Raw genomic sequence first — 72,089 nt, 5'->3', positions numbered from 1 at the left:
ATCATCTGCGTTGTCTGAGGTTGTCCCCCCACAGCTTGATTCGTAGCTCTCCTACGCTTCACACGTTCACGCCTGTGTAGTATCACAGAATAATAACCGCTTAATAGCATTCGAAGAAATTGGACAGAATTTGGAAGAAAAGGGGAAAACACTTTGAGATGTGTACCAATTCCGAGATCACGCCAAGTATGGGAAGCAAAGGATCTCCTTGACATCGATGAAATAATCCTCTGGTTCAACTTTGGAGTTGGGCTTGGGCGATACATTTTTTTTCATTTTCTATGCAAGACCGTTTACTTTATCATCCATATTTGCAAGACCGTTTATCTGATCATCCATATAAGAGTGATTACCAGTTGTTAATAGACAACAATCAGGAACGTCAAAATCCCCCACAAAACAAAATAATAGAAAAATCAATTCAAAGAGTTTAAGCCGATGTTTAAAAAGTCAAAGGGAGCTCATCTGCTTCATCAGAAGCTCAGACCAATCAAATTAGCACTTCCAAAATGATGAATAAAAGATACTGAACCATTTAATTCAACAAAATCACCTCAAAAATATACAACATCCCAAACTAATTAAGTTTTTTTAACCTCAAATCAGCATAAATAAAGGATCAAACTATCCTTTGTTCACATAATTCACAATTTAACAAACTTATATGAGAAATTTAGTAGTATATAACATGTGTTTTAATATTAGGATAACATGTTATCAAATTGCTCAATTTTGAATTATTTCTCAAATTGCCCAATTATAACTACAGTGAAAATTCAGCAATTTATTTCACCATGTTATATAATTTATTTCATAATATAACTTAGAATCATAATCAACCGACATTCTTAATCACATTCAACCCCAACTATTCTTCAAACACAACTCATATTCGATTCTGCAAATATCAAAAATCAAATGAAAAATTAAGAATAAATCGAGAGAGAAGCTTGAGATTAAACCTTAAAGGATCAATTGAATTGAAGTAAAACCCTAAAACCATATTACGAATCAATCACTGAAAAGAAAAAGTGGAGACAGAAGCTTGAGATTAAACCTGAAAGGATGAAATCGAAGGTGAGCCGCCATCGCCGCCGCCTCCAAGGAGCCATCACCCACCATCGTTTTCTCTCTCCTCCATTATCGACCTTCAATTTGTTCTTATCTATAATCGAATCTCCTTCCCTAAACCCCTAAATTTGATTATTTATCACAAAAGTTTCTTATTTGAATCTCTCTCCTCCAATGAATTTTTTTTCTAGAAACCCTAAAACCCATGTAGCAGAAGATGAAGAAGATCGAGGAGAGGATTGAGGAAGGAGATGATTTGAGGAAGATGAAGAAGATCGAAGGAGAGAGAAAACGGGAGGAATACGGGGAGGAAGGCTTGAATCAATGTAACGCTCCTCAATTTTCTCTCTCTTCAGTAACGCTCCTCTGATTTGCACGGGGTTGAATGAGCTACATGATGAGGAGGGTATTTCTGAAGGAAATATGTCCTTTACCCAAGGTGCATTAAGTCTAATACCAAGGTTCAGATTAATTGCGAACAATTAATTCAGTGAGATCAAGTGATCGGAACAGCTAGCTGGAGCAATGCTTCCGATCAGTGAGTTCTAATGGATATTGAACTCACAACTTACTCTTGACTGAACCTACAAGGTCACACCAATGACACGTAACAGATCACCGGATTAAATGAATCAGAAATTTATTTAATAGCTTTTCGGGATTTAAGTTGGAAACGTATTATACGATACGACCTTGCATCGGAATCGTATATCGTATCGCGAATATTCGTAAGCTAGGCGAAACGAATAAATCGTATCGTACGACGGTGATTCGTCGTATACGAAACGATAAATAATATATCGGAAATATATTAAACGCGAATACGAAGAGCGGCCCACGAGCCGAGTGCACGAAGCACTCGAGGCCCATGGGCGCGCGCTAGGCGAGCAAGCAAGGGCCAAGGCAACACGGCAGCGCTGGCCCATGGCCGAAAGGAGCTGCGCGTGTGCGCGCCGGCCTATGCAGCGACACAACTACAACAGCGAGGCCCATGGCCCAGCGCGCTGTGCTTGTCTCACGCGTGGCTTGCTAGCCGGCCTTGCCTCCGGGCTTGGTCGGTTAGTAAGGTTATGTAAATAACCTTATGATCTAATTTCCAACTTACTGCAATCACAATTCAGATTACTCAAAACCCTAGAGACACAGAGAACCCTAATTCTCTCTGTGCCTCCAAAGTGAGTTCTTCACAAAAAGCAAAGTATCTTGATTAATTGTCTAAGCTACGATTATCAAGACGGATCTGATCGTGTCGGTGAACCAAGTAGAGGAACGACAATTGGAGTTCTTTGTTCGTGTTCGTTGACGGATTATTGTGGAAAACACGCTTCGAATGTAAGTATGCTTACTCTGTGCTTTATACATGTTTCCTGGCTTTGGGAATTGTTCCGCACATGTTATTATGTTTAACAGTATTCCCCTACAGTGGTATCATGAGCCTTATGTATTCAAAGCATGAATTAGCATGATTATTATTGTTTTTGCATAGTCAAAATTCTTGGAATTTTTGTTGATTTTTCGGAATTTTTTCGAATTATTGGATTAATTGCGAAATTGGCAGTTCCGAAATAAAAAATATTCGCTTTTTCGATTTTTAAAACCTTAATCCGATGGAAAACGATTTTCTAAGATCAACTCATGGGAATAAAATTGCGAAAACAGGCCTCGAAGCATCAGTTTTTTGGCGTTTTTGTTAATTTTTTATTAAAAATTAAATGTGTCGGACAGTAATTCAATTAAACGGTCGACCTAATCTACTTGGAATTTCTTGAAATTTTGACACTATGTTGCTGGGTACATGCTTGATCTATGGTAAAATTTCCAGATTTTTCTGATAAGTATAAACCCTAATTTTGCCTTTCCCCAGTTCGTAAAATTTACAACCCTAATTGAATTTTAATTAATTTTGGATTAATAATTTGGTTAATTGGGGAAGGGGGTATAATTTCATGGGTCAGTGGCTAATTTTAAAAATTATTGGATTAAAAATTTGAATGGTTTCGTTAATTTTAATCGCACTTAAACCAAATTATTAATAATCTGAAATTTAATTGTTTATGAACGATATAAAGTTTCGGATTTTATTAATTAAAATTTCAAACTTTAAAGTTGATTCGATCGTTCTTAAAAGTTTGAATATTGTTAGCCCTTGATTTATTAATTTTACGAAATTGGATTGTCGTTAAAGTTTATTAAATCGTTAAAAATCGTTGTTTTTCAAAAAAAATTAAATCGTAACCTTTTTGAAAAATAAAATTAATGCAAGTTCGTGAATTAAATTTAATTTTAATTAAGTTGGTCCGTTTTACGAACCAAAAACACGAACATGGGCATGATGGAAGTATGGCTCGTCGAGCCATACGAGGCCATTGTGCTCGCCGCGCCATGCGACACGGGCAGCAGCACAAGGCTGCGTGCCTCGTGCGCGCTAGGCGAGGAGAGGGCAGGCATGTTGCTTGCGGGGCTGCGACGAAGCAAGCACAAGGCTTGCGACGTCCAGCACACTCGACACACAACACACACGCAGCGCAGGGGCAGCTAGGCTGCGGGTACGCGATGCGTGCGCGTGAGCGATGGGGCGCGAGCGATGGGGCGGGGTGCGCGAGCAGTGCTCGTGTGCTCCTGGGCCTCTCGCACGATGGGCTGGGGCGCGCGGGCAGTGCTCGTGTGCTCTTGGTCCTCTCGCACGACGGGCTGGGCGCAAGCCTAGGCCGTTTAATTGAACTTTTTTTTGAATCGTTTAATTAGTTGGGCTTCGTATGTTTGCATTAATTTGGGCTAACGGGATATTTAGTTTAATATTTTATTTGCTTGGGCCGGGCCGCGAGTTTTAATTTAATATTTCATAATTAATTATCCGGAATAATTATTGGTTTGAGTGGGAGCCACTAAATGAAATTAAAATGAAATAATTATTTTAATTGTTTCGTAGGTCGCATTAGTTTAATTAAATTAAATTTTAATTAGAATAAAGTCTAAGGATTAATAATTTGGAAATTGATTAATCTTTTAGGACGCGTTTATGTGAACGTGAATTTTAATTAATTCACGTAAATACTTGCATATCAACATGGGCCATTCGTTTTAGCATACGAATGGGTGAATGCGTAGAATATATATTTTATGCAATGCAGGTACTCCAAGTGACTAGTATGGCCAAATTTAGGATAGTTAAATACGGTCTGCGCACCGTTCTATCTTTGAATGTAAAGTTTTAAATATGGTCTGCGTACCATGAAAATTTTGATGTAATTTATTATTTTCAAGTATTTCTAAGTTTAGAACTTTAAGTTAGCATTTGACGAAGATTCAAGACGATGCCAAGCTAACAAGGAGGTGATGAAGATTGGATGCTTCAAGACAAGAAGTTTTGGGCCATACTAGATCACCAATTTTATGCAATTTAATATATATATATATATATATATATATATATATATATATATATATATATATATATATATATAATGCGTGAATGTATGAATGTATGTATGCTTTGCATGAACAGGTTGTTTCCTATGAATCGATTAGTTTTAAGTTCACTAAATAATCGAACCAACATAGAAACAACTAGGTCCAAGTAATATTGAGTTTTAAAAATTGCCTTCCAAATCAACACTTACAAAAATCTAGGGATCTAAGATAGTAGGTTTACGCTAAAGCGAGGTGCTATTTTAGTTGACTTAGGTGGTAAGACGTCCCAAAGGAGCACGTTGATTGTGGTTACAACTCAAACAACAATGGAATTAAGTTGTGGCAATGGGATAAATTATGGCATTAATTTATTAACCAAGAGTAATTTGGAGATTACTAGCAATAGGTTTTGCTTACCTAAAATCTTAAACTACTTAAGACATGCTAAAGCTGCTTAAGGATTTAGGACTTTTGGGGTCTTGGAATCGTTTCATTCATTGAGGACCATGTTTTTGCTTTTTGCATGAATGAAATGTTTTTAATAGCTTTAATGATTGCATGTTTGCTTTTATTTCAAAGTTATTGAATTGTATGAATGGTTATTTATTGCAAATTCTTTTCGATTGTAGTAATCAAAATGGTCGCAAACATAACAACAATCACATCAGCTGAAATTCAGGATGTCGAGTTAGACTTGACTAATTTTCTTGAATGGAAAGAGAAACTTGTCGAAGTTTTGAAAGTGAATGGCATACACTATGTCATTGAACAACCTTTCTCTAGCTATGATGCGCGAGGCATGACTCCTGAAAGGTACAGAAGTTGGGCAATTCACAAGTACCTTGTCACGGAATTCATCCTCAAGTCTATCCCTGAGAGTTGGAGAGGGAGGTTCATTACTTTTGAACCTCAAGCTCTCCTAAGTAGCCTCGAGGATAAGTGTGCGGATTTTCGACCCTTATGCCAAATTGGTGGCAATGGGGTTGACGAATTAGCAAATTCGATGGGCGATCTCAAGCTCATAACTCCACGCAAGTCGTGCCTAGAAGTCGAACTTCTGGAGGCACAAAGGCGCATTTACTCTGTCAAGATGGACAAAAACACACCAATTCGGTCTCATGTGGATATGATGTCTAGATTATTTTTTACAATTGAGAGACTTGGTGGTTCCATCAAAGAGTCGGTAGCTATTACACTAGTGCTGAATTCTCTTCATAAGGATTATGAGGGCTTCAAGATGCACTATCTCTTTCATCAGAAAGAGAGCACATTCTGTGAACTTGTGGAATTACTCGCGAAATATGAGAAAATCCTTAAGTTCAATCAAGACCCTTTGAATGTGAGGTGCACTAAATTCAAGAAAGTAGGCAAGGGGAAGAAAAGCAAGGCTGCATCTTCATCCACTCCCGGAGGGCATCTGGCGCCTTCCAAGAGCAAGATGAAGAGGAATGCTTCTCCTTCTACATCGCAATGCTTCAATTGTAATGAAATTGGTCATTACAAGCGAGATTGCCCCAAACTAAAGGAAGAGAAGAAGGACGGAAACGTTGCTTCTCCTTCAGGTATGTATGTTATACATTGTAATCTAGCTAATTCTACTTCTTGGGTATTAGATACTGGTTGTGGCTCACACTTATGTTCCAATCCACAGGGACTAAGGAGAAGTAGAAAGCTTGATAAAGGCGAGATGGATCTACGCGTGGGAAATGGAGCACGGATTGCTGCTGTAGCCGTAGGATCTTATTTTATTTCTTTGCCTAGTGGGTTTGTTTTGGAACTAGAAAACTGTTACTATGTTCCTAGTATCACCAGAAACATCATTTCCGTTTCAAGTTTGGATTCTAAAGGTTTTAGTTTTCAATTTAAAGACAATAGTTGTTCTTTTTCTTTGAATGGAATGTTTTATGGTTCAGCACAACAAGAAAACGGCCTTTATGTGCTAGATACGAGCAAACACATTTATAACATAAATACCAAAAAGGCTAAAACTGGTGATTCGGATCTCACATTTCTGTGGCATTGTCGATTAGGCCATATAAACATAAAGCGCATGGAATTACTTCAACGGAAAGGAATTCTAGAATCATTCGACTTAGAGAAGATTGATCAATGCGAATCTTGTTTACTTGGCAAAATAACAAAGCAACCTTTCTCAAAGGTGGGAGAAAGAGCAAGTGAACTACTAGGGCTAATACATACGGACGTATGTGGGCCTATGAGTACGAAAGCTAGAGGTGAGTTCAGCTATTTCATAACATTTACGGACGACTTCAGTAGATATGGCTATATTTACTTAATGAAGCACAAGTCTGAATCGTTTGAGAAATTCCGAGAATTTCAAAATGAAGTAGAGAATCAACATGGCAAGAAAATCAAAGCTCTAAGATCGGATCGAGGAGGTGAATATCTTAGCCACGAGTTTGATGACCATCTAAAAGAATGCGATATTCTTTCTGAATTGACTGCTCCGGTGACACCTCAATGGAATGGAGTGTCGGAACGGAGAAACAGGACCTTACTCGATATGGTCAGGTCAATGATGGGTCAGGCCGAACTTCCCTTACAGTTCTGGGGACATGCGTTGCAAACTTCAACACTCACACTGAATCGTGCTCCGTCAAAAGCTGTTGAAAAGACTCCATACGAATTATGGACTGGGAAACTTCCAAAGTTGTCTTTTCTGAAGATTTGGGGTTGCGAAGCATATGTCAAGCGATTAATTTCGGACAAGCTACAACCTAAATCTGACAAATGTTTCTTCGTTGGGTATCTAAAGGAAACTATGGGGTATTACTTCTACAACAAGTCAGACAACAAGGTATTCGTTGCTCGTGACGGTGTCTTTTTGGAAAGAAATCATATTTCCAAATTGACAAGTGGGAGAATAATAGACCTCGAAGAGATTCGAGACGAACAACGAACTCAGAACTCTTTAGAAGCAGTTCAAGTTGATGAACCTCCAAGGTCTTTAGAAGAGCCAGTGGGAGTAGTTCCTCAAAACGTTGTTGCCCCTCGTAGGTCAAATAGAACTATTTTTCAGCCGGACAGATGGACAGGCGTCCTCTTGACTGAAAACTTAGACGTTCTCATATTGGATAGTGATGAACCTTTGACTTACAAGCAAGCTATGACGAGCCCAAGCTCCACTAAATGGTTAGAGGCCATGCAATCTGAAATAGACTCCATGTCTGAAAATCAAGTCTGGGATTTGGTTGATTTGCCGGATGGGTTCACACCTATCGGATGCAAATGGGTCTTCAAATTGAAGAAAGACAAAGATGGAATTGTGTACATATACAAGGCTAGATTGGTAGCAAAAGCTTACAGGCAAGTTCACGGCGTTGACTACGATGAAACCTTTTCTCCAGTCGCGATGCTTAAGTCTATTCGGATAATCCTTGCGATTGCCGCTTTTCATGACTATGAAATATGGCAAATGGATGTCAAAACTGCCTTCTTGAACGGTGTTCTTGAAGAGACTGTGTTCATGACACAGTCGGAGGGTTTTGTCGATCAAAAGAACCAAGGAAAGGTATGCAAGCTTAAGAAGTCCATCTACGGACTAAAGCAGGCATCAAGGAGTTGGAATAAACGATTTGATGAAGCAGTCAATAAGTTTGGCTTCATCAAGAATCAAGACGAACTCTTGTGTATACAAGAAGGTCAGTGGGAGTAAAATTGTATTCCTAGTCTTGTATGTTGACGACATACTGCTTATTGGAAACGACATTCCTATGTTGGAGTCTGTAAAGACTTGGCTCGAGAAGTGTTTCTCAATGAAGGACTTAGGAGAGGCACAGTACATATTGGGCATCAAGATCTATAGGGATAGATCTAAAAGGATGATTGGACTAAGCCAAAGCACTTACATTGACAAAGTGCTAGCTAGGTTCAATATGATGGAAGCCAAGAGAGGCCATCTACCCATGTCACATGGCGTATATCTAAGCAAGAATCAGTGTCCCAAAACATCTGATGAGCATAGAAAGATGAGTGGAATTCCATACGCTTCGGCTATTGGATCCATCATGTATGTTATGATTTGTACAAGGCCGGATGTTTCGTTCGCACTCAGTGCAACGAGCAGGTACCAGTCAGAACAAGGTGAGGCGCATTGGACTACTGCCAAGAACATCCTTAAGTACCTGAAAAGGACCAAGGATCAGTTTCTGATTTATGGTGGTACAGATGAGTTGATTGTTAAGGGCTATACAGACGCAAGCTTTCAAACCGACAGAGATGATTTCAAATCACAGTTTGGGTTTGTGTTCTGCCTCAACGGCGGAGCAGTAAGCTGGAAAAGTGCTAAGCAAAGCACTATTGCGGATTCTACAACTGAAGCCGAGTACATTGCTGCCTCAGAAGCAGCAAAGGAAGCTGTTTGGATTCGGAAGTTCATCGAAGAACTTGGTGTTGTCCTCTCCATTAAAGGACCAGTGGCTTTGTATTGTGACAATAACGAAGCCATTGCCCAGGCAAAGGAGCCTAGGAGCCACCAGAAGTCCAAGCACGTACTGCGGCGATTTCATATACTTCGAGAGATCGTTGAAAGAAAGGAAATCGAGATTTGCAAGGTTGGAACTGACGACAACGTCGCGGATCCATTGACTAAACCGTTCCCACAAGTGAAACACAACGCACATGTAGCAACCATGGGAATCAAGCATGTTGGAGAATGGATTTGATTTTCTAAGTATTGTTTGAGAACATCTGTTAGATCTATGTTTAAAACAATTGGTTTAACCATTTCATATTTATGAAATTTATTATTTCATATTCATTTAATTGTGGTTTAGAATTAAATGATAAGTCCATGTGATTCAAATCATTCAAATGGGATGTCAAGATGGATTCTTTGACAAAGAAACACCCATAAGTGAACTTGAATATTTAAGTCACAAAGGATCCCTAATCCAGGTCATTGAAAGGTGGACGACCAATGACTAATGAAGATTAGATTGCAAGTAGATTACTTAGTTCTGTTTCTTGAACTAAAGTGACTGGATGTCAGAATCTTTTGCATAGATACTTATTGGATCTTGTATCGGATTGACCATGAGAACGCTTTAAGAGATTAAAGTCATGTCATAGGTAGTTCTCATTAATGGTGATTAGAAACCGTTCCTCATAACATGAGCGATTATGTCTGCTCGTTTGAGAATTAGTTCGCTTTGATACTAGCTAAACGTCGCACCGTAAATGGAGGCTATAAAAGCAGTTATTGGGCGTACTATGAATCAAAGTGAGTGTTCGTAGATTGCAAGAATGGATTGTCCACCTGTCTTTGATAGGATATGGTGTTGTTGTGTAACAAGGCCTCTCGGAGAGTTAGATACTGTAAAATGCATGGCCGTGCTCAGAATGGTTAGGCTTAACCTTCTGCAAAAGTTTGACAGTTGAACTCTGTAATCCGAGAAACACTTCTGGACCTAATAAGGATGGCTTGGATCTTACCTTATGTTCAGTAAGTAACACTAAGCGACAAAGGAATGGGAGATTGAAGGAAATATGTCCTTCACCCAAGGTGCATTAAGTCTAATACCAAGGTTCAGATTAATTGCGAACAATTAATTCAGTGAGATCAAGTGATCGGAACAGCTAGCTGGAGCAATGCTTCCGATCAGTGAGTTCTAATGGATATTGAACTCACAACTTACTCTTGACTGAACCTACAAGGTCACACCAATGACACGTAACAGATCACCGGATTAAATGAATCGGAAATTCATTTAATAGCTTTTCGGGATTTAAGTTGGAAACGTATTATACGATACGACCTTGCATCAGAGTCGTATATCGTATCGCGAATATTCGTAAGCTAGGCGAAACGAATAAATCGTATCGTACGACGGTGATTCGTCGTATACAAAACGATAAATAATATATCGGAAATATATTAAACGCGAATACGAAGAGCGGCCCACGAGCCGAGTGCACGAAGCACTCGAGGCCCATGGGCGCGCGCTAGGCGAGCAAGCAAGGGCCAAGACAACACGGAAGCGCTGGCCCATGGCCGAGCAGAGCTGCGCGTGTGCGCGCGGGCCTATGCAGCGACACAGCCACAGCAGCGAGGCCCATGGCCCAGCGCGCTGTGCTTGTCTCACGCGTGGCTTGCTAGCCGGCCTTGCCTCCGGGCTTGGTCGGTTGGTAAGGTTATGTAAATAACCTTATGACCTAATTTCCAACTTACTTCAATCATAATTCAGATTACTCAAAACCCTAGAGACACAGAGAACCCTAATTCTCTCTGTGCCTCCAAAGTGAGTTCTTCCCAAAAAGCAAAGTATCTTGATTAATTGTCTAAGATACGATTATCAAGACGGATCTGATCGTTTCGGTGAACCAAGTAGAGGAACGACAATTGGAGTTCTTTGTTCGTGTTCGTTGACGGATTATTGTGGAAAACACGCTTCGAATGTAAGTATGCTTAATCTGTGCTTTATACATGTTTCCTGGCTTTGGGGATTGTTCCGCACATGTTATTATGTTTAACTGTATTCCCCTACAATTTCTGTAAATTTAATAGAGGACACGAAAAGTTAATTTACAAAAACGACCTCAGGAGCTGGCTTATATAATAGAGATGAATCACTGGTCCATTGAATCTTTCATTATGCTCTTGAAGCTGATTTTAGATGCATTTCCTCAAATACTTGATTTTCCCTCGTCTTATTATTACAGTAAGAAAATGATAAAAGACTTGGGCCTTGGGTATGAAAAAATTGATGCTTGTCCTAATGATTGTATGCTGTATTGGGGTGAATTTTAGAGAAAGACTAGTGTCATGTTTGTGGTAAATCGAGGTGGAAAACAACCAAGGGTAAGAAGGGTAACGATGTAAGTGATCAAGGTACGAATACTTGTAAGAAAGGTGTGCCAGCTAAGGTAATGCGATATTTTCCTCTTATTCCAAGACTAAAAAGAATCTACATGTCATCAGAAACAGCAGAAGATATGAGACGGCATGATACAGAGCGATTGGGTGAAGATGATAAGAAGATTTTGAGGCATCCTTCTGATGCCTTAGCGTGAAAGGCATTTGATGAGTGTCATAGAGATTTTGCATTAGACCCTCGTAGTGTTCGATTAGGTCTTGCGAGCGATGGGTTTAATCCTTACCGTTTAATGAACACTACTTATAGTACATGGCCAGTGGTGTTGATTCCTTTTAAACTTCCACCATGGCTATGTATGAAACCATCATCTTTCATTTTGTCCACACTTATTCCCGGAAAAGCAAGTCCTGGAAATGATATTGACGTGTATTTGCAACCATTAGTTCATGAATTGAAATTGTTGTGGGGAGGGGTTGAAGCTTTTGATGCTTTTGAGGGAGTGAAATTTAATTTGCGTGCGGCTTTGCTTTAGACTATTAATTACTTTCCTGGCTATGAAATGCTCTCTAGTTTGAGCACAAAAGGTTACAATGCATGTCCTATATGCATGGATTCCATACCCTCTGATAGATTTGGAAACAAGATTTGTTATTGTAGCTATAGAAAATGGTTACCCGTAGATCATCCATATCGATGTGAGGGTGAAAAGTTTTGTGAGAAGTTTGGAACTAATGAGTTGGGTGAATCCCCATCTCGTCCTAGCGGCACTGATATGTTGAGGCAACAAGAAAAGGTCGAGTATGTTTATGGAAAGTCAAAGGCACCACCGAAAAAGAGACAAAGAGGACATACTGATAACAATGATGTCCAAGATGAAATTGTCTTTGGTACCAAGAGAAGCATATTATTTAATTTGGTGTATTGGGAGCATAATCTTCTAAGGCATAATTTAGACGTTATGCACATTGAGAAAAATGTGTTTGAGAATCTTTTGGGAACACTTCTTAGTATGGATAAGAGTAGAGATAGTAGGGATGATCGAGAAGCCCTTGAAGCATGGAGAATAAAGACTCACCTTTGGCTTAGTGTTGATCATAATGGAAATGAATACATGCCTCCAGCTTCCAATTCTATGTCTAGGGAGGAAAAAGAGAGATTCTTAAATGTTTTGTAGAAACTTAAAGTTCCGGATGGATATGGATCCAACATTTCTAGTTGTGTGAATATGAATTAAAGGAAGTTGATTAACCTCAAGAGTCATGACAACCATGTTCTAATGCAAGATATCCTCCCCGTCGCCTTAAGAGCTTCTAATGCTACAAAGGTGATTGACTTGTTGGTTAGATTGTCTTCGTTTTTCAAGAAGTTGTGCTCCACCAGTATTGATCCAGATGATTTAGATGGTCTTCAAGATGGAATTTTTTTAACTCTTTGTCAGTTGGAAATGGAGTTTTTGCCTTCATTTTTCACAATCATGGTCCATTTGTTGATTCACTTAGTGGAGGAGGTTAAACTTGGTGGACCAGTGCAATACAGATGGATGTATCCCATTGAAAGGTTTATATTTTAACTATGTGAATTGTATTTTTTTATTAAATAATTTACATTTATTATATACAAATGTTTTATTTGAAAGGTATTTGTCCCATTTGAAGTCACATGTAACCAATAAAGCCCAACTTGAAGGATCTATTGCGGAAGGCTACCTTTTAGAGGAGACAATTAGGTTTTGCTCGAGATATCTTCAAGGTGTTAAGACCATCTTCAACATGCCTAAAAGTATGGATGATGACATCTCAAATTCTGATGATTACTTGTTTAATTCCGACGGTCGAGTCATTGGAAAGGAGGTCAGCATTCTCCTTGATGGTCAAAGCTTAAAACAAGCCCATCGCTACTGTTTTACGTCACTCTGATGAGATCAAAGGGGATCTAGAGTAAGTATTATGTTGGTTTTCTTTTGAAAAACAAATTTTGTAATAAATCACTCTTATGTTTTTTCTTCTTCCATGAAGTGAATTTTTAACCGAGAAGCGTCAAATTAACATAGAAATTTCCGTCGCGGAGAGTGATGAAAGTAAATGGATCATCAATTAATTTGGAGGGTGGCTGCGAAACAAGGTTACTTAAGTTCTTTTAATGTTAATACATACTTCTGTTTTTGAAAAAATAAACTTTATTTGATATAATTAAGTTTTATCGTAGGTACATTTCATAGATGCAACCACCGAAGATGGGAAACTAAGAAAAGCTTTGGCGGGTGGTTTGCATTCTTATGGTAGAAAATTAAAAGGATACATAATCAATGGATACAAATTCCTTTCCACTAATCGCGATTGTCGTCTTTTGACACAAAATTCTGGAGTTATGGTTGAAGCGGATGGAGTGGCATACTACGGAAAAGTGATGGATATCTATGAATTAAATTACTATGGAGATTATAAAGTTGTATTGTTTCGTTGTGATTGGGTAGACATTCGTAGGGGTGTAAGAACATATCCAAACGGCGGAGTATGTGTCAATTTCTCTAAATTGATGCATACCGGACGATTATTGCAAGATGATCCATTTGTATTTTCATCTCAAGCAAAACAAGTTTTTTACATAGAAGATGAGATACAAAAAGGATGGTTCCATGTTGTTAAGAATAAGCCTAGAGATTTGTTTGATTTAGGTGATTCTTTACTAGTAGCGGAAGAGGGTGGGGCCGATTGATCATGCTTATTTATTTTACGCCGTTATTCTTTGTATTTGTATTCTATTGGTTCAATCTATGGACTTATTATCTTTTATTTCCAATGTACTGGTTATATCATGCTCTTTTCAATGTACTAGTTATATCTTGCTCTTTTCCTGGAGCTCTTGGGTTAATCTCTTGTATCGTCTCTTGGGTTTTTACGCCATTATTCTTTGTATTTGCAGAAAAATGTTTAATCTAATATCATTCACCTTAATTAGGTTTGCAGATTAACACATTTATTTCTCTATACACCCATATATAGTGATGAGCCTATTGACGGTTTCACCCCTATGAATGTCTTCACAATGTAGCATGGCTGAAGTTCGTAGCGAATTCAATTTTATTCAAAATAAAACTAACAACAATTCCCTTAACAACAATTGAACCTAAATTTTTGGTTCAATGTAGTTTAGATTGAAATGTATTTTCAGAGTTAATAAACGGGGCTAAGTTAGCTGTTTTAGTCCCTTAATAGCAAGTCTGTAGTGTTTCTGCAATAAGTGGGTTGGGAGCCTGTTGGCTTGCTTCTGCTGGGCTAAGTGCAGGTTGAGCATTTGCATCTGTGTTGCTGGTTTCAAGCTGAGTTCAGCCTTTTCTTCTAGTTGTTCTGGGTAGGGTGCCCTGTTCTGTCCTGATGTGTTCAGATGTTCTGTTATGATGTGTTTTGATGTTCTGTTCTGATGTGTTCTGATGTTCTGTTCTGATGTATGCAGGGGCTGGTTTTTTTCCACTTGCAGTCTGGTTTTTTCCTCTTGCAATCTGGTTGCAGGCGCGGTTGAGGTCTGCTACTGTCTTTTTACGTTACAGTTGATTCTTTTGTGTTGGTTGGCTTCTCCAGTGTTTCTTCTTATATCTGATATAGTGGTCATTGGGCAATGAAAATGGAGGATGAATAGAAGTTGTGAATATACTAGGAAGTTTTAACTTCATCAGAATTAGGGGAGTGTGCCTACCTTGGTCTTAGATTAGCAGAATCTCGGGCTGTCAACCAAAGAATTATTGGCAGTAGGCACTTCCCGCCTGCTATGCTAATATTTATGAGTAGATTGCTTTTCCAACTCAGCAGCATGATAGAATGGATAGATGTGTGTGTGTGTGACGGAGGATGTTTCGATGCGTTGCTTTGAAGTAGACATTAAATCTGGTTGTGTAGGAAGCTTCCTGGGATATACCAAGTCAACTTACCTTTCACGTTCCTTATTTATAACAAATTTTACTTGTAACTGATATAGTGGTCATTGGGCAAAGTTAAAGCGTGAGTATAGTTTACTTGTTAGTATTATTCGGAATAAATTTGCAAACAAACATGTTTAAGTTGTCGCCTCGTAGTAGGGGCTCGAGATCGAACAAGGGTATCAAGGAGGGTCATGGGTTGAAGTTTGGGGTAGTGAAGGTGTTGGGGTTGTGCTAAGGGTCTGATTTGGTTTTGGCACAGGAAAACGTTGGGAACATTAGAAAAACATTAGCATCAGTCTGTGACAGAGTGCCTACTTGTAAGTTGTAAGGAAGACATGTGGGACAAGTAAAATACGCGAGACTGTTTTGTCCGAAGACTTGAAGAGTAAAATAAGCAAGTAGTTTAGTCAATCTGCACAACAGGTAATAATGTGAGACTTAAGAGTTAACAAAGCATAGTAAAAGTTACTAACAGAATCACATTTGATAGTCTCGGATTCAAATCAAGAAATGGAGACCATCGTCGAAAATAGTAATAAACACATATACGAAGTATATAGCAAGCTAGTCAAAGTTTCACTTCAATGCAGAGACAGACACCCTACGACTCATTTACATAAATCATTTAGGTTATTGTTTAAATCCAACTATCTGTCGAAAAAAAACAAGTATATCTTGTATATTTTCCCATCCTTCAGATAGTATATTATACCAGACCGACCAATTAATAGACTGTGTAAAGTGAGATCTTAGAGCAGAGATAGGATATAAAAAGTTATCCACAAGCATCGCCACAAATACCTGCTCAACATGACATTCAAATAGGAAAAAAGTTAGCAACAGATTATGGACCACATTACAAACAACTACAAAAAGGAGCGTCACTCATGATAAGTGGTATCAATGATTTTGTCCACAAACGCAATTTCAACTATTAACAGACTAACAGTCCATGAAAACAATGCTAAGTGCTATTCTGAATACATTATAAACCATTGAATTTCAGCTCTTTACTTTTCACTCTGAGTAAACCAACTCCAGCTCTTGTATTCGGACTTGGTTAGAATGCGCAATAAGGGATTGGTCTATTCCATTAGAACATTCAAACGGAACTGAAAACCTGAAGAGTTGGTGTAGGGGGGTTTTTTTGTGTTGCGCAATTGCTTCCCGTTCTATAAGAGGGGCGGTTCTTTAGAAAACCTTTGTATTTTTGTACCTCGAAGGAGTCGCCACCAAACATTGTTTAAAGTCTCGTTTGGAAAGATCGCAATTGACTCTACTTTGGATAAGGCTTTGAATCCACGAAACGGATGGGTGAGATCCGGGCACTAAAACGAAATTCTTATTCCGTGAGCTTTAGAAATATTCAAGTACGTTGGCACAACATTTTTTCGAAAATATACCCTAGATTAGACTATGTGGGTTTGAATTTAGAGCAAATAGAATCTCTAATTGTATGGTGGTCACTTTTCTTTAAAGATTGATTTAAAGGAACCTAAGGCCGATTTGTCCAAGAAATTATCTTTGTTAAGCGTGATGTAACCTTGTATTTTGTTGTATTTAGCATGTGTGGTGATGAAAGCAATAAAGAAAATACAAGACCCCCAAGAGATTGACTAGGGAGTAGGTCCACATTGCGCAGAAATGGACTAGGCAAGTAAAGGTGCGGAATTGAAAGTGCGGAATTGAAATTGCGGAATTGAAAGTGCGATATTGAAAGTGCGGTATTGAAATTGCGGTATTGAAATTGCGGTATTGGAAGGTGCGATATTGAAATTGCAATATTGAAAGGTGCGTAATTGAAACTTGTACTTGGGCACATGAGATTAGAACGCCAAGCGGCTCCTTAAAAATAAGTGCGCCCGACACGAATTGAAAGCCAAAAATCTCAACTTGGGAGAGGTTGCTCAACCCAAATATCCTAGACTTGCATATTGAACTTCAACTTGAATACTTGAATATTGAAATATTGAACTTGAAAATGCTTGAACTTGAAAGGATCCTAGTTTAGAGAAGTAGTCATGAACAACCCTAAACATGGTGGGATCTTGAAATTTGAAAACTTGAACTTGTATATTGAAAAATGGAGTTTTCAATCTCAAAAGACTAAACCTTTAAGGATTAAAAGGTGTCATCTTTGATTACTCCATGCTTGAAAGTGATTCTAGTTCAAAGAAGTGATTGTAAACAACTTTGAACATCCTTGAATCTTGAAAGTTTGCATTTTTGTATTTTGAAAAGTTTTGATTTTTGAAAACATGTATGATTGTTGCAAGTGGCATTTTTAATAATAAAAATGCCAACTTGCTAATCATTTTGAAATCAAAACAACATGATTGATTAGAGTGGGATTCGGATTTACCTATTTAGGTTTAGGCAAGAGCTCCCAATTGCTTTTGAATAAGAGATTTTGTATGTATTTTGCAGGGTTTTTTATTTGTATTTTGAGGCGTAATGTCAGTATTACGACGTTGTATTCTGTTTTTTCCTTCTCTTGATGCTGAAAATGAGGGGTATTTATAGGAGGAAGGGGAGCAAGACGCCAGCACATGCCAGCGCAGCACACCGAGGCAGCGCTGGGCGCTGGTGACGTGGCGTGAATGTCGCCAAAGCAGGGACGCGGACTCCGTCCTTGTTTCGTCTTGTAGTGTTGTACCTTTGTACGAATAGTAATAGGCTTGGAATTTTGTGTTTGCTTGGAGGTTAAGGCATTATTTTGCGTCCAAAAATAAGCCTTTCTCGGGTTTTGAATTCCGGTTTTACGGGACGGGGCCCGGCATGCTCGGTTTTGTTGGTCGGCGCCCGAACTTGACTTGCCTTATATGATTTTGAGTGGAAAAGGCCTAGTAAAACCAATGGGATGGTCTAATAGATGAGATTGTACTTGGATTTTGAAATTGGATTTTGAAAGTTGTATTTTGTACCGAGTTCCGGGAGGGGAACGACCTCGGGAATTGGATTTTGGATTTTGAATTTGGAAATGTTCTTAGCAATTGGGATTTTCGCCTGGAGTTATTCCAACCACCTAGTAAGGATAATGGTATCGTCATCATCACACAGGGGAGACACAAATTAGGTGTCTATAGAAGCCCCCACTTTGACTGAACGTTCGGTTAGGAAAGCGCAAGTCAAAGTATTTCGAAAGGGACGGAGAATGATCAAGATGTTCTGCAATCGAGACCACTCTTTGTACGCCGGTACCTGCATAAAACAGGCGTTTAGAAAAAAGGATAGAGTCTTCCTTGGTGCGGTTGTGACGACTCCGATTTGTACTTGTACTTTTTCGCCTTCAGTTCAGGACGGAGCTTGGCATCGAAAATTTTGAATCTTGAATTTTTGAATCTTGAATTTTTGAATTTGAACACCCGGAGTTGATCCGTTGGGGATGTGCTTTGCTGGGGATAAGAGCTTTTTACTGGCCCTTAAAACTTTGAAATTTCGACTGACTTTCCCGGAGCTTGGGTCCGTTGGGAGTTGAACGCCTGAGTCGTTGTATTTTTTGGACTTTGTATTCTTGAAATATTCATCTGTTTGTACTTGGAGATACAGGTGTATACCCGTTTTTTCGATGGATGGCCTGATGTGATGTTTGATGCTTGGTGCGGAAGACCGTAGCAGCAAAGGACGTGCAATCAGCACGGGAGACCACGCGCGCTGAAGATTCGCGCATGCAGCGGGCAGCGCTGGACGCTGGGCCGGCGTACGGCGCGGGGCTTCGCTATATAAGCGCCCCTTGCCGTGCCATTTTGAGGAGCAATCTCTTGCTTTCTTGCTCTCTTTCTCTCTCAAAGGTCGAATTGTCTTCCCTTGGTCTTGTTCTTGCCTTATCCAATAAAGTATTTCATGTTTTGCTTATGAAATAACTCTATGATTGCATGTAGTTTTGATTGTCTCGTACTTTGAAATGATGTTTGTATGCTTAATATTCTTAAATCTTGTAGAAGATTGTTTGATAGCCACTTGAACTTGAACTGTTGGAACTTGTAGTTTTAAATTTTTTTAGAATTTTCTCGAATGTCGTACGTGGTATTTGTAGATAGTAGTCTCACTGGTGACCTAGCGGGGTCTTAGGTAGAGAAATAGGTTAAGATGCCTTTATATTGTTTTGTAGAGTTTTGAAATGATGGCTTCGGCATGGGTAGCCTAGGCGTTGATGTTGAACTTGTATACCTACTTCGGCATGAGTAGCCTAGGCGATGGTGTTGAACTTGTATACCTGCTTCGGCATGGGTAGCCTAGGCGTTGGTGTTGAACTTGTATACCTGCATTGGCATGGGTAGCCTAGGCGTTGGTGTTGAACTTGTACTTTGAACTAGAAGTCCACTGGGGATTGGTTTTGACTTTGTATAGGCTAGTATAGGATAGCCCCCAGTTTAGAATTTTGACACTTTGTACTTCACTTGATTTAGTATGCCTCGTCACACTCGGAGAAAGCTCGCCGAATCGTCTGTGGTTCAGGCTGCTTAGGAGGATGCTTCGGATGATGAAGCGGCTGCAATAAACGCGCCAGGTGGGGGTATGGTTCCCCGGGAGGCGCCCACTTTTGCTGGTACTGGTTGGAGTCCTTCCGACCTGGTGTTTCGGCCGGAGTGGCACTTGTCTCAGCGGCCTCGCGCTGGCTTAGTAAGTCTTGTACTGTATTTTGAGTTTGTATCTTGTACTTGTATAGGTTTGGAATTGACTCGTTCGCCTGTAGGCCGACGGAAAGCTGTTTCGTACATTCTGGTCCTTGGTGGAGGTTCAGAAGGCCTTTAAAGCCCTTCGTGCTGATGAGGAGGCCATGGGGATTTGGTCACAGACTGGCCTGGCTGATTTCTGGCGTGCCATGGGAGGCACTTCAACGAGAACGGGGATCAAGCCCCGGCTGTGGGCTTTGTTGGAGCGGTGGTGGGATACCACCAACACTTTCCACATGTCATGGGGGGAGATCACAGTTACCCCCTTTGAGTTTGGTATGATTACGGGTCTTCCTTTTTCTGAGAGGAATGTGACCTTTGATCCGGAGCTGACGTGGCGCTCATCCGCTGCCAGGGACTTGCTTGGCCCTGCTGTTGACTTGTCGAAGGACGACACCTATGCTTCTGTGACGGCGATTGTGGATGCTATCTGCGGTGTAGGTGTGTCTGCGGAGCAGAGAGTTAGGGTGCACATCAGATTCCTGTCTGTTCTGCGGGATTTGAGGGCTGTTTCGAGCTACAATTAGGGTGGTTTGGCGTATAGCCACCTCTTATATGAGATGAAGCAGGCCTCCCGGACTGCGACGGGGAGCGACCCGAGCATGGCTGCTCTGTGGAGTGTGCTGGAGGTATTTAAGACTCCTTGTACTTTGTATGTTGTACTTGTATGTTTGTATTTGAACTTGACTGATGTTTTGCTTGCTTCTTAAAAGATTTGGATATATGAGCACTTTTCGACTTTGGCGTCAGATCGTACTAGAGATGCGGCTTACACGTATGCTTCCTCTTGGATAGGAGCGATACGCCTTAGGGTGCCTCTGGCGACTTCCTGCAGAGCTTGGAGAGGTTTACCTGCTACCGAGGTGATCTTTTGTACTGTTTTGCTCTCTTGTATTTGTATTTGTATTGTTGCCTGAGTTGTCTGCTTTGCAGGTGGTATGGCGTCCTTTTGCTAACGCGCCTGTACCTGCCTCGGCTGCTCGTGCACATTTCCTGTTTGGGCGGCGGGTTTTGCTTCTAGCGGTGTACCGCCACATGTGGTACCTAGGGGAGCGAGTGTCCCTTCAGCACAATTCGGGGGATAGACTTATCCCCAAGGACCCACCGGGGTCCATGCTGGCGTTGGATGAAGAGCTTGCCCGACTCTATGTGGAGGCTAGGGGCGATGTTGTTTGCCGCTCTTGGGCGGATTTCGTACACAGGAAGGGGAGCTATGACGACTTCCTAAGGAGACTGGCTCCACCAGTACGCTTCGTACTGCCGGTGAGCTTTTGAACCTTGTATCTTGTATTCTTGTGTTCTTGTATTCTTGTATTCTTGTATGATTGGATGATTGTATGATTGTATGTAGGAGGAGGAGGTTGATCCTGAGGACGTTCCCCACGCTGATATGATCATCCGCTATGAGAACTCGGACGGGGAAGAGGTGGTGGAGACCATCCCTGTAGCTTCTCCTCCGCACCGGAGATCATATGATGCTGCACCTGAGCATTATGCTGCTGTAAGTACTGTTGCACTTTCTTGAAACTGATTGTAATCTTGTATTTGGAAATTGATCTTGAATTTTGTATGCAGGCGCCTCGGGCGAGAGTGCGTCGCTGGATGCTTTTGCTTGATTCCTTAAAGAGGCATTGTGCCAAGCTGACCCGGAAGCTTTCTGGCTGGGACAGAGAGGTGTTTTACTTGATCTTGAAATTTGTATTCTGGAAATTCGAACTTGGATGTTGATTCTCGAAATTGTATTTTGTATAGGAGCGCCGTCGAGATCGTAGAGGATCCGTTGATAGAGAACCCCAGGTGGAGACGTCCTTGAGGCAGAAGGGACCGAGCTTGGAGCTGGGACAGGGGTCCGGTGCTGGTGCTCATCAGAGGCATTCTGATGCTGAGCGTGGAGCTCCCCCTTTTGTACATGTTGGTCCTACCAGGCATTTGTTTGGAGGTACAGGCAGTTCACGGCCCTTTGTTTCTTCCCCTGGTTACTACTTCGGAGGAAGTGGTCCTCAGCCTTGGGGTGTAGATTCCTCGGCTTACTATGCAGAGATGGAGAGGATGCGTCAGGCTCAGATGTTTGGGTCGTACCAGTATATGGCGATGCCGCCGCCGTATCATTATTCCTCTCCTCATTAGGGATTTCATCCCTCTCCTGGCACACTTCGTATCTCGGAGCAGGATCCTAGTACCCCTGGGACGGAGCTGGATCAGGATCTGGAGCGCCTTTGGAGGCGGAACAGGGGCAAGGCGCCTGTGGTTGATATCACTGTTGGTGACAACTCGGACTGACCCTGCATGGTAGCGAGTTCCAGCTTGCCTGGGTTGATTTTGTATCGGCTAGATTGTATTGTATTTGTACGGATTTGAAACTTGACTTTTTGTATGGTTGTATGGCTTTGAACTTGAATTGGTTTGAATTTTTTTTTGAAGATTGGCTTTTGTGTGTTTGAATGTTTGGAATTGTATGCGTTCACTAGTAGAAAAAACCCCTGTTGCAACCCCCTTGTTGCAGCGTACAAGTATTAATACGCTTCAACAACCAGTTGGTCAACGCGGGTCAAACCCTTTAAAGGGTTGTTGTAGCGTACAAATTAATTGCCCCCTGCAAAAGAGATTTTTGCAACGTACATAGTAAAAGCCCCCTGCAATAGGCCTTTTATTTTGCAGCGTTACATGGTAAAAGCCCCCTGCAATAACATGTTTGTAAATTTTTTTCGCTACAACTTTAACTCATACCAAACATTTCTATCTCAAACCTCATGACCAATTTCGAAATTCATATCCCACTATCAGTACTCCCTTCTTCTCTCGGCTTTCCCTGCGTCTCGCCGGTGGTTCTCACCAGTGGCCGTCGCCGCTGGGTCTCTCCCGTCGCCGGTGGACTCCAGCAAGAGTCTATTTCCTCGCCTCTAACCGGTGGTTCCCTGCTCGAAAACCCCCAACAAGAGTCCATTTCATCCCGCGCGCACCGTAGACCTGTCCCTTCTTCTTCGATCTTCCCTCAGCTCTACCGGAAACACCGCAGACCTTGCCCCTTCTTCTTCTTTGATCTTCCTCGCTGGCCCCCTTCTTCTTCCCTCTGCGTTTTTCTCTCTCCTCTGCTTCTCAAAAAATTAGGGTTTGTGAATTAGATTTTGGGGATTTGGGAGTTAGGGCTTTTCGTATCGGTGGCAGAGCACCACTCAGAACCACTCCACAGCAGCGGCGTGAGTGATTGACCATAGCCCACAGTGGTGGTCGACGGAGCAAGCCGAGATTACTTGAGAGTTGAGACGAAACGGAGAGGCAAGTAATATAAGCAACTTAGTAGGTTTAATTGTTTTCTTGTGGATTAATTTGTCTTTAATACTTTGCAGTTTTGGAAATTCGCATCATCAGGGTTCACTTAGCTTGCTGGTAATTTCCCTATACTCAAAGATTTGATTCAATCAGTTGTTTGCAGCTTGTTTTTATTAAATCTTGTTGTTTTTTCAATCAAGAAGTATAAGTTAGATTGTTCTAGATTTGAGAATTTGATAACATGATAGATTGAAGAATGATGATGGTTTTGGGTTTAATTTGTTAGGAAAATGCCTTTCTGGGTTATGTTGCTAGTATTTTGTGGGTCTTGATCATCTAATATTCATCGTATAAATCAACAGGGTAAACGAATTGATCGTTGCTGCTAGCCTTTTGCCCTTTTACTTCGAAATGGATCATTGTTTTTAGTTTGAGTCAAATTATTGTTAACGATTAGTCACAACATATATAAAATAATAGAAGATCTTATTCATGTTGGCATATGTTGAAAAATACTTGTTGCTTTCTTTCATCAAGTTATTTATTAAGCTTAATAGAAGCATATCCGACCGACCTTTTATGGTAATTGTGATATATGGATCATATAAATGAATCTAACTTGAATTTTTGGTAGACATGTATGATGGAAGCTCGTCCTTCTCAACTGGTGAAAGAACGGCGATGATGGTTCTGATTTAGTTTTCAAGGGGTGGATTGATGAGCAGACTCTCTCTCCTTCAACACCTGAAACTGGAACGACTGTTTCTTTCAAAACCTTAAACCTGAAGGTTTCCAGGGTGACAAGGAGTATTGGTTGGTAATGTTTTGCTACCTTTCTATATTCGTTCATTTGTCATTGACTCTTCCTAGCTGGTCTATTTCGATTCCTTATAGCACGTACGCTTATTTGATGCAGTCAGAGTTAAACTATATTGGCCAACTACATCATCCTAATCTGGTGAAACTGTTTGGATACTGCCTTGATGGCCAAGATTGGTTTCTGGTGTACGAGTTTTTGGCCAAAGGAAGACTAGAAAACCACTTGTTCGGGGGTAAGTAAATAGCTCACTTCTTGTTTGTTTTATGACTGTATTTATTCATGAAACCACTTCTTGTTTGTTAATTTGGTGAATTAATTTTTCAAATTGTTGGATTCATATGTTAATTTAATGAACTCATTGGTTTATTTCCTAATATCTTGGTCGCAATTTGGTTTATTTCATATTATCTTGGTAATGTTATTCTTTTAGTGTAAATTGATCTTTGTTAAAATTTTCACTGTAATTTGGGCTTGTTACAGGGTCGGAATTATTGGGTTTACCTTATGGTAATTTTCTTGATGCTAGGGCTTCCAAGAAACCTGCATTTTAGCATCGTCTTTCTAGAGAACCGCAAACTCATTGGCGATCGGCGTCGACTTCTCCGGCGAGGTATTCCCGTCTCTTAATCTCTCTCCTTCCCTTTCTTCTCCCTCACCCCTCCTGCTGCTTATGGTTTCTTCCCTTTTCTGAAATATTTTATATTGTTTGCTTCAATCAAACGCTAATATTGAAATTTAATCCAGCGGTATTTCAATTCTACAATTTATTTTGTTGCAATTTAATTTGTTTAACTTCATAAATTGAATCAAATAGTATGATAATCGAATGGAATCAATTTTACAATTTTGCTTGGTTTTTGTTCCATATTTTTCAAAAAATCCGCTGATCTAATTAGGACAGAGATGTCCAGATTCAACTCAATCAGAAAATTTGAAACATTAGGCATTTGGTAGCTATTTGGTGGGAGATTAGTTACCAATGATGATAACAGGTTTATTGCGATTAAGAAATGGTCTGCAATGCGCGTAAGTAAAAGAAAACCCAAAACCAATGACAAAGTAACTTGATCTAAGACCATTTCTTCTTAAGAAAATGAAATCATAAGGAACTTATTCTACACATCTTTTAGGTTGTGTCACTTGAAGTAAATTAATAAATTAAAAGGTGGTTTACTGGTGGCTGTCTTAATAACAAGAAAGAAAGAGTCGAGGAAAAGGTTATACCTCAGGCTTTTATAACTTTACAGTAGCGTTATGTGTTATCTTTCTGAACTTTGTTGTACAATATTTTTTATAACATGCATCAATGCTTGGCTACATTGTTAGGTTCATGGACGGAGAAAAATCTTGCTTTATCGTATTTTGTGAATCATCCTCAGTAGCCATATCGTACATTTGCTTATAAGTTTTCCATCCTACTTCCATTTTCTAAATCCTTAATTTGATTTTGGCTACTGAATCAGCTTCATCCAGTAGAATACATTTTCTTCCGGCATGATACATCAATAGAAACCGTGTTTGCACTGATATGTTTCAATAATATGTTTCTTACAGAAGCCTTTTGAGGGAAATTGGGACAGTAGTTAATCACACTAGCTCTCGCTTGTACGTTTTTACAAACTAGCAAAATCTTGTGAAATTCTTGTGTATGGAAAGTTACTATGACATTGATGATATCCTTGCAGAGGAGGAGGTAAACACCCACTTCTTATCATTCATATGTTCTCATGTGACCGAGTACTTATTACTAAATGCTTATTATCCTTTTTTTTTTGGATTTTCTTTAAGTTCATTTCAGTGGTGTTCCAGAAGGCAGCAACTGAAGTAGGACTCCTTGACCCGAGTTCTGAAACTAACAATGTAAGTTTCGAAATTAGAACAAAGGAATAAAACCAACATCCATTTTCACTGTTTTCCCTGGATATATTTCCAGATTGAATAAGGTGCAAAAGTGGAGTTGCCTTTGGTTATCATATGCATGTGACTCCTATTCTTGCACCTATGTAAGCTCTCAATCCTTTGGTTATCATATGCATGTGACTCCTAATAATTTCTTGCTATTCTTTAAAGATTGCACGTATGTATGTTATCTATAGGCGTTGTTTTAATATCCTTGTTATTACTTTCACTAGTTATATATCAGCATTATTGGAACATGGGGAGCAACCTAGTTCACAAGACGCAGTTGCTTCTGGCTGGCCTGCTTCACTTCACTTAATTGGCAAGGTAATACTTTTTCCATGTCATAATCGTTGGTCTGAGGCTGCAGTTTTCCTTGTTACAGACCTAAGACAAGTTACTGATGTGATGCTGTCAGCTTTTTTTTTTCCGGCCAGAACATTCCAGCTGGTCTTGTAAAATTTCTTTATCTTTTCATTCCCTCTTGTGCGCTCATATGAGCCTTTCCTTGGCTTATTGTTGATGATTATGTAGGGTTCATGCAAAAGTGCAATTCCACTTTATTCTCTTCTTGTTGAGATTTATTGGACGACTCAACTGATTAGTATATAAATCGCTAAACTTATTGGTCAACGACAGCATGCAGAGAAATATTACCGTGTTTACAAAGATGAACAGTAAGTGCCTGCTTATTTTCTTGCTACTTTATGCTATTTCCCCTAGAACCCTATGGTGGTATGCCGTCCGTCATGGGTCCCTCTAATGATCAGTACTTGATTTTTTAATGGTTCAACCTAATTGAGTCAATAATTTGTATTGATTAGCTATTGCCTGGATTGATACAGGTTGTGCTCACAGAGCATGCCAGAGTCAGGCCTGGTTTACACTAGTTGCTCGTAGGAGTTCTAGTCTGATGCAGCAATATAGTTTTGTTTTGCTTTTCTATGTAAGCCTTTACAGGCTTTATGGTTTGATCTTCTAATATAGCTCTCTAAGATGCCGTATTTTCTCTGGTTTTTTTTGGGTCGAGGGGTGTTGTTTTACAATACATTGATGTTGTGTTTTGAATGTTTAATCTCGTTTTTGGGATATCTTTTGTTTAACTTTATTTGGAGCTTATGTGTTTGATTTCACTGTACTACGTGCTCAATGGAGCTTGATTGTTGCTCCTCAGTGGAATTTGGTGATTATTGGAGACCCGGTTTCTAATTTGGTATGTGGGTTGAGTCCTATGAATAGTCCTTCAGAATAGCGGATCGGGTAAATAGTGGCTGATTGAAATAATGTAGTTCTTTAGTGCGTTTATAACTGTAATGCAATATGAACTGCTAACATTAGTGCAGAAGGAGCTGATTGACTGATATTCATCATGAAGATTTTTATTATATGTTTTTAGTTTGGGTGCCTTGGTTGTTGGCAGTGTCTCTGAAGCCGGAAGTTTTTGAAGGGATGCATGTAAAGCCTAGCTTTACTCTCACCTGCAAATGAAATACACACAGCAGAAGACACCCAAATAACAACGCCAACCAACAGAACTGGAACAAGGATAAATAGAAGAAGGGAAGATTGATTGATTGCACTTAAACTGAACTGTTACAAGGAGTAGTATCTTTAGGCTACAAATCTCAGTTAGTATTTTTAGGTTACAATTCTCTTAACTCTCTACAATTTTCTGAATACCCTTCTCTTTCCTCTTCTCCTCTACTTATACTACTTGGCTACTTACAAACATTAAATGACCCTGTTGTACTTCTGCTTGTCAGGTGGTGGCAACGGCCTTGTGGGTTGCCCCTCTTTCTGGTACAGTTGCAGTAGGTGCAGTTGCAGTGTTGTTGTTGCTTTTCTTCCCCTTTTTGTTGCGCTTGTGGTACACAAGAAAAGGTGTATCAGGGGTCGGTTGGTCCATTACAATGCACTTTGATTTTACTAAAGCCCTTGGCCCAAAATTCTTTTTGAGTCAAAGGTACTAGTATTATTTGTTCTGATTTTTCCTTGAAATATCACCATCTGGCTCAAGGCAAAAATTCAGTGTAATTTTATTTGAATGTTGCTGGAATTTTATGCTCTCTAATAATATGTCATCTCATGAGACATAGAACTTCAAGTGTCTAAAGTACTCCATACCATAGACTTCCATTGATATTTTTCTAGAATAATCTCTGCAAGGCCGGTGCATCTCCTTAGCTAGGCGAATACATCAGTGACATTAATTTTATTCGCACTTACAGTGTCGGTGTATGTCTATCCATCAATAGCTTTCATGTACTAATTGTAATTTGCTTAAAATGTGCAGTCACCGTTGGTTTTTTCCAAGGGAGTGAAAAAGGTGGACATGCTGACAGATGACTTGGTATGTCTTTAAATTGCTTTTTATTTACCATAATTATAATTAGCCTTATACATCATTCAAACTAGTCATCTTCTGCTTGTGAAATACCCCCTCGCAAACACAAGTATTAAACTGATTTTATTTCTATGTGGAGTTTGAGTTTTCTATGTGGAGTTTTCTCATTTCAAACTTATTACATGATTCATATGATTAGTTTTAAGTTTCCAAGACTCAATCCAATCTATTTATGCACATTTGAGACTTGTTTGGTCGTTATAGGTCATATTTAGGCTAAAATAAGGCATTTTCGCTCCCAATTTTGAACTAGATAACCTAAGGACTCATTTCAAACTTATCACATGATTAATATGCTTAGTTTTAAGTTTTCAATACTCGTTCCAATCTATTTATGCACATTTAAGGATAATTGGATCGTTATAGGTCTTATTTAGGCTAAAATGACATTTTCGCTCCCAACTTTGAACTAACGAACTTAAGAACTCATTTCAAACTTACTACATGATTCATATGATTAGTTTTAACTTTCCAAGACTTAATCCAATCTATTTATGCACATTCGAGACTTCTTTGGCCGTCATAGGTCATATTTAGGCTAAAATGACATTTTCGCTCACCACTTTGAACTAACGAACTTAAGAACTCATTTCAAACTTATAACATGATTCATATGATTAGTTTTAAGTTTCGAACACTCAATCCAATCTATTTATGCACATTTGAGACTTGTTTGGTCGTTATAGGTCATATTTAGTGTAAAATAAGGCATTTCGCACCCAACTTTGAACTAAATAACCTAAGGACTCATTTTAAACATTTTACATGATTAATATGATTAGTTTTAAGTTTCCAACACTCATTCCAATCTATCTATGCACTTTTAAGGCTCATTAGGCCGTTATATGTCATATTAGGCTAAAATGTCATTTTCGCTTCCAACTTTGAACTAACGAACCTAAAAACTCATGTCAAACTTTAATACATGATTCATATGATTAGTTTTAACTTTCCAAGACTTAATCCAATCTATTTATGCCCATCCGGGACTTCTTTGGCCGTTATAGGTCATATTTAGGCTAAAATGACATTTTCGCTCCCAACTTAGAACTAACGAACTTAAGAACTAATTTCAAACTTATTATATAATTCATATGATTATTTTGAACTTTTCAAGACTCAATCCGATCTATTTATGCACATTTGAGACTTGTTTGGTCGTTATAGGTCATATTTAGGCTAAAATGAGACATTTTCGCTCCTAACCTTGAACTAGAGAACCTAAAGACTCATTTTAAACCCTTTACATGATTAATATGCTTAGTTTTAAGTTACCAAGACTCCTTCCAACCTATTTACGCACATTTAAGGCTCATTGGGTCGTTATAGGTCATATTTAAACTAAAATGACATTTTCGTTCCCAACTTTGAACTAAAGAACCTAAGGACTTATTTCAAACTTATTACATGATTAATATGCTTAGTTTTAAAGTTTTCAATACTCATTCCAATCTATTTATGCACATTTAAGGCTCATTGGGTCGTTATAGGTTATATTTAGACTAAAATGACATTTAATCTAATGCTCCCATCAAAATTTTGTTTTTGAAGGTCTATACTACGAGGAATGCGCCTTATGCTAGTGAGGAAATTTATGTGGTTCGTGAGCAATGGGCTAAGTTTTTTACCAGCGCGTTTGATCGAGTTGGCTTAGATGTTATAGAACAATCTTTTATATTAAAATGTATGCGTACGTTGAAATTGGAACGTGCATATATTTAAATGTACTACATGCACTTTGTTTTGGAATATATAGTATACAAAACACCAGTTATTGTTTTTTTATAATTTTTTTAGCGATATTATTATTGTTGTGACAGGTTTCTATATTTGGTGCAAGGCACTCTAGGTATCCCTACATAAATTAAAATTTTCCCGCCTAAAGTTCTTTGTTGCAGCGTACATATATACGTACGCTGTAACAAGGGTGTAAAATTTGGCAAAAATCATTACCTGTTGCAGCGCACAAAGAGATGTTCGCTGCAACAGAATGGGTGTTTTTGCAGCGTACACCAATTTGTACGCTGTAACAAGTCTAGATTTTGGCCTAATTTTACACAATTTTTTCAGCGTACATATAAATGTACGCTGCAAAAAAGCACTTTTCGCAGCGAATAATGTACGCTGCAACAAGTTCAGACTTGTTGAAGCATACGATGTACGCTGCAACAAGTTCAGACTTGTTGCAGCATACGATGTACGCTGTAACAAGGGTCTAAAAGCCCGTTGCAATAAGGGTTTTTTCTACTAGTGGTTGTGTGTGCCTTGAAATTCGTGGCTAGATGCATGCATGAGAATTTTGCAAAAATTTTGAAAAAATTTGCCCCATTTTTTCGGGTGTATATCCTCACTATAAGCCCCCACTTTGACTGAGGTTTTTTGGTTAGGAAAAGCACAAGTCAAAGTATATTTAACTCTTTCTTATGCACATGCAGACTCGACTTAGGACGCCGATCTAGGACTAGAAAGCTTGAATTTTGAAATTGATCTGAAATCTGCCCGAAGCGTTGATCCGGACTGCTTGAAATTGTGCGGCTTGCGGCTTTGGAATCTTGAATAATGGAGGTTGTACTCTGCTGTCCGAAACACTAAAGAGTGTGTACTCGGAGTCATAAAAAGGACGGTGACCTCGTCCTTTGGTGTAGGCCCCTGCGTCTGGCGCAGCTTGGCGCCTGGCGCCTGTGAGCTATCGTGCAAGCCGACTCTTGTATAAATAGAGAAGTGGTCGGATCACTTCTTGCATCAATCCTTCCCTACTATCATTGCATACTGCATCCTCTCGAAAAGAAAAGAGAATATGGTTGCGTCCTTTGAAAGTGCCTTGAACTCGTGGCTCGGTTCGCTAGGCAAATTGGAGAAAAGGGAGCTTGATGGCATGCATCTTGGGGTGCTCGTCTCTTTCCGGTTTGTAAAATTGGATTTTCACTTCATTCTTGCTGCTCTGGAGGCTTGGGATCCAAATCATCATGTCTTCCGCTTTGGAAATAATGAGGTTTGTCCCCTCCCTGAGGAATTTAGTGCTATATTTGGGTGGCCCATTATGCTGGAGCCATGCATGCCCGGTGTTGAAGAGCACTTTTTCTTGAGTTTTGAAAGGTATTTGGGCTTGAAGCCCCCACTTTTGAGTACTGTTGTATATGGCAGAGGGGTGGATTTGTCCCTCTTTGTCACCTACTTTGCTGGGCTTGATGTTCCCAAAGTATTCCGCCTGAGAGCCTTGAGTTTTTGTATATTCACTCGCTTTCTCTTTTCGAAACAGGGGTTTGGCAATGGTGATGCCTCCCTAATAGAAATTGTAGAGCAGTTTGCTAATGGGCGGGACCCAATGTCGCTCGTGATTGGCGAAACATTGATGGGCCTTGACATGCTGAAGTGGGACCCCTCTTCTCTGCCGTCGGGAAGTCCGGTATTACTCCAAGTAAGGATCTGGAGCCTTCTTGTATGTTGAATTTGTACTTGTATTTGAATTTCGAATTTTGAATTTTGAAATGCACTTCTTGTATACTACCCAAGGTTTGGGTTTTGGAGAGGCTCATGTTGGTGGCACCACCGGAGAACATGGAGAGCTATAACGGAAAGGGATTCATTGTGCTGCCCATGCTGTATGGCCGGCTTTCATTGGATAAGTGGCGATGCGCACTCTCTAGGATTGAATCTTGTATAAGGGGGGTAGTTCCTTGGTGGGGAATTGCTGCTATGAGACATGCCCCTGGTTCTACTGCTTTGAGGGTGCCAAGCCTCTCAATGCTGGTCTTCTACTCGCCTGCTCGAGTGATGAGACAGTATGGCTTGAAACAGGAGATCCCGGACTGTCCTGAAGAGAATCTGAAACCTGTTGCGCTGAATGCAAATCGTCTTGAAATTTGGAGGCGGTATTGGGTTGCCAAACCATTCTTGAGTATTCAGTTCCCACCTGAGCCGGTTACTCTGTCTGCGGGGTACATTGTATGGATGAGAGGTCTAAGCCAGAGGGACATTTCTTTCTCCAGACCATCTAGAGTCCGAGGTTCTAGAGCTAGACGTCCTGCATCAACTGACTATGAGGAAGGGGACGGGAGTGTGGCCCATCCGGTGCTTGACCGTTCGGAATCCAAAGGAGGTTCGTCGTCCTCCCGTCTTGGAAGGCTTGCAAGTTCCTTCTCCCGCCTCTTGGGCAAGGGGAAGATTGATGATTGATTGCGGGAGGAGTCAGGGGATAGCACTCAAGGTGCCAAGACTCGAGAGCATAGTCGCCCGACCCTAGATCTTTGTAGGCTAAATGTGTTTGAAATTGTATTGTGTTTGGAATGTGTTTGGAAGATGTGTTTAGAAAATGTATTTAGGAAGTGAAAAGGCTCTTGAACTTTGCTTCACTTGATCCTAACTTTGTATTTGAATTAGCTTTGAAGGCCTTAGGGCCCAAATAATAAGTTATTGTGTTAAATTCCGCTTGAACATGCTTTGCTTTGAATTGGCACATTTGGAATAAAGACAACAACATTTGAGTTTTGAAATTTGACTTGATTTTTAGGATGCCCTTAATTGAGGAAATTTTAAATTTTTTTGTATTAAAGTGGCCGGGCCTCGAAATGAGGTTGCCTACGTGTCCCGTTAGGGAATCAAGCCGGACGTAGTTCTGACTACCTTACAGGACTTTGAATTTGGATTCTTGAATTTGAACGTGGAACTTAGACATAGAACTTCTTGAGTTGATCGAGGTTGGTCAGAGATCTGAATTATGTTTCATCGACGTCTGTTAGTTCGACTGCTCCCCCAGAGAGGATCTTCTTGACAATGTAGGGGCCTGCCCAGTTGGGTTTGAATTTTCCCGTTGGGTCCATGGTGCTTTTGCGAAGGGCTTTCACGACAAGCTCGCCTTCTTTGATGTTTCGGGTTCTGACCCTTTTGTTGAAATGTCTGGCCACTCGGCGCTGATAGACTTGTACATGGTGAGCGGCTTGAAGCCGGCGCTCATCGAGCATGACTAGCTCGTCATATCTTGCTTGTACCCATGCAGCTTCTGGGATTTTGCTTTCGAGGACTATCCTTAGAGAAGGTATCTCTAGCTCGATAGGTTGTACTGCTTCCATTCCATAGACTAATGAGAACGGAGTTGCACCAGTTGAAGTGCGAATTGAAGTTCGATATCCCCACAATACGAAATGCAGCTTCTGGGGCCAGTCCTTGTAATTGGTAGTCATTTTCATGATGATGGTTTTGAAATTCTTGTTGGCTGCTTCGACTGCCCCTTTGGTTTATGGGCGATAAGGTGAAGAGCGATGATGTTGAATCTTGTACTCGGTGAATAGATCTTCACACTCTCCTTGAAAATGGGTTCCCTGGTCACTGATGAACTCGTGAGGAACGCCGTATCTGCATATGATGTTTTCTTGTATGAACTGGGCCCCTTGCTTGGAACCCAATACTTTGAATGACCTGGCCTCGGCCCATTTGGTGAAATAGTCGATGGCGACCAGTATAAACTCATGACCCCCGGTGCCTGTTGGAGTGACTTTGCCGATGACGTCGATACCTCAGACTGAGAATGGCCACGGTGATGACTGAGAGGAGGAATGTGCTTCAGATTTGCACACTTTTGACATGTAGGACATTTCTTGACAAAGAAGTAGCAATCCCGTTCGAGGGTAGTCCAGTAGTATCAAGACCTGATGATCTTGAGGGCTAGCATTTTCCCATTCATGTGGGTGCCACAAACTCCAGCATGTATGTTGTCCATGACTCTTTGAGCTTCGTGCTTGTCAACACATCGGAGGTTAGGACCGCCAAGGGACCTTTTGTATAGAATACCGCCTTCTATGACGAAATTGGCTGATTGTAATCGTAGAGCCCTTTGATTTTTCCTTGAAAAGTGTGGGGGATAGTCTGAATTTTGTATATACCTTTGAATGTCTGTAAACCAAGGTTCATCTTTGTCTTCCTCGACGTCGTCAATAGCATGGACATATGCTGCTTCTTGACGTGTTTCAATTGTAAGTGGCATTTCAGCCATGCCGCTTGGAATGTTGATCATTGAGGCCAGTTTTGCCAGTGCATCGACAAATTGATTCTCCTCTCTTGGGAGGTATGTATAGCGAAGCTCTTCTATTTGTTCAGATAGCTGCTCAAGATAGGACTGGTATGGAGCCAAGCTCTCGCTCCTCACTTTCCATTTGCCGGAAATTTGATTGATGATTAGGGAGGAATCCACGTATACTCGAAGTTTCTGGACGCCTAATGCTAAGGCGGCTTCCAGGCCCATGATGCATGCTTCATATTCTGCCGCATTGTTTGTGACATTGAATTGCAGTTTTGCTGATATAGGAATGTGAGTGCCGTCTGGGGCCACTAGGATTACTCCAACACCACATCCGTTCTGGTTGGAAGCACCGTCAAAATGCATTGACCAACTGTCATCACTAATCATTAAGATTTGCTCGTCGGGTAAGTCGTAATCCTCCTCTTCTGCCTCGACAGGAGTGTCGGCTAGGAAATCTGAGACTGCTGAACCCTTGATAGACTTCTGTGGAATGTGTTTGAGGTCGAATTCTGCTAGCATGACCAACCATCTGGACAACCGTCCGTTGAGTGCTGGTTTTTCTAATAGATACTTGAGAGGATCCGCTTTGCTGATCACATGTACTATATGGGAGAGCATGTAGTGCCACAGTTTCTTTGTGGCCCAAACCAAGGCGATACTGAGTTTCTCGAGCTGAGTGTATTTGACCTCGTACTCGATCAGCTTTTTGCTTATGTAGTATACGGCATTCTCATTGCCTTCAATTTCCTGGGCAAGCATAGCCCCCACTGCTGAATCTGCTGTTGTGAGGTAGAGCCTGAGGGGAATCCCTGGCATGGCTGTCTTTAGTACTGGTGGGTTGGAAAGGTAGCTTTTGATTGTGTCGAAGGCATGCTGACAGTCGTCATCCCACACTTTGGGCTCGCTTTTTCGGAGCTTTCGAAATACCGGTTCACTGATCATTGTGAGTCTTGAAATAAACCTGCTGATATATTGTAATCTGCCGAGAAAACCCGAATTTCCTTTTCATTCGTTGGTGGTCGCATCTCGAGAATTGCTTTAATTTTCGAAGGATTAGCCTCTATGCCTCGAGAGCTGATAACATATCCGAGTAACTTACCTGACGTTACCCCAAATGTACACTTTTGCGGATTGAGCCTCATGTTGTATTGCCTGAGCCTGTTGAAAAACTTTCGAAGTACTGAGGTATGCCCGTGTCGCTCTTTGGATTTGACAATCATGTCGTCGACATATACCTCAATTTCCCTGTGAATCAAATCGCTCATGATGGCGGTGGTTGTTCTTTGATAAGTTGCTCCTGCGTTCTTTAGTCCGAACGGCATAACTGTATAACAATATGTGCCCCACTGAGTGATGAAGGTTGTCTTCTCCATGTCCTCCTCTGCCATGGGAATCTGATTGTAGCCTGCGTACCCGTCCATAAAAGAGAGTAATGCATGATTTGCGGTGTTGTCGACCAAGATGTCGATGTGAGGCAATGGAAAACCGTCTTTAGGGCTGGCCCTGTTAAGATCCCTGTAGTCCACACACATTCGTACTTTGCCATCTTTCTTTGGAACTGGGTAGACATTTGCAATCCATTCTGGATATTTTGCTTCTCGAATAAACCCGGCCTCTAGCTGCTTGGAGACCTCTTCTTGAATTATGAGGGAAACATCCGGTTTCATGCGATGGAGTTTCTCCTTGATGGGTTTTGAACCTGGAATAAAGGGAATTGTATGCTGACCGATGCTTGGATCAACCCCTGGCATATTATGATAGGACCATGCGAAGACGTCTACATATTCTGAAAGTAGCTTGATAAGATCGTCCCGCTCTGCTTGAGAAAGAGTTAAACCAATCTGAACTAGTTTTGAATCACTGCTGTTAAAAAGGTTGATTTTTTCCGTTTCCTCAATAATGGGCGTCCTGTTTTCATGATTTTCGATAGCTTTTAGAAATTCAAAGTCAGTTTCTTGTGAAGCAAAGTTGTTTGGATTAGGATTGTGTTTTGAATTAGGACTCGAAGAGTAAGTAGAAATTGAAGTGTTATTGAAATCAGCAATCATTACATCGATTGTTTTGACTTGAAGCTCGGCCTTTAGAGGCTCTTGATTGATGGAAGACTCTAGTTCTAGACACTTAGACTCATTGCTAGACTCAGATCCAGACTCATCCTCAGACTCGCACTCGCTCATCATAGATCCCTCGCCCACAGTAATCTTGAACATTTTGCCATTTGGAGCAGATATCTTGAGAGACTTTCTCCAGCCATTGACCATCTTCTCACTTGGAGTAATTAGCTTAGATGGGTCGAAATCTTCGATTTCACTACAAAAAAAAGCTCATATAGCGACGGACCAAATCCGTCTCTAAATTGGTCAAATCCGTCGCTATGTGTGCTTAGGGACGGATTTAGGGACGGATAACGTCCGTTACTAAAAACCTTGTCGCTAATTCAATTTAGGGACCGATTCCATAAAATTCGTATCTAATATTTAGAGACGGATTTATAAATCCGTCCCTAAATTTAGGAACGGATTCAAAAATCCGTATCTAATATTTAGAGACGGATTTTTGAATCCGTCCCTAAATTTAGAGACGGATTTAAAAATCCGTCTCTAAAATTTAGGGACCGATTCAAAAATCCGTCTCTAAAATTTAGGGACGGAATTTGAATCCGTCTCTAAATTTACATGTAAAAATAATTGCAACCTATTGTTAGATGTTCGGTTCAACTCGGTCCCATTACCGGTTCGAAATCTCGCTTAGGTCAACCCGGTCCAGCTTTGCAAGGGGAAGGGATAAGGGGAATCGAACTTGTGACCTCAAAGTCACGAGGAGAAACTCTAACCAACCACACCAAATACAACTTGTATTCTTCTATGTGTGAAATTGATAATAAGTAAAAGAAATATTAGAAACGGATCTTGAAAATCCGTCTCTAAACTAGGGACGGATTTAACATTCCGTCTCTAAATTAGGGACGGATTTAAAATTCTATCTCTAATTTAGAGAATTTGCTAAAACACATTAGGGACAGATTTTAAAATTCGCTCTCTAATTTAGATCTAACTTTCTACGAAGAGTCTATGAGAAATTGCTAGTGGATTTTACGTTTAGAAATTGCTAAAACACATTAGGGACGAATTTTGAAATCCGTCCCTAACTTAGAGACGGGTTTTGGAATCCGTCCCTAACTTAGAGACGGATTTTGGAATCCGTCCCTAACGTAGAGACGGATTTCAAAATCCGTCCCTAACCTAGAGACGGATTTGAAATCCGTCCCTACCTTAGAAACGGATTTGAAATTCGTCCCTAAATTAGAGACGGATTTTGAAATCCGTCCCTAAATTAGAGACGGATTTATAAATCCCTCGATAAAAGTATCGACGGATTTCCAAAATCCGTCTCTAAATAAATTTAGAAACAGATGTTGAATATTCCGTCTCTAAATTAGAAACGGATATAAATCCGTCTCTATATATCCGTTGCTATACAAGATTTTTTTTGTAGTGTTTGAGTGATCATTTGAACCGTGGTGTCTTCGGAAATGATTGGGGTTATTTCCTGGCCAAACAATAGACCGAAAGCTGATCAATCAAGGCATTCAGGGGTAGCCTTGTCTTGTATTGGAGGAGCATCCTCTAGAAAGTGACAGTCTTGAAAAATCTCTAACCCAGGGTAAAGGATCCCCTTTGAAGAATCATAGAAAGGTTCTGGGAAGTCAAAGTATAAGTCATCCTCTCCTTCTTTCACGAATTGCCCATTGAGTGTGAGTTGATGAGGAGATATTTTGAATTGATCTTTGCCAGCTCGACGGGCCTTTAGCTTAGCCTTTTGCTGCTTGTCATCGAACTTAGTTGGCTTGTATCCCAGTCCGCAACAGTTAGTCTGTCCTTGGGCCTTGAAAGGAGATTCAGTGGGCGGTGGCAGAGTAGTGCCCAAGAAGCGCCCACGCTTGATCATCATGCTCTTTTCCATGGGATTCATTCTGGATTCGATTGCTCCAACTTCAGCACTGAATCCCCAAAGGTCTTCGTCGTTGCCATCATGTTCGATCAATATCAGAGCCTTGTCGGCTATTTTGGTCCTTGGATGGGAGGCATGCAGGGTAATGACATTTCCTTGGACCTCCATTCGGACTTTCTGGTGGAGGGAAGATGGCACTGCTTTGAGGTCATGGATCTAAGGTCTTCCCAATAGGAGATTGAAGCTTGCTTTGATGTTGAGCCCTTGACAACTTACTTTGCGCTCGATCGGCCCTGTGCGGAGTAGTAGAGTGAGAGTTCTCATTGCTTCCCGGCGAGTGTTTTCGTAGGCACGAACACCTTGGGAGGAACTAGAAAAGTCACTAGGGGTGAAACCCAAATTCTCCGCAGTGCAAAGAGGACACACATTGATAGCTGATCCATTGTCCACTAGAGTCATGGGGATGATCTTGTCTTTGTATTCAACAGTCAGATAGAGAGCCTTATGATGGCCTGCCCCCTCAGGTGGGAGGTCTTCATTAGTAAAGGTGATTCCTTCTTCCAGATTTGTAAGTAACCCAATCAACTCGTCAGGAGTGACTTCTGGGGTGACATTCAACTTGACAAGAGCATTGATAAGAGCAGTGCGGTGCTCCACAGAGGAAGCCATGAGTTGCCAGATATTAACCTCTGTATTAGTGCGCTTCAATTGCTTGATTAGAGGGTTCTCCTCGGTGGGTACAGGAACATTAGTTGTCGGTGTCGTTTTGTTGGCTGGCTCTTGAATTCGACCAGACCTAGTCATGACTTGAACACTTTTTTCTGCCTTAGGGTCCAAGTACCAGTCGGCGCTCACGATTTCTCGGCATTCATCGTCAGAGATGTTTTCAATAGGAGGGTCCTGATATGTGTCTTCATCATCGCTGGCCTAGATCCCACAAATGTCTCCTTGAGGTAATCCATATTCCGAGTTTTCACTTGGCCGCACAAGGTGTGGCACAGGCCTTTGGTTGTGAAATATTTCCTCTACCTCGAAAGGGCCCACAACATGGAAAAGAGTTTCTTGATTGTCCTCGAGAGCCCTTATGCGAGCCTCCGCTTCCTCAGCACGTTCATAGAGCTTTGCTACAGCTGCTGCTAGTGAAGTCATCTTGAATAGGATTTTGAGAGGAGGAGTCTGAGCACCTATTTAGGACATGATTTTGATCTTTAGAACTTGAACTTCCCGACACATGATATGATATGCATGCAATGAATGAGACCTAGACTTGACTCTAAGTGCCACTCCGAAGATTCGGGATTTTGGATTTTTGTACTTGTAACCGGGATTTACAACCCGTTGGAAATGTTTGAGAGAAGCCTTCATTCTTTTGTGGAAGTTGACTCTTTGTACTAGAACTTGGAATATCGAAAAATGAATATTTCGACCTATTGGAAATTGGACTATTTTAGGGGAATTTCAACCCATTCGAGAATTTTGGAAATTGAACTTGTACTAGGAAATTGAATTTTGTATTCTTTCAAGGGAATTTCAACCCATCAATATTTTAGGGGATTTCAACCCGTTGGACTTGGAGTATTTGAAGGGAATTTCAACCCGATTGAAAGGGAATTGATTTTGTATTATTTCAAGGGAATTTCAACCCGTCAATATTTTAGGAGAGTTTCAACCCATTGGAGAATTGGAACTTGTATTATTTTAGGGGAGTTTCAACTTGATTGGAAAATTGGACTTGTACTATTTCAGGGGATTTTCAACCCGTTGGAAGTATTTTGAATGGGGTTTGTATTATTTCAACCAGGAGATAGAATATGGAATTTGAATTTGTATTATTTTAGGGGATTTTCAACCCATTGGAAGATTGGACTTGTATTATTTCAGGGGATTTTCAACCCGTCGGAAGTATTTCGAATTTCGTACCGGGGAGCAATAGAAAGAAAGAGTTTTTGTAACTTGAAGATGAATTTGAAATTTGAATTTGACTCGAAGTTTGAAATTTGAAATGGAAAAGACGCACTTTTGTATATAGGATATGAGGCTTTGTATTTTGAAAACTCCGGCATCATGCCGCCGGAGTTGAGGGATTGAATTTGGAAATTTGAAAGTCCGGCATTATGCCGCCGTGGACTTGGATTCTTGAAGTATAGGACTTGAGATTGAATTGAGGACTTCGAACTTGAGGTTTTGAAATATAGAATAGAAAAGTCGGTATTACGACGGCATGAATTTGGAACTAGATACTTTGAGTATAGGACTTGAAGATTGAAGGATTGATTCGAAAAAATTGGCATTACGACGGCCATGAGTTTTGACATTTGAACTTCAGACTTTGAGATTGGTATTGACAACTTGAATTTGAGGTTTGAAGACTTGAATGTTTGACATAGAAAAACCAGGCATTACGCCGTTGGATTTGAGTTTTGAACTTGAAATTTGACTAGAAAATCCGGCATTATGACGCCGTTGGATTTGAGTTTTGAACTTGAAATTTGACTAGAAAATCCGGCATTATGACGCCGTTGGATTGAGTCTTGAATTTGGAACTTGAAACTCGAAATTTGAACTAGAAAATCCGGCATTATGGCGCCGTTGGATTTGGACTTGAAAATTGAGGTTTTGGACTAGAAAATTTGAATTTGAACTTGAAACTCGAAATTTGGACTAGAAAATCCGGCATTATGGCGCCGTTGGATTTGGACTTTGACTTGGAAACTTGAGGTTTGGATTTGAAAATCCGGCATTATGACGCCGTTGGATTGAATTTTGAACTTGGAAACTTGGAATTTGGACTCGAAAATCCGGCATTATGACGCCGTTGGATTGAATTTTGAATTTGGAATTTGGACTCGAAAATCCGGCATATGACGTCGTTGGATTGAGTCTTGAATTTGGAACTTGAAACTCGAAATTTGAACTAGAAAATTCGGCATTATGACGTCGTTGGACTGAATTTGGAATTCTGGAACTTGGAATTTGGACTCGAAAATCCGGCATTATGACGTCGTTGGATTGAATTTGGAATTTGGAACTTGTGCGTGAGGCGTGTTTAAGGGTTTTGAATCAAATGGAGTGACACTCCTAAAGACCCTAAAATCGGCGATTTAGATTCATGAGGTTTAAATGATGCTCCTAGGGGTTTGGTTTCCTAGTTGGAGGCTAATTGGTTTTGGCAAGCTAGAACTCGAGGTTAGCCATTCACGCGTGCAAAGACGCCCACACAATGCACAAGTAGCACGTTGTGACACTAGTCATGAATATGAATGCGACATGCAAAGTTCTCAACCTAAGGTCGGTCTAAGTTTTGTATGATGCAAGTGGTCGGCTTAGGGTGTCAAAAGGTACTCGACTAAGAGACGGATCCGGCGACAACTTTCACACCCGCCTAAGGGAAGTGTGTGTCGGCAGACGACCTCCAAGAAAATGCCAAGTTTCGGTAGGCGCGGAAATGGTCACACACTTTGGTCGGGAACCGTATGGAGAGTCACCATTTCGTTGCCCCCGGGGCTAGCCCGAATGTAGAACACATCCGTTTGGGCAAAGGTAGAAATCCATTTTGCACAATATGGTTTTCGAAAAATGCAAGAAATGCCCAGAAATTGAAATTGAAATCGTACTTGAATATGTATTTGTAAAGCTCGTTTTTCGGCACTCGTTCACGAGGTTTGGGAGCGTCCTTCCAGATTAAAAAATAGACTAACTCCCAACACGAAAAGTTGAGCAAATGTGGGCAATAAGCCACTGTGAGCCACTGTCCTGGATGCAGGCAGTGGCGTTGGGCGCAGGGGATGCGCCTGACGCCAGTGCTGGCATCTAGTACTTAAGCAGATCAGTGGCTTTGCTGCTCGAAATCTGCTCGCATTTTCGAAATTGAAATTAGAAAATTCCCCAGCGGAGTCGCCAGAATTGTAGGGGTTTTTTTTTTGTGTTGCGCAATTGCTTCCCGTTCTACAAGAAGGGCGGTTCTTTAGAAAACCATTGTATTTTTGTACCTCGAAGGAGTCGCCTCCAAACATTGTTTAAAGTCTCGTTTGGAAAGACCGCAATTGACTCTATTTTGGATAAGGCTTTGAATCCTCGAAACGGATGGGTGAGATCTGGGCACGGGAACGAAATCTTATTCCGCGAGCTTTAGAAATATTCAAGTACGTTGGCACAACATTTTTTCGAAAATATACCCTAGATTAGACTATGTGGGTTTGAATTTAGAGCAAATATAATCTCTAATTGTATGGTGGTCACTTTGCTTTAAAGATTGATTTAAAGGAACCTAAGGCCGGTTTGTCCAAGAAATTATCGTTGTTAAGCGTGATGTAACCTTGTATTTTGTTGTATTTAGCATGTGCGGTGATGAAAGCAATAAAGCAAATAAAGCAACATCACAATACTAAATAAAGTGTGGAATTAGTAAATACAAGACCCCCTAGAGATGGACTAGGTAGTAGGTCCACATTGCATGCCTAGAAATGGACTAGGCAAGTAAAGGTGCGGAATTGAAAGTGCGGAATTGAAATTGCGGAATTGAAAGTGCGATATTGAAAGTGCGGTATTGAAATTGCGGTATTGAAATTGCGGTATTGGAAGGTGCGATATTGAAATTGCAATATTGAAAGGTGCGTAATTGAAACTTGTACTTGGGCACATGAGATTAGAACGCCAAGCGGCTCCTTAAAAATAAGTGCGCCCGACACGAATTGAAAGCCAAAAATCTCAACTTGGGAGAGGTTGCTCAACCCAAATATCCTAGACTTGCATATTGAACTTCAACTTGAATACTTGAATATTGAAATATTGAACTTGAAAATGCTTGAACTTGAAAGGATCCTAGTTTAGAGAAGTAGTCATGAACAACCCTAAACATGGTGGGATCTTGAAATTTGAAAACTTGAACTTGTATATTGAAAAATGGAGTTTTCAATCTCAAAAGACTAAACCTTTAAGGATTAAAAGGTGTCATCTTTGATTACTCCATGCTTGAAAGTTATTCTAGTTCAAAGAAGTGATTTTAAACAACTTTGAACATCCTTGAATCTTGAAAGTTTGCATTTTTGTATTTTGAAAAGTTTTGATTTTTGAAAACATGTATGATTGTTGCAAGTGGCATTTTTAATAATAAAAATGCCAACTTGCTAATCATTTTGAAATCAAAACAACATGATTGATTAGAGTGGGATTCGGATTTACCTATTTAGGTTTAGGCAAGAGCTCCCAATTGCTTTTGAATTAGAGATTTAGTAAGTGTTTTGAAGGGTTTTTTATTTGTATTTTGAGGCGTAATGTCAGTATTACGATGTTGTATTCTGCTTTTTCCTTCTCTTGATGCTGAAAATGAGGGGTATTTATAGGAGGAATGGGAGCAAGACGCCAGCACACGCCAGCGCAGCACGCCGAGGCAGCGCTGGGCGCTGGTGACGTGCATGAATGCCGCCAAAGCAAGGACGCGGGGTCCGTCCTTGTTTCGTCTTGTAGTGTTGTACCTTTGTACGAATAGTACTAGGCTTGGCGTTTTGTGTTTGCTTGGAGGTTAAGGCATTCTTTCGCGTCTAAAAACAAGTCTTTCTCGGGTTTTGAATTCCGGTTTTACGGGACGGGGCCCGGCATGCTCGGTTTTGTGGGTCGGCGCCCGAACTTGACTTTCCTTATATGATTTTGAGTGGAAAAGGCCTAGTAAAACCAATGGGATGGTCTACTAGATGAGATTGTACTTGGATTTTGAAATTGGATTTTGAAAGTTGTATTTTGTACCGAGTTCCGGGAGGGGAACGGCCTCGGGAATTGGATTTTGGATTTTGGATTTTGAATTTGGAAATGTTCTTAGCAATTGGGATTTCCGCCTGGAGTTATTCCAACCACCTAGTAAGGATAATGGTATTGTCATCATCCCAGAGGGGAGACACAAATTAGGTGTCTACAGTTGGACTTGTTTGGCTAGCTCAGGCCAAGATCTTGATTGGCTTTTGTAATAAACTGAAAACTAATGACAGGAATCTCATGTTGATGTTAATTGTAAATATTTCCTTATTGAGTTTAAAGTTCAAACAGATTGTAAGAACTAATGACAGGAGATGAGCATTAACACAACTCAAGTTCAGTAAAACCTAATAGATTGTGTTCGAGAAACGGGTTTAATCTTAAAGGAGATTAAACTGATACAGAGGAAATGACTAAAATGGTGTTCATTTGCTTGGGGTTTGAAAAATGTTGATATGAGTGCATCTCTTTTATCATTTGATATATGTAATATTTTAGATAAAGGAGTTCCATGGGGGACAAGCTGTAAGATTTCTTTTCCCATGCATGAGTAGGCATTGTTTCATGGCTTCAAACCTTATTTACAATCAAGTTTTTAGCTTGTCAATATCCATCTTGCTCCATGTTGGTTGAACACTTGCTTTATGTGTCCACCCCCGTGAAACACTTACTTAAATGAACTTCACTTGTTCATTGATTGGTTGCATACTTAGACAAGGATTAATATTTGTCTGTTGCTTTATGTGTCCTGCACGCCTGCTGTTTCCTTCTGATATGTTTTGACATTAGATCTGATACAGATTACAGAGAGAACATGGAGTTAGTTATCTAAATCTTGAAAGCTTAGTACAGAAATAATTGGTCTTTTTGCCCTTGTTGTTTGTCTGCTGATATATTTGACATAGAATTAAAATTAAAATTGTTAAGGCAACATCTGTTCTAAGATAAGAATGTAATCCCTTCTTGCTTCGTAAGTTCATATGTATGTGTGTGCATCATTTTTTTTATTCATGGCTGATTGTGTTTCTTACTTACTGAACAGGAACTAAAAAGTATGACTTACAGTACTAAAAGAACATTTTTAGCTACCGACGAAAGATCGAGGCTTGGTGCATCGAAGTCACCCAAACCTTCTGATCCATCACCCAAATCTTCTGATCCATCCACCCAAAACTGGGGACCGTTCACCCCTCCAACACTTGGAGCATCACAATCATTTGGGTCCATATCACAACCCATCAAACAACCCACATCTGCTAAAAAACAAACGTTTCCTACATCATCTCCTTCCATGGGTGCACCACAATCATCCATGCCTCGGTGTACTTCCATGCTTTCAAAGCAAAAACTTAAGACATCATCAAAACTAGCTGTTACCCAGTCAAAACCATCCTCTAACCTATTACCACAATCAATTTCGCCAACTCTTACAGGAGCATCACAACCGCAAACAAAGGTGGCACAAAGTAGATGGTCAAAAGGACCTGTGTTTCCCAACCTGATTGCACTACACTACCTCAAAAAATCCAAAAGAAACCACCTAAAAAACACATAAGAGACCTCTTTAGAGGTGGTCTCAGAATCACAGGTCTCTTAGGTTAAGAAACCACTTTTTTAGGGTGGCTTCCTTGTTAAAAATAAGAAACCACCTGCCCTAGAAAGATGGTTATTTATGTATGAAATTTATTATTTAATTACCCTATATAAGGAACCACATATAACGAAAAGTGATTTCTTTATAAATTCAAAAAGACCACCTCCAAACGAAAAGAGGTTTCTTTAATTTTATTTAAGAAACCAACTTTCCAGAAAAGAGGTCTCTTATAATTTGTTGGGCATAAATAATTAATAAACGTAAAAAACCACTTTTTCCGGAAAAGAGGTTTCTTTGGCTTTTTTTTTTAATTATTATTATTTTGCGCTTATTTATTTTTTGACGTTGAATATATTGCTCCGCACACACCAATTCCTTTTGGCAATGAATTGTACCGTACGTATATACAACCCTATATTTTGGTTTCGAGTCCTGTAGCTATTTTTTGCCACCTGATAATATTATACAAAAGTGTAACATACTTATAATACCAAAATAATCCAAATATTTCATTAATCCCAAAAAGATATTACAAAATATTAACTTCTAAAAGTACTTAATGTTTCGTCCTATAATCTCCTTCTTAAAGAACTACAAATGTAGAAAATTAAAAAGAAGTCATAAATCACCTACACCATATATCATCTTCATAATCCATACCATTAGGAGACTCTTCATCTAGTTCTTTATGCTCGGACACATAGGTAACCCATAAGTCCCTTAACTTGTCAATCATTTGCTTGAAAATAAGTAGTAGGTACTCCACTTTAGTACTACAAAACATCAGAAAATTGCATTAGTATAGTGTTCATTGGTATAGTGCTAGGATATATATTGATAAAAGTTGAGTTTCTAGCAATGCTCATTGGTGTAATGTTTGTGTGCACGAAAACTAGCAATCGGTGAAAGGAGAAGTGACAGAAAAATACACAAATCACTAATCAAAAGCCGGTGCAACCACCAAGATAGGCTACTGCCATCACTTTTGATGTTCAGCCACCAGAATCTGCTACTCCACGTTCTAATGTTCTAATCTGCAAGTTCGAATTTCTAATCTACTACTGCAAGTTATAAGTTTTAATCTGCTACTGCAAGTTCTAATGGGCAGCAGAAGCATTATTGTCCCACTCATGTTAAATGAATACCTAAAAACTAGAGTTGCCAAGAAGAAAGGCATGAGCTACGGACCTCAATTTTCACATCAGTTCAAATTGTTAACAACTCAGCACTTAGCAAGACTTGCATCGATTTTCTGGGAACATGAAACTAACCAAGAAGATCTACTTTGAGAAGGAGATGAACAATGATGTAAGAAGAGCAAGCACACAAGCATAATCATACTCAAACAAATCCAAGGGAATTTCAGGAAAGATTCAAGATGTCAACGGAACTTGCTAATGCAATAATGTCAAACAAAATTATGTTAAGAACTAACTCACGGAACACTGGTATTGCTTTGAGATCACATAATGACAATGGTGCAGGGGTTGGGCAGTCTTTCACGTACTTATATTATCATATGGGTCAAATCCAGTTTTACTACAAATAACATACACTTTGCAAGCAGAATATGATAACAAACTATTATGCAAAGCAGAAAGCTAATCCTGCAACAAGAGAAGGAACAACTGAAGGAGGATTTAATTATATATGCACAAAAAACAGTGAGAAGAGCAAGAACAGTGATGCTAAGGCAACGAATACTGGTTTTACTGCTAGTACTGCAGCTTTGGTGGCTGCTGCTGGAGCAGGAAAATTGGTGGATACCAGAGCACCAGTGGACAAGGTAACAGAGTCAAACGTGTTGCATAATTTTAAGAGAGGTTTGCTCTGAAGAGTGAGAAATGTTTCTCTTTGTTATGATGTAGTTCAGATTTAGCGGCCTATTAGGTTTTGATGTTTAATGCAGATAATAGGTAGACCATTAGGTAGTTTCTATCCAGAGAACAACTTCAATTTCCAAGTAACATGATAGTAAGAAAGTCAGCCACTTGATTGCAAAAGAACAGCAATGCACATCATAACTTTGAGAGCTTATCAAATACAGAAAATAGATTGATTAAATAGAAACCGGAGCTAGATCTAACAGCAACATCAACTAATCATTACATAAATCACCAATTTTTTAAAAGCAATACTGGTTTTTATACACTAAGCATGCAAAACAATCGTAATTTAACTAAAATCAACCTAACAACTACATTACATAAATTAAATCTTTAAACCAAAATAAAAATACCCAAATCACTAGCAACATTCTAAGATTTTGATGAACCACAAGCACACAACCATTTTGAGCAGCCCTCGGTATACCTGAATCATGTGACTCATGTCTAAAGATACCCGTCGGATAAGCTAACATAACCAACCCTTAATTTTTATCTTGTAAAGCCGTGAGCTGTATTGTCATCATGATCTAAATTTCAAGGGGAAATCCCACCTTAACATATTTGATATGTATAGTATGAGTTTACTAGTCATTCTAGCACAACAGAACAGTCTTATGAATCAATTTTGAGGGAATATCCCACCTCATGAATTTATCCAGTCACCAAATTTCGATTTTAAACTAAGAATTAACCCATTAGAACAAAATACTCAGATTGCAGCCTGGCTGGAATTTAACAAACAGTAAGGTATATAATGGGGCAGCTGAAACCGAAGAATAAAAAACAACTTGGCATGGAATATAAATTGAATTCTGAGATAAACAATGCATAATGAACCCAAATTATTATGTATAGTTACAGAAATTGATGACAATGGAAATCAGAAATACCCTTCCCCTGTTATGGTGTAACTATGAAAGTGAATTAATGAATATCACAATAAACCAAGAATACATAATTGCCAGATCATAAGGAATGTCTTTCAATCTCAAATACAAAATTACTAACTTACGTAATTAGAAGCATAATTTGTGCTTGAAATAGGCAGCGGGCTGCGGGACGGAGGCCGGCGAAGATAGGAGAAGTTGGGAGCTAATTCATAACGAATAATGAAGAAGTTCGTCTTGATTTCGATTGTTTTAATTTCCGCAATTTGGATTTCTGCAAATCGACCTATTCAATCGATCATTTAAGTGGAATCGGTAAGGAACGAAAACCAAAAAAATTGAATCTTTGCTCTAGATCACAACATTGAACAAGAAATTGAAGTAAACAATAACCCAATCCGATTAACAAAACAAGAAACAATGAAATTCGAAGAACAACGAAATTCGAAGATCAAACCGATCAATCAAAAAACCGAAAATTGATCAAATTACGGAAAATCGAAGTAAGGATTACGAATAAAAATTGGAACAAAAAATAGTTGAGAGAGAAAGTGACAGAGAGTGATCATTCACCGTAATCACCGATCGAATGATAGAGGAAACTCCCATAAGCGGCGACATTGAAACCCCAGGAGAGAATAGGGAAAGGCTAGAGAGAGGAAGACACGCGTTCCAAGTTCTTAGTCGTAGACTCGTAGGTTTTTCTTTTCACTTTAAAGAATAAATAAACAAAAAAACAAATGAAGAAACCGGTTTATTGATGAGGTTTCTTATCTTATTTTTTTAAAATTTAAATTGTTTATTTGTTTTCGGAAACAAAGAAACGTCTTAAAAGGGAAAATGGTATCTTAGGAGAGTTAAAAACAATTCGTGGACTATGGACCGTGGTGCACATAGAGCTACGTGCACCAAAAGAACATGTGTGTATAAGTAAAAGAACATGACACTACGGCAAAAGAACATGCGATATAATATTTCACTTTTTTATTATAAAAATAATATATTATTTTACTATTTATTAAAACCTAAATAAAAAAAATACTCATGTTCTTTTCTCGTAACCAGGTGTTCTTTCAATTATATACTAGTGTTCTTTTGGTGCACGTAGCTCTATGTGCACCATGGTCCACCTTCTAAATTGCGAGTTAAAATATATAAAGGCATAAAAAGAGACCACTTTTCTTAAAATGGGTCTCTTACATTTCAACCAAAGAAACCTCTTATCATAGATAATAGGTTTCTTTTATTAAGAAACCTCTTATTTTACAAAAGAGGTTTCTTATTAGTGATTCTTTTGGCCAATTTTTAGGTAGTGTTGAAATGGCAGCACAAAAAGCAGCATCAACGAAGCTTGCAGCCTCACACCAACCTACTGTGAAGCCTACTCAGCAGCCTACTGTGAAGCCAATCCTCAAGCCTACTCTGCAACCTACTACTCAAGCTATTGTGAAGCCTAACATAGCTACCCGAAAACCTTCTCTGGAGGGGTACAAAGCTGCTCAACAGCTTCATAAAGTTACACCGCATCCTGAAAAAACTTCACTCACATGTACAAAACCACATTTGGAAAAAAAGAGCGTTTATTCCACCCATGAGAGTCAAATCTGTGATGTCACGACCTCCTACACCACCAATCACCATGTTAGGGAAAGATCGAGTCGGGAAGCTTGCTTCTGGTCAGGTGCCTCCAACTTACATGCATGTGAGTGAAAATGCATTTCAAAATCGATCTCCTCCATCCAATCACATCGAGGCTGAAGTTATTCCAACTTACAACTGGGAGGAATCAGAAGAATCAGCTCCTGAGAATGACGAAGAATTGGATGAAGAGGAAGGAAGGGATACTACTGTGAAAAAATCAATACCTCGACATCAGATTATTGTTCCAAATTGGCCGTATCAGAGGGAGTTTGATGAGAAGGACGAGGTTATAGCTATAGGTAGATTAATGATGCTTCTGGTGGCAGTGGTGAAAAACAGGCCGAGACATGAGACGTGGACACTATTGCTAAAAACAAGGTAATTTTTTCTGGAGTTAACTACGTTGCTAAGCTTGAAATGTTTTGCGATTGTGACCATAAACATGATTTATAACCCTAGGTTGGGTAGGATTTGAGATATATACTTGTGAAATTAAAATACCTGATGCATTCTTCAGGTAGACCCTTTATTGTTGCATATTGTTGCTCCTATTGCATTTGCATTATGTGGCCTAAAATTCAAAGTTGATCGGGGTTAGGGAGTGTCTCTTTGTAGGGGGTAGGGGGTAGCAGGGAGTGTCTCTGTGCAGGGGGTGGGGGTAGCGAGGCTAGTCGAAGTCTGTATTACAAGATTTAAGATGAAAAATGGTTGGTATCAGAGGTATGTATAGATAAGGCAGACAAAGTTTAATAAAGTCATGTTTTAAGAACAAGATAAGCAACGAATTCATAAGAATTAGAAGCAAAGAGACACTTTAAATATGAAATGCAAGAGAGAAAATAAACTGGTATACATGTCAGAACTATCACCCGTACAACCCATCTCTACAAATTCCAATGAGATGGAATAGAGCATCCAAGATCCTGTTTGAGTTCCTTGAATATATTTCCAAGACAGGAAGGGATCTTGATACCCTTAGGTACTGAGAAAGACAGACCCATCGCCTGTGCTGGTCCATGATATGGATCCTAACTCAAAAATATCTTCAGATGTTCATCTTTTAATGTTATCCATACTTGGGGTCACTTTGCCCATTATAATGTCAGTAGACCTCTTGTGCATAGGCTTTATGATCAGGTGTCTCCAGTTATTTCTTTTTGCTTCATTAATACCTTCTAGTAAAGCTTTTAGCTCTGCCTGTTCTTTGCTGCTACAGTACGCGTTATTCCTTCTATTCCTTCAAAGCTCCAAATCAAGTCCCTTGTATCCCCACCCTCAAACTTGCCATAAGCATTAATGTGTATTCTCTCACAGTTTTTCTCCTTCCCAATCAGGTGGTAAACACCCTGTTGCGATTTAGCTGTCTTCTCTCAAATCCTGGTGGCTCATCAAGATCCCTAGACCCTTCACACCCTGGTGGTTCTATAGGATCACTCTCAATTTTCCTATTACTGCTAGCCTTATCTTTCTCCACACTTATCATTTCAGACCTGTAATCCCTCTCAATTTGCTCCAAAATGGTCTTGGCATTGTAATTCTTGTTGTTGGAAGTAATATCATTTCTCATACACCAGATTGACCAAAGAGTAGACGTAAAATAAGCAGCTTTGTTGTTGTCTGTGTCTTCTTGTTTTCGAAACATACCGAGCCGATTCCATATTCAGTATGTAATTGTGATGTTAGCCTGATTTTTTGCTCTTAAGCCCAACCTTCCAGCAACATACATTTTAGGACAGAAGAAGCTTGAATCTTGCAAAATTGAAGTTCAAAGACGGGTGAATTAGCATTATAGCAAATTAGCAACTGTATATTTTTGTGACATTCGAGCACGTGATAATTTGCTCAACATTAACCTACTCGTTCAAAGCTGAGAGGTAAACTGTAAAGTTTGCATAAGATTAGGAATTCTGTTGCTGTTCCATTCATTCGCACACCCAACACAGCCTCTAGTTGAGCTTCCAAAACCAAATAAGCAGATAGTTGGTCAGGGATTGTGGGGGAACCAATTACATCGCCAACATCAGCTTTTAACTGTGAAACATGAAAGACCGGATGTATTTTGGAAGTTAGGGATAACTGCAGCCTAACAGCTGAATTTTGCACACTAACAGCTGCGGTAGGCAGACCTTTTATTTCACGAGACACACAAATTTTTCACACTTCACACAAGCAGCTTTTAGCGCCAGTCACCTAAGATAACATTTCCAGGCACCTGAAGGCCGCCTATATGAAGGAAATAGTGCCCTTGGTCCAAGTATGCATATAATATGAAGTCTAATAAATGCGGTTCAGTATTAATCAACAAGTTAATAATTCAGTGAGATCAAGTGAGCTGAATGCCTAGCTAGAAGCCGCTTCAGTTCAAGTGGAATTAATGATATTAATCCACAGCTTATTCTTGACTGAACCCGTAGGGTCACACAAATAGTACGTAAATGGATCAAGTATTTAATGGCATTAAATACTCCATCTATGGATATTCGGAATCGACGGATCTTGGTTTCAGTGGGAGCTAAGATCGTCACAAGCAAGAAATGAATACTCCGGAAACGATGATATTGCCGGAAACGGAAATATGGATCGTATCGGAAATATAAATATTATCCAAGTCATAGATGTTGCCGGAAACGGAAACATGGTACGTGTCGGAAAATATTATCGTAAATGGAAATATTACCGGAATCGGAAATATTGCCGGAAACGGAAATATTGTCAGAATCGGAAATGTTATCGGAATCGGAAAATAATTCCGGAAACGGAAATATTAAATATTTGTTTGAAACGGAAATTAAATCCGGAATCGGAAATATTAGGGCCTGTTCGGCATCATTTCCAACTTTTAGTTTTCTGTTTTTAAAAAACTGAAAACTGATTTCAGTTTTGGTTTTCTAATTTCCTAAAACTGTTTCAGTTTTATTTTCCACTTAACTAAAAACTACGGAGTAATATGTTTGAGTTCCCTTGTCTCTTCCAATCCAGAATTTGGTATTTCCTTCACACATTCAGTATTATACAACATAACTACGATAAATTCCTGTTTTCAGAAACTCGTAATTACAACCACCATTTATTGGGATTACCTTTTCGCCTGTATTATCAAATTAACCAAAACTCAAAATGTCCGATTGAACCCAACCCAATTTATGAACAATTATGTATTGTGAGAAGGGGAAAAAAGAAGAATAAAAACACCAAACTTAACACAATTCATCAAATGAAAGAACTGATGGATAGATATAGAATTGCTTTAGAATTTTTTTCAAAATTTCTTCTAAAGAACAGAGATGGATAGAGATGAACCCAATTTATCAACAAAAATTTTCAGTTCAATGAACAAGAAATATGAAACGATATAGAACATGGGTATGATTTCAAGGGGAGAAAAAGAGAGAGAAAACAAGGGAAGAAGAAGAGGAGAAGTCTCCATAGCTGTACGGATGTACTAGATTCAACCTCCAATCTTGAATCTTAAGAATAATAGGAGGGTATGAAGACAGGATCCAAGATGGAGATCGGAGATGACGGAGAGAGAGAGAGCGAGACTTTGTGGGCAAAAACCAAAACAGGACTTTCAAAACCACTTTTAGTGGTTTCGGTTTTTCCGCTTCCGTTTTACCAAAAACCCTTGAAAATTGTTTTATTCAACGCTTTAGCCGAACAACTTGGTTTTGGTTTTTTTGATTAAAAAATGAAAAAACGGAAAACCACAGTAGTCCCGAACATAGCCTTAAATATTGTTCGTATCGGAAATGAATTTCGGAATCGGGAATTTAATCGGAAGCGTATCGTACGAATTAGCATCGGACGAGGCTCGCTAGACGAAGGCCCAGCACGAAGCCAGGCCATCGCCCAGCAAGCCACACGCATCACCATCACACGCCAAGCCTCGACCAGGCCCAGCCAAGGCCTTGGGCGCGCGCGCGGACACAGGCAGCGAGCATGGGCCGAGCGCTGTGCGCTCAGCGTGGGCCGCAAGGCATGCGCGAGTGTGCGGTGCTCGTGCGATGCTCGTGTGCGTGCTATACGAATCCTAAAGCTATCAGGATTCGATATATGATTAAATCCTAATCCTAATAGATTAAGTTTATTATTTAGAGTTCAAGTTGGATTCTAATTAATAAATCCAAATCCTAGTAGGATTATAATTCCTTTTCCATACCTCTATAAATAGGAGCCTAGGGTCATAATTTATAGAGACAATTGAAGTATTCTAAAGGTAAGATTTTGAAGAAAAATCAGCCATACACTTGCACCTAATAGCCGAAATTCCTAAGCTACCTTAAGGGCGATTCTAGTTGGTCAAGATTAAGGCGGATCCGGACGTGCTGTGGACTATCTACGGAGGGACGACAATTGGAGCCCTAAAGACTTGTTCTTGTTCGGTTCGGGCGCAGCTAGGGAGGGCACGCAACAAAGTGTATGCATCTAAACTATGCTAAATGATTATGTGTAAATAATATGCTTTCCTGGCTTTATGGTTTTTCCGCATGATTTATGTTTTGTCATATGAATCATAACCTAACAGTGGTATCACGAGCCTCTTATTATTTTCATAATCTAAATTGCATAAACATGGTTAAATGTTACAAATTTGCAAAGAATTAAAAGGGGTGATTAATTTTCGTAATTGTTAATTAATTGCAAATTGTGTACGCATTTTTTCGGCAGTTTCTTCGTTACTCATCCAAATCGAGTGATTTTTGTGTCAATTCCGCATGTAAAAGTTTTTCGGCCGAACCCAGAATTCCCAAATTCGAAGCCTAACTATGACTTTTCGAAGGTTTTAGTTTTTCGAACGCAAAAGTTTGTAAATTTAAGATGTTAAATTAAGTATTTGCGATTCTTGTTGATAAATCTTGAGTTTTTGATTGACCTACTGTATATTTTTAACAATTATGAATGCCTAGACTAGTTAATTATACAACCTAATTTGTAATTATGATTAATTTGTTGAAATTCGAATAATTTAGAATTGATTTGATTTTCATGATTAATTAATAATTTAACGGATTTTTCACCAAATGCCCCTGAGGTTTACTTTAATGCACCAAATACCCCTAAACTTTCCAAAATGCACCAAACACCCCTGACGTATGCAATAATATCATTAAATGCCCTTTTGTCTGACGGACGTTAACCCTCCGTTAGGCAGTTAGTTCGTTAAAACATAATGCACCGAATACCCCTGAGGTTTGGTAAAAAGCACCAAATACCCCTGAGGTTTGGTAATTTTTTTTCCAAAAACTAGCCGTTGAATTTGAATAATATAGCCGTTGCAGTCACCCATACACTAATTTCCCTTATATATACCATACCCAACAACAACACCACACTGCCCTAAACCCCAATCCCCCCCAACTGCACAAACAGTCCACCCCAAACCCCCACCTGCACAACCAGAACACTGCAACAGGAGCACCAACAACAAGCAGAACCCTGCAACACCAGCAGCAGCAACAGCAAGAACAAACAACAACAGCAGCAGCAGCAACAACAAGAATAACAAGACAGCAGAGCAACAAGAACAAACACCAATGGCAGCAGCAGCAAGGACTTCAACACAGCACAACACCAGCAGCAAGAACAACACAGCAACAACAAGAATAGACAACACCAGCAGCAAGAACAACACAACACAACAACAACAATAACAAACAACAGAAGCAGCAACAACAGAAGCATCAACAACAGAAGCAGCAACAACAGAGCAGCAAGAACAACAACACAGCATGAGTTCTTGTTCCAATACATCATCATCCAATCTGTTTTCATACATACTTGTTCCAAACAAATGTTGTCCTATTTGTTCCAAAAAATGTGCAATAAAAAGCTCCGAGACATCCAAAAATCCACAGAGGCTATATTACAAGTGTGATCCTTGTAACCATTTTATATGGTGCAAAGGAAGTGTTCTACACCAAAATCAACAACACCAACAGCAACAGAGCAATATAGAGTATGAGGGAACATCGGAAGACAACGACAATATAAGTGACGAACTGAAGAAACTGAAGAAAAGAGTGAAAGAGCTCAAAAAATTCCAAGCTGCAGCAATTAAAATAGGAATTGTAATGTTTTTGTGTCTAATGTTTGTAGTAAAGAAGTAATCAAGACAAACAATGATGGTTGTAATGGCACGAGCACATGAATTTCATTTATCAATAATATGCAAGTCTTTGAACTCGTAACTGAAATAGTTTGTTTCCAAAATAAACCGAACATCAAGTTGTGGGTAGCTTTACAAAAAAATGCCAAAATGTGCCACAACCTAAGTTGTTTTTCAAAATAAACCTAAGCTTTAAAACAGAAATACTAAACTGAATCCTAAGCTTACTTCTAGTTATGCAGCTTTGGACTTCTTGCTGCTCGATGCATTAGATGTTGGAGCCTTCCTCTTCCTAGCACCAGATGTTGAGCACCAGCAGAACCAGCAGCAGCTGCAGCAGATTCTTTCCTCTGTTTTGCAGTGGAACCTCCTTTACAGGTTCTTGAGTTATGCCCAATTTGCTTGCATTTCCCACACTTGACAGTGGTGTTTCTTTTCCCCCTCTTCTTCTCATGAGCACCTCTTCTTCTCTGCTTGGCTGGTCTGCCAGCTGCCCTTCTCATTAGTGGGGGAAGAATCCTAGGTAGCTCAAATGTAGGCCACTGTGTTGAGTCAGGCATGGGGTGAATATGCTCTGAGTATGTGAGCTTATAGGCTGCCCCTTTGAAGTAAGGAGAAACAAAATCTGTAGGATTGAGTCTTTGATGGTATATTACCCTAATAGCATGCTTGCAAGGTATACCACACCCTTGCCATTTCCCACAACCACAAACTCTAGCAGCAAGCCTAATAGGGAACTTCACATGACCATCTAAAACCTCAAATTCACCCCCCCCAGCATTAGTTGCATAACAGAACCTCGAGTCAGCACTCCTCTCTTCAAGCTCCTTAGTAGCATATGGCGTCAATTGATCGGGTCCAATGTCAACAGCTTTATCAAATCTGGCCCCGATCTTCGTCATGCACCAAGACCTTATTTCTAACATAACAAAATACAATAATTGGCATCACACATTTTAATGCAAAATAAATACCCGACTCGGAAACTTGAACACATACCCGACTCGGACACTTGAACACAAACCCGACTCGGACACTTGAATACAAACCTAAATAAATAAGTTCCAATGACACAAAAATAGGATAAAATGTAAAGGATTACCTTCAAGAAGTGACAAAACAGGAAGATCCCTAAAGGGTTTGGTACACGCGTTGAAGGATTCCACAAAGTTGGTGGTGTTGTGATCACAAGTGACCCCAACATCAAACTTGTGTCTGGACCACTGTTCAGGCACTTTGTCAAGATATCCCACTGCTTCTGGGATGAGTTTGCCAATCTTTTCCATGGCTTTGTTGAAGACATATGGATTGTATGCATCAGCAGCAACCCAGAACAAGTCATGGAAGGCTGTGCCACTGTATCCAGCTTGTCTGCAGTTGGTATACAGATGCTGAGCACAGACCCTCTTGACTGCTTTGGGGAAAACATCATACAAAGCAGATTCTACTCCCTGCATAACACAATTCCAAGTTTCAATAACTAGGGAAGTGAACCAGAAAACTAAAAAAAATATAAACAATACTACAAATAATAAAAACCAAGAAAGGGAGGAGTAATTACCCTCATTCTGTCACTAATAAAAGTCCAGTCATCCCTCTGGCACCCATGTTGAACAAACAAAGCCTTCAAACTTCTGAAAAAATAGGACCATGTGTCCATACTCTCCGTACTCACAATGCTATAGGCTAATGGAAAAATCTCATTATTCCCATCGATAGCAACTGCAGTGAGGAGAATTCCCTTATAGTATCCACTCAAATGTGCACCATCAATTCCTATGATAGGCCTACAACCTCTTAAGAAACCCCTAACTTGTGCAGCAAAGGAGAAAAAGCAAGCCTTGAAACGGGGTGTCACGTTACCAGAATCTGCAGTCCAAGTGACCAAGGCATAACTCCCAGGATTGGTAGATTTGATCATTTCAGCATAGGATGGTAAAAGGGCATATGACTCATCAAAACCTCCATAAATTTGCTGCCTCGCGAGGCTTCTCACCTTGTACATCAACCTCTGTTTCACTTGTACCCTATAAATCCCCAATGCCTTTCTTTGAAGTGTCTTAATTGGGATTTCTGGATTTGCTTCAATGTCAGGAAGTAGTTTGGTGCATAGCCACTGAGATGTCACCATGGGATTCTCCTCAAGTCTCCCACAAGACTTGTGCTCACTGACAAGAGTTTTAATGGCCCAACTGACCCCATCCAACAACACACAGGCATGGATCCTCCAATTGCATAACTCAACCAGACACATTGCAGTGAATCTGGTTGTATCAGCCTTTTCAACACTCACAGCAAATCCCTCTTGAATACAGAAGTCTCTGAAGACCTCCATGAAGTGTGTCTTGCTTTGGAATATCATCCATGGTTGCAACTTGATAGTCCCCCATGGCATGCTTCCCACAACTTTCCCATTTGCATACAAATTATCCAGCTTATTACTCCCATCTAAATGATCCTCAAAACTTCTCTCAGAAATTACCTCCTTAAGAACATCTTGTTCTTCATCTTCTTCAATTTCTTCGTCAATGAAATCGTCGGAGTTGAAACCAGTTTCACTATCACTCTCACTCTCCTCAAAATTTTCATCATCACTCTCATCATCCCATTGCTCTTCTTCCTCCACATTGTATGCAGTGGGTTTCCTCACCCTTGAACCAGCAGGCCTTCCCCCCCTCTTCTTAGGAACAAACTCACCCGTCTTCTTAGCATGACTTCTGGAAATTCTGAAACCCCTCCCTTTGTTTAACTCAGCCCTGTTAGGAGGGGGTGTCTGATCTGGATGGTGTTCTGTTTGATGTTGTTGCTGCTGTTCTGTGGGTTGGTGTTGCTGTTGTTCTGTTTGTTGTTGTTGTTGATGTTCTGTTTGTTGTTGTTGCTGATGTTCTGTCTGTTGTTGTTGTTGCTGTGGTTGTGTCTGTGGTGAGGTTGGTGGTGGTGAGGGACTTCTTGGTGGTGGTGATGGATTATTTGGTGGTGGTGAGGGACTTCTTGGTGGTGGTGATGGATTATTTGGTGGTGGTGAGGGCTCTCTTGGTGGTGATGGAACATTTGGTGGTGGTGAGGGCTCTCTTGGTGGTGGTGAAGGCTCTTTTTGTGTATTTGGTGGTTGGGAACCTCCCGGGGAAAGGCAGTCAGCATGTTGTGAGCTGTAAACACGTACGTACTCTACGCTTAAATCCTCAACATCATACACAGGCACCTCAACTGCCACTGTGTTTGCCAATTGCTCCTCCAAATCCCTTTGAATCTCAGCCTCCCTTTCTAACCTTCTCCTTTCCTCTTCCCTCTCCCTCTCAAACTCCTCAGCTTTCCTTCTAAGTTCTGCAGCCTTCCTTTCCTTCCTATCCTTCCTTTTCTTAACTGCAGTCCTAAATTGGATTGAAGTTTCCTTCTCATTTGCCTTCTCTATCCATATTTCCACAGTATCTGTGCGCTTAAATAAACCCCACATGCCCATCAAACCAACATCATTCAACAATTCTACTCTTTTATTCGTACTAGGATTAACATAAAACAATCTAAATAAATCGGGAATCAGAACATCTTGCTTAATAGAATCATCAAACAAGTCATCAACCAAATCCATGTAGTTCGTTTCATCAGTATCTTGTACCCTCACATCAAAATTCCGATCATTATAATGACATAACAACCAAATTGCGACCATCCTATACAAACAATAAACACAACACAAAAATTCAAATTAATGAACTAAATCATTAGGCAAAACAACAAAGCACAACCAGACACTATGTTTTACCATTAACACCCCAAAATTCAAGTTAACCCATCTCATGGAAAAATCACGATTTTAGCAAAACCCTAACCCTAATCAAAGCAAAATTCGCAAAAAATAGCACCAAGAACAAGAAACGAATTGAGTGAACTAACCTTGACACAATTTTGATGAAGTTGAAGCCACAAATTCCAGTCCTTTGCTCTCCTTGCACCCACTTTTGTAGGACTCGCGAAAACTGCAGATTTTTGGACCAAATTGTCGATCTTTTCGGGGGGATTTACTTCGACTAACTATTGCGAGTTGTTTTACACAAATCCCAGCGAATTTCGATCTTTCTCTCTCTTTGGTTTGGTACTCAAGTGCTCTCTAATGGTGTAAGAGAACAGAGAGAAATGTCGAGGAAGAAGTTGGGAAGTTAGGTTTTGAATTTTTTTTTTTTTTTTTCTTTTTTGATATGGCGCCAGAAAGGACAAGTAAGGGCAACAAGGTAAAAACATGGTAACGGAGGGTTAACGTCCGTCAGACAAAAGGGCATTTAATGATATTATTGCATACGTCAGGGGTGTTTGGTGCATTTTGGAAAGTTTAGGGGTATTTGGTGCATTAAAGTAAACCTCAGGGGCATTTGGTGAAAAATCCGATAATTTAATTAGGTATCCTTGATTAAAATCCACCAAAAAAATTGTTAATTTATGTTAAATTTTTAATTTTTATGACCTAGATTTGAATCCATGTTAATCGGAAATTAATTGATTAATAAATTTTCGATTTTTCGCCCTAAAATTATGAAATTAATATGTTTTATTAATTTGTCATTAATTTTGAATTAAAAATTTTAAATTTTTATGAAAACGCTCATTAATGTTTCACGCACAAAGCAATGGAAGCTACGTGTTACCCTTAAGGGGTGTTGTATAGTGCGGGCACGCGACGATGAGCAAGGGAGCTCGTCGCCGTGCGGTACGATTGCAGCGAGCAACCTAGCGCATGGCGCGCGCACGAGGCAAGGGAGCCTGTGCGTGTGTGCTGTGTGCTGTAGCGATGGGCGAAGGGCGAAGGCGTGGCACGAGGAGAGGCGCGCGCGCGCGAATGCGAGAGCTGGTCGCCCAGCGATCGCTACTCCGCGCACCATAACACGTGGCCTCGAGGGCTTGCTTGCGTGCGAGCGAGCGAGCGCTCCCATCGTAGCTGCTGCGATGCATGCGAGCAAGCAGGCTGCGCGCAAGCGTGGCTTGGCTTGCTGCGTTTGCGCGTGGCTGCTGCTGCGATGAGCCATGGGCCAGCGATAGGTCGTACGCACGACGGGGCTTGGGCGCAAGCCCAAGTGCTCGTCATGTTACGATTGTCGAGTTTTAAATTTTAATTTGAGATTTTCAGTTCATGTAATTTTAATTAATTTTAAAATTAATATTTTAAATTGTTTTCTTGGATTTTAATTTTGAATATTATAATTATTATAAATTTTAATTTATTCTAATTATTTTACTAAAATTAAAAACCTTGAATTAATTTAAATTCGACTGAAAATAAATTAAATAAGTGGATTCAATTATAAATTTATATGAGCTTTAAATTTTATTTAAATTTGTATGTTTCCGGTTAGACTATAAATACTTTTTTATGTTTAAAATTAGTAAAGCATATGAATTTATTGGTTTAAGTGGCAGCATTTTTAGTTATAAACTCTTGATTAAGTCTACAAATCCTTTAAGGTTAAACAACTTGATTAGAATTAATAAGGACTAAATAATTGGTAGATTATTGGTGCCCTTAATTAATTGCTGCAAATATTTATGTGATGCATAACGTGTTTTACTAACCAGCTATGTGGGCCATTCATGATAATGAATGGGTGAATGGTATATATTGTATATGTTTTGCAGGTTATGAAGTGACTAGAAAATATGGTCTGCGTACTATTAATTTGAATGTAATTGGTCTAAAGTAACAAATTTGTTTTTCAATTCAAATATGGTCTGCGTACCATCAAATAGTTGTAATTAATTTAATTATAGCTTATCCTATTTGAAGAAAATGGCGCCTCCCACGGAGATTTTCAAGACGGACTTTGAAGTTGAAGCTTCAAGATGAAGTCAGGCCATACTAGATCACATTTATCTTATGCATGTTTTAAGTTATTTATTGCTTTTAAATATGTCTTAAATATGCATGAGATCGAAGCTTGATTATGTTGCATGATTAAGGATTTTAGTTCACTTAAAATCTAACCAACATAGTAAGAGCCTTAAGTTCCAAACTTAAAAAATTGAGTTAAAAGGTGCCATGCCAAAATAACACTTACTTGGATATCCTTTTTTCATCGATCTTAGTAATAGTTTTCCGCCATAGCGAGGTGTTACTTATCGATACTAAAGGGGTAAGGTACACAAATAATTGTGAGTACATGTTAGTTTTGGTGAAACTCAACGATATAAGTAAGGAGTCCTTTTATGTCGTGGCAAAATCGATAGGTTTACCTAATAAGTTCTTAGACGTGCCTATCAACCAAGAGTAGTTTCTAGACTATTAGCAAAAGGCTTTTGCTTACCTAAAATATTTTAGAATTAAGTCTAAATACATAAAGTGCTTAATTCTTCAATGGTTTTTAGGATCTGGGAATCATTTTATTCACACCTGCCGGAACACATAACTTGAATAAAATGCTTAATGGACATTGAATTATGCATGTATGCTAGAATTTACGTTTATTAAGAGAAACTGTGAATGGTTTTTTATTTGTTTATTCTGTTTCAATTGTAGTTTTAATTATGGCAAACAACAATTCATTCAACATTCGATCAATTCTCGAAAAGGAGAAGTTGAGCGGGAAAAACTTCCTTGACTGGCAAAGGAACTTGCAAATAGTTCTTATGCAGGAAAAAAAGGAGTATGTCCTGGAAGAGGCGATGCCCGAAGCCGCAGGCGAAGGGGTCACTCAGGCAGCCCTCAATCGTTGGATTGATGCCAACAAGGATGTGAAATGTCTAATGCTCGCCACCATGAGTGCAGATCTGCAGAAAATGTTCATCAACTCAGATGCTTTCACGATCATCAGTGAGTTAAAGAACATGTTCCAAGATCTGGCTCGAGTCGAAAGATTCGAGACTCATAGGCAAATTCTTGAGACCAAGGTTAAGAAAGGCGAGCCCATAAGTCCACATGTTCTCAAAATGATTGGACTCATTGAGAATATTAGTCGGCTGGATCAGCAATTCTCTCAGGAAATGGCTGTAGACACCATCCTCCATTCTCTTCATAGCGGGTATGATCAGTTCAAGCTGAACTACAGTATGAATAGTGTGGACAAAACGCTCACTGAGCTTCACGGTATGTTGAGGACCGCTGAAAAGACGCTCAAAAGTGATAAGCAAGATGTGCTTATGGTGCGTGGGGGCAAGTTCAAGAAATCTGGAAAGAAGAGGAATGCTAAGAAAGGTGGCAACAAGGCCAGCCCAACTAAGCAAAGTGGCGCCAAGTCTGAAAAGAGGAAGGTCAGTCAACCCACTTCTGAATCCGAATGCTTCTACTGCAAGAAGAAGGGACATTGGAAAAGAGATCGCTTGAAGCTAAAGGAAGATCAGAAGAACGGAACAGTCATTCCATCTTCAGGTATTTTCGTTATAGACTGTACACTTGTTAATTCAACTTCTTGGGTATTAGATACAGGTTGTGGCTCACACTTATGTTCCAATTCTCAGGGACTAAGAAGAAGTAGAAAGTTAAGCAAGGGTGAAGTCGACCTACGAGTGGGAAATGGAGCACGGATTGCTGCATTAGCTGTAGGAACTTATTATTTGTCGTTGCCCTCTAGGCTAGTTTTGGAACTGGAAGAGTGTTTCCATGTTCCAAGTCTTACTAAAAACATCATTTCAGTTTCTTTCTTAGATGCTAAGGGATTTTCCTTTTTAATAAAAGACAGTAGTTGTTCGTTTTATTTTAAAGAGATGTTTTATGGATCTGCTAGATTAGTCAATGGACTTTATTTATTAGATCACGACAAACAAGTTTATAACATAAATACCAAAAAGGCCAAAAAGGATGATTCAGATCTCACCTATCTGTGGCATTGTCGATTAGGCCATATTAACTTGAAACGCATGGAAAGACTTCAAAAGGAAGGAATTCTAGAACCATTTGACTTAGAGGATTATGGTAAGTGCGAATCATGTTTACTTGGCAAAATGACAAAGCAACCTTTCTCTAAAGTTGGAGAAAGAGCAACTGAACTGTTGGGTTTAATCCATACAGATGTATGTGGACCAATGAGTACAAATGCTAGAGGTGGTTTCAGCTACTTTATCACTTTCACTAATGACTTCAGTAGATATGGTTATGTCTACCTAATGAAGCATAAGTCTGAATCCTTTGACAAATTCATGGAATTTCAGAGTGAAGTAGAGAATCAATTAGGCAAGAAGATTAAGGCACTGCGGTTTGATAGAGGCGGTGAATATCTGAGCTATGAATTTGATGACCATCTGAAAGAATGTGGAATTCTATAAGAATTGACTCCTCCTGGAACACCATAATGGAACGGTGTGTCGGAACGGAGGAACAGAACCTTGCTAGACATGGTTAGGTCAATGATGGGTCAGGCCGAACTTCCAATAGAATTTTGGGGACATGCACTAAATACAGCTGCACTCACTATAAATATAGCTCCGTCTAAAGCTGTTGAAAAGACTCCATATGAGTTATGGTTTGGAAATCCTCAAAAAGTGTCTTTTCTTAAGATTTGGGGCCTTGAAGTATACGTCAAACGATTAATTTCAGACAAACTTCATCCAAAATCTGACAAATGTATCTGTAGACACCTACTTTTGTCCCCATTCCCGAAAGGGAAAGGTTCGATGATGAAAACGTAAATCTCCACTTGACAACGCATCTCCTATAAAATAAACCAATCTCAATTCCCCTTTTCATTTCACCCGAAACCTGCTATTTATGGAAACCTGCTAAAAATAGTAACTGCCGTAAAAGGTAGCTTCTAAAAGTGGCAAATCATAAAAGATAGAAACCTGTCAGAATTAGGTGTTGCATTCCAACATAAATCCTAAATGAGATAGAAAACTGCGAGAATCCTATTCCTAATATGATTCGGAAATAAGAGTTACGTATTAATTGAAATCCTAACGAGCCTAGAGTTCGTAACGGGCCTAGACGCATTCCGTCACAAAATTGATACGCGCTAAAAGACTCGGTTAAGTCTCAAACTCTACGGATTTCAGGAATCCGAATCTGACTAAAGAAAACAGCCCAGACCCTATTTTCAACGCCTGGCTCTGGGCGCCGAAATCTTCGGCGCCCAGGCCTGGGCGCTGAAAATACCTGGGTACGTGTTTTTTCCTAATTCTTTATGGATTAGAACTCTGCAATTCTATCTTTCCACGAACTCTCCCCTATAAATAGACCCCTAATTTCGACGTGAAAAGAACACAACAACACACAATTATATTCTGAGTATTGACTCCAACCCTTAGCCTAAGCCTCTCGCTGCGAAACTGTTCACGCGTTCTGTCGCAATCGATCCATAAATCGAACAGAATGTATCCTGTCCCATAATTGAGATTCGTTAAATAAAAAGGAGAAATAGCAAAGTCAAAGTGGTTAGTTTTCTGAGAACCGTGACGCACCTCTCAAAGGTGCGTCGTAATGTGTCCCTTTTCGATGATTTAACTGCTTTCCTCGTCCTTTTTATGAACTGTTAAACTAACCTAATCTGATTGTTCTATCACGCCTAACAAATATAATATTTTTGGGAAATCGGATTATCATGCTAGGTCCCTTAATGTTGTTTAAATCAGATAATCACGACCGAATTAGTATTATATGTTGCATCTTGCTAAAATTAATTCAGATTAGTTTAATAGTTAACGCATGTCCCTTCAATTATTTATGCTGAGCTAGTAAGGATATCCTGCCTCTGGAGTTTTCGACGAGCGAAGTACTCCTCTCGGTAGTTACAGTCCCCCGAACCCTCAATCTCTACCTTGCGGGTGTATGTTGAGAGATCCCCACACCAGGGATCACAAGGGAACCTACGGCCATCGTGGTCAAACATAATTGCACTCCCTTTATGTCACGATAACCGGGTTTTGTCAGTTTTTCTCATTGTCGTTAAAAACTGAATGGCGACTCCTATATTACTAGTCAATTGGGTGTAAACTCACAGGAAATCCAATTACACTTGATTGAATAAAAAGAATCGTCACACCCACGAGGGACGAGGTCACGCATTAGCCTCGTGCTTTTTCGACCCCCTCACAGTGGCGACTCCACTGGGGATAGTGAAGGAAATACTCGTGCTTGTGGGTAATCAAAATAGCCGAAGAGTGAAACGATCCTACCCCGCGTTTATTTCCCCATCAAGTTGGGACGACCTGAAAATCAGCATATTAATGTGAACGGGCAGAACCGCATAACGAATCTCGACTCCCTCGGGAGTTGGGACTAAGGATACCTTTTTTCGCCAATAGGGGGGTGCATACGCCGCGCATGTTTCCCACTCGGTACTTGTGCAGGTAGTACACCTATCCCGAACCCAATCGCTCGCCCATTAGGTCCCTCTCGCCCGCATGCCCCCTTGGCTTGCACTTGCGGGTTGGCCTCTTGAGCGAAATTCGTCTGTTGAAGACACTACCTCGACCGGGGCATGTGTTGGATCTACGATAGAAGCGGTACCAAGCCAGGCGCAAATAAACTACCCATAGAAGCCTATCATGAACTACGTGGCATATTTAATTTTCAAATCCATGTTTGTAATGTAGTTATGTGTAGCGAAATATGTGATTGTGTGTGACAAACTATCCTAGAAAACCAACGACCTTAAAAAATTGCCCAAACATTCATAGACTAGTTTGCCAAAGAGTTATACCGAAACACGTGTTCCGCAAACCCGAATGATCGCCACAAAATAAGCGACGCTCGGGATGGCCTGTAACGACTCCCACAAACGTTGTTACGCGTAAAGGACGTTATTAGGCAAGCACGCAAATCGAAGTCGCATAAACAGAAGACAGAAAACGAGAACCAGCCAGGGACGAATTTTCAACGCCCCTGGCTGGGCGCCAGAATTTCTCACGCCCCTCGCTGGGCGCTGAAGTTGCTGCTTGGCCTTCTAGTCAGGCGCAGCAGCCTCGGTGCCTGCGCGAAAGGAAAATACGTAGCACAAAAAAAATGTTCATAAAAAGAATTGCTACGAGGGCATAAGAAAAGCACTCGATTTCAAAAGCGACTCGCAAAAAATTAATAACTCTTTGTGTCGTTGTTAGGCCTCCTACGACGACAATACCCGACACCAAAACCGAACGTGCTAATAACTATGAATGTCACACGGGCAAGTGTTTCGAAAATCCAAAGAATGACCAAAACAAAAAAAAAAAAACCGAAAAAGTGTATCGACAAAAGAAAGAGTGAAAAACCAATTTAGAGAGTCGAAGTCTAGACTAAGTAATGCTTGAAACTTTGGGAACCTAAACTTTAGCTTATCTTATGCCTAGGACTGGTCCTGCCACTTGGTGCCGATCAGGGAATCAACGGTTAGTGCGTCTCGAAGATACATCGCCAACACCAGGTTTAGTAACTCCAAGCTCCATCCGTCGTCCCTCATTTCCAGGATCTCCGCTTCCCCAACCTTGATTCGCACCTTCAAACATGTCCATCGAAGATTTGCGAGACCAAATGGTCCAAATGACCCAACTTATGGGCCAACTGAAAATGGAAAATGAAGCTTTAGCGGCTGCGCAAGCCAAAAATGACCTCGATAACGAGAAGAGGATTGAAAAAATGGTCCTACAGCAAACCATGGGGAGCAAATACTTCTCTCTCGATCCTGAACCTTTTCCTGGCAAATTACCAGAAAAGTTCAGTTCATCTGACTTACCAAAGTTCAAGGCCACGGACAACCCCCGTGATCATCTACTGAGCTTTGTGAATACCATGAACTTGAAAGGCGTGGACAAGTCCATGTACTTACCTGCCTTTCCTTTGTCCTTGGAACCTGTGCCGCTCAAATGGTACTATCACCAGGACCCTAAGCTCTTCCCCACTTGGGAAGACTTTGTCAATGTCTTCATCAAGCAATACTCGTCGAACATGGATTTCCAAGTCACCATGCGCGAGCTGGAAGTTCTCTTCCAAAAGAAAAATGAGGGTTTCACAACCTACTTTGCTAGATGGAGGGACCAGGCGGCCCAGCTAATCAATAGGCCTCCCGAAACAGAATTGGTCCAAAAATTCATTGACAACCTGGACCCGGCTTACAGACAACACCTTAGGTACCTGGGACTCGACACTTTCAAAAGAGTTTATGATGTGGGAATAAAGATTGAGGACGACCTCGCCAAAACCATACAGAGCAAACCCACACATAAGACCAACACCTATAATCGGGGTAACACATCCCAAGCCCAAGAAGTCCATGCTGTAGAAGAGACTCCCGCCCGAAGAAACCCTGCAAGATGGGTCCGAGACCGAAAGTTTGCCCCACTCGGGTCAACTTTGGTACAAGCCTTTGAAAGACTAACCAATCAAGGAAAGTTGAGACCTATAGGTCCCACCCGTGACCCTCCTGTCAAAAGCAAATATTGGGTCGAAGGTACTTACTGCAAGTTCCATCAAGGAAATGGGCATGACACTGAAAACTGCTGGAATCTAAAACATACGATCCAGGACATGATAGAGGATGAAGTGATACCTCTCCCTAAAGTTGGCAAACCCAACAACAACAAGAGCCCACTGGGCTCTTGTCACATCTCTCTTGACCAACCAGAGAATTTCGACCCCACGGTGTATATTACACCTCAAGGTGCACCACTCGCTGTGGTCCCTATGGATCGAATCGAGAGGGAAGTGTGCGGTGTGTGGAACGATGATGCTGAAGATATTTACCTATCTCAAGTCTCGGGCCAGGACTTCTTCACTGAAACTTGGCCCGGGTATGCTCTCATTGACACCACCCCTCAGGAGCCCGAGGTCGACAACCTCACCCGATCCGGAAGAATATACCAACCGGATATTCACCCACCTCCTATGGACGACATCCCGGTTAGGCAAACTCCTGAGAATGGACGGCACGCCACCGTCGCGGAAGTCATTGAAAATCCTCTCCTGAAACAACTAAAAAGAACCAAAGCCGAGATTACCATCTGGGATCTTATGTGTACTTCAAAGGAACATCGCGAAAAGCTTATTCGCTCACTTGACCTCATCTAAGTACCTATAGATATCACACCTGACTCATTGGTTAGCCATGTCACGAGAGATGCCGGAGAAAAGGCCATAGTTTTCACCGATAAAGACTTACCCAAAGAGGGGGGTGCTTACAATAAAGCCCTTTACCTAGTGGTTGGATGCAAAGGACAAAACATCCCCCAAGCGCTCGTAGATAATGGTTCGACGGTTAACGTCTGCCCATTGCGAACCGCCCATTGCTTGGGGCTAGGAAACGATGACTTCCAAACCTCCACACAAGGGGTACGAGCTTATGATAACTCCTGAAGGCCTGTATTGGGAAAAATCAACCTTGCCATACAAACCGGGCCTGTGGCACGCACCACGGAGTTTCAAATAATCGACATCAAGCCCACTTTCAACCTCCTCTTGGGGCGACCTTGGCTCCATGACTTAGGAGGTGTGGCTTCTACCTTGCACCAAATGGTTAAACTTAACCATAACGGGGTAATACTAGAAATCCGCGCCCCTCCTCTCGACGTCAGTTGTACTATGGTTGGAACGGCCGAAACTGCAGACGACCTTTATGGGTTTCAAATGGAAGAAACAATCCAGTTCATCGAAGATAATGATCCAGCATTCCTAGACCCGCATGCATCCCGAGTCATCCCTAGAATGCTGTTAGCTCTAGGTTATTTCCCAGGAACCCCATTGGGCATAAGGAAGAAGGCATACACATTCCATCATTTTCCCAACAAATCTACTCCCTTTGGCTTAGGTTATGAACCAACGGAGGAAGATATTGCTGACCGCCTATCTAGGCTACACCTTAACAAAGCCAAAAAAACCACCCTACTTCCCCCATATCAAAGGACCCTTAACGGGATGTTCGTTCGGGAAGGAGAAGAACACCCATGCTGTGATTTCTCTGAACCCTTCGTTCAGGATGGCTTGCTAAAACCCGGATTTGAAATTTTCCATGACTGCCACACCTTGGATGAGGCACCCCACCTCGCCAAGACTAAAACAGCTGAAATATTGGACAACCAGGCTCTATGGACATTGTTTAACGAATCGAGGCCTATGGAGAACGAGACTGTGATGACTACCCTAGCTTTACAAGATGAAGGTTTCGATCCAACCCGGTTAATCTCTCCTGCATCAACGCTAGAAGAGGTCGAGAACGGATGGGTGAAGACATATCAGTGGGTCAATGCAAAAGGAATGGAATTCAAGATGAGTACCGGTGAAGGACCGAAGTTTTATGAGACTAAACCCCAGGCTTGAGCCACATAGAGCACCATTAGCAAAAAGCGCCTAGTAGTTCTTTAGATTGATAGAAAAAAATAATAGAGACTTTAGAGGGTCCTAAGGCCGCTTAGAATATAGGACAGTTTTATTTCAGTGTGTTTTCCTTACTTTCCGAATCAATAAAGGCGTAATATTTCTCCTAAAAATTTTTCCTAACACTAAATAAGCACCAAATGTACTTGCCAAATACAAAAATAAAGAAGCGGCCCACTATAGGCCCAACAAACAAAGCCCACTCGGTTTTGAAATAGTGCCATGGGAACCAATTCCCGAAACCCACAAAATAAACCACACTATCCCATTCATATTCCCAAAACCTAAAAAGCCAACCAGTGTCATCATAAGAGCCAATCCATGCAACCCAAAATCAAAGGAAATCAAAAATCCAAAACAATGCAAATGTTACCAAAAAAACAGATTCATAAAACATAGATTCCATCATACCCTTCACTAACAACCCACCTCCAAAGCCTAGACAAAGATCTTCATAAATTCCGCACCCTAACTCCATTTTCAATACTGTCTTAAGTCACGAATAGAAAAAAATTAATCTGGACAAAAATGCGTTTCACGCTAACAGTAAAAAAAGCCTCCAAAATAGCCTCAAAATTAACTTTAAATACGAAGTAAAATATCAAGGCACAAAAAAAAAGAAATAGAAATAAACGCAAGAACATGTGAAGCAAAGCGTCAAAAATTGACCGCCCAAGTCATTTTCAGCGCCCAGGGCTGGGCGCCGGAATTTCTGACGCCCCAGCCTGGGCGTTGAAACTCTCTGCCTGCCAAAAGTTTTCTTTTCAGAAGTGCTCGTCATTTTATCCGCACACAACGGAAAAATAACGAACACTTGGGGGGTACAGTACGTATCCAAATAGGCTTACCAACCAAGAATATAGCCATACAAATTAGTCGAATTTCGAATTTCATATTTTACACGACTTATGGCAAACAAAAATGGCAGATGAAAATAATGATAATACTTCACTCATTTGACCGACTAAGTAATATGTTTCCACCTCAGGGCATATCTACCGAAATCCGGCATACTAGAACTAATTCAAAACCCAGAACTACGCGCGACCTGATTCTGACAAGATACGTAGGCAATCCTTACCAAGGATTCGGTCCAAATAATAAAAAATATATTCTTTGTGCAAAAAAGTGTTAGACATATAAAATACATAAAAAAGAGGAGAAACAAAAATAAATGAAAACTAAAAATACGCCTTTATTAAAATATAATAAGAAGGAAAACAGAGTGCTAAAAATAAAAACAAACACGACTGAAATAAATAGAGGGCACCTACAACCTAGCAAGAACTACACTACTCTATTTCTTCTGGATCATCAAATAAAGTCTTGTAGAGGGCAATATTCGCAGGATCCACTCCCACAGTCCTCTGCGCTGCCCCAATGTCAATCTCCATGAGAACCGGCTCCTGGACACTAACTTCCAAAGATGCCAAGGCTTCAGAAACATTCTCAGTTATAGCCTGGTCAGCCTCGAGGGCACAGGCAATGGTGGGAGAAGGATTATTATCATCAATTAGACTAGCCACTGTTTCTACAGGCGGCTGAGCCTTCATAACCCATACATTGTTCCGGCGACGATCTCCGCGAGAGCTTGCATTTCTTTTAACAACAGCAGGCCCCTTCATGTTAGGCATCTTTTTAGGCCTGAAACTGGAACGGGGAGGAACTTCCTTTCGCTTTCGATCAGGACGAGCTTT

The 72,089-nt window shown here is 40.2% G+C and overlaps 2 protein-coding genes and 2 long non-coding RNA genes across 4 annotated transcripts; 2 read left to right on the top strand and 2 right to left on the bottom strand.

Moving 5' to 3' along the window:
- Positions 1 to 20,863: 20,863 nt before the first annotated feature.
- Positions 20,864 to 22,479, top strand: LOC130460120 (uncharacterized). The gene is made up of 4 exons (XM_056827785.1): positions 20,864 to 21,173; positions 21,262 to 21,411; positions 21,486 to 21,584; positions 21,663 to 22,479. The coding sequence occupies exons 1-4, from the start codon at positions 20,946 to 20,948 to the stop codon at positions 22,035 to 22,037; spliced, it is 852 nt and encodes a 283-aa protein (XP_056683763.1). The 5' UTR covers positions 20,864 to 20,945; the 3' UTR covers positions 22,038 to 22,479.
- Positions 22,480 to 25,787: 3,308 nt separating this feature from the next.
- Positions 25,788 to 26,226, top strand: LOC130472484 (uncharacterized). The gene is made up of 3 exons (XR_008932870.1): positions 25,788 to 25,860; positions 25,934 to 26,003; positions 26,133 to 26,226. It is a non-coding gene; the product is annotated as an uncharacterized lncRNA (long non-coding RNA).
- Positions 26,227 to 46,073: 19,847 nt separating this feature from the next.
- On the bottom strand, positions 46,074 to 49,119 carry LOC110775605 (uncharacterized). Its single transcript, XR_002529819.2, has 3 exons — positions 48,962 to 49,119; positions 48,514 to 48,674; positions 46,074 to 46,385 (listed from the first exon to the last, which is right to left on the bottom strand). It is a non-coding gene; the product is annotated as an uncharacterized lncRNA (long non-coding RNA).
- A 2,758-nt stretch (positions 49,120 to 51,877) lies between these two features.
- LOC130471892 (uncharacterized) lies at positions 51,878 to 60,521 on the bottom strand. Its single transcript, XM_056842235.1, has 6 exons — positions 60,030 to 60,521; positions 57,697 to 59,806; positions 57,238 to 57,586; positions 56,435 to 57,054; positions 55,340 to 55,433; positions 51,878 to 52,155 (listed from the first exon to the last, which is right to left on the bottom strand). The coding sequence occupies exons 2-6, from the start codon at positions 59,803 to 59,805 to the stop codon at positions 51,878 to 51,880; spliced, it is 3,450 nt and encodes a 1,149-aa protein (XP_056698213.1). The 5' UTR covers position 59,806; positions 60,030 to 60,521.
- Positions 60,522 to 72,089: the final 11,568 nt, after the last annotated feature.

This window comes from Spinacia oleracea, chromosome 4, assembly GCF_020520425.1.
Source record: "Spinacia oleracea cultivar Varoflay chromosome 4, BTI_SOV_V1, whole genome shotgun sequence".
Taxonomy (NCBI): domain Eukaryota; kingdom Viridiplantae; phylum Streptophyta; class Magnoliopsida; order Caryophyllales; family Amaranthaceae; genus Spinacia; species Spinacia oleracea.
Note: the sequence above shows the minus strand (reverse complement) of the source record. Positions and strands in the feature narration are given on the sequence as shown.

Excerpts from the sequence above, each read along its gene's own strand:
- LOC130460120 (XM_056827785.1), top strand. The coding sequence starts at position 20,946 with ATGTGGTACCTAGGGGAGCGAGTGTCCCTTCAGCACAATTCGGGGGAT. Across the intron at positions 21,174-21,261 it reads CAGTACGCTTCGTACTGCCG|GAGGAGGAGGTTGATCCTGA; the intron begins GTGAGCTTTTGA and ends GATTGTATGTAG. Across the intron at positions 21,412-21,485 it reads CACCTGAGCATTATGCTGCT|GCGCCTCGGGCGAGAGTGCG; the intron begins GTAAGTACTGTT and ends TTTTGTATGCAG.
- LOC130471892 (XM_056842235.1), bottom strand. The coding sequence starts at position 59,805 with ATGGTCGCAATTTGGTTGTTATGTCATTATAATGATCGGAATTTTGAT. Across the intron at positions 57,587-57,696 it reads TTATTAGTGACAGAATGAGG|GGAGTAGAATCTGCTTTGTA; the intron begins GTAATTACTCCT and ends TGTGTTATGCAG. Across the intron at positions 57,055-57,237 it reads TGTTTTGTCACTTCTTGAAG|AAATAAGGTCTTGGTGCATG; the intron begins GTAATCCTTTAC and ends TTGTTATGTTAG.